The 72,089-nt window shown below is 35.3% G+C and overlaps 1 protein-coding gene across 6 annotated transcripts; it reads right to left on the reverse strand.

Moving 5' to 3' along the window:
* Window positions 1–20,170: 20,170 nt before the first annotated feature.
* LOC132056681 (trehalose-phosphate phosphatase A-like) lies at window positions 20,171–25,080 on the reverse strand. Of its 6 annotated transcripts, none has more exons than XM_059448977.1 (15): window positions 24,852–25,080; window positions 24,675–24,739; window positions 23,510–23,661; window positions 23,021–23,072; window positions 22,461–22,919; window positions 22,215–22,355; window positions 22,059–22,130; window positions 21,813–21,932; window positions 21,658–21,714; window positions 21,467–21,568; window positions 21,248–21,325; window positions 21,073–21,142; window positions 20,884–20,954; window positions 20,691–20,783; window positions 20,171–20,546 (listed from the first exon to the last, which is right to left on the reverse strand). In XM_059448977.1, exons 5-15 carry the CDS (start codon window positions 22,749–22,751, stop codon window positions 20,487–20,489), a joined length of 1,155 nt encoding a protein of 384 aa, XP_059304960.1. In that variant the 5' UTR covers window positions 22,752–22,919; window positions 23,021–23,072; window positions 23,510–23,661; window positions 24,675–24,739; window positions 24,852–25,080; the 3' UTR covers window positions 20,171–20,486. The 6 variants fall into 6 exon arrangements, with proteins under 6 accessions (XP_059304960.1, XP_059304956.1, XP_059304958.1 ...); XM_059448973.1 differs by having other exon boundaries at window positions 22,461–22,926; XM_059448975.1 differs by lacking the exon at window positions 23,510–23,661 and having other exon boundaries at window positions 22,461–22,926; window positions 23,021–23,062.
* Window positions 25,081–72,089: the final 47,009 nt, after the last annotated feature.

Here is a 72,089-nt window from a genome sequence, read left to right on the forward strand (position 1 = left end):
TTGGATGGTCTGATTGTTCAAATTCTTCGTGGACTGCTGATCAGTATAAATTGTAAATCTCCATCCCAATAAATATCGTCTCCCTTTACCCACAGCTTGAGTAATGGCGAACATTTCTCTGTGATAAGCTGATGCCTTCTGCATTCTTGAACTCAACTTTTGGCTAAAATAGGCTGTAGAATGACCCTTTTGTGATAAGATTGCCCCAATGCCTTGGCCCGATGCATCTGTTTCCACTTGGAATTCTTGGTTGAAATCTGGTAAAGCTAACACAAGCATAGAACCCAATTTAGACTTCAAAGTGTCAAAAGCATATTGTGCACCTTCATTCCATTTAAAAGGTTCCTTCCTCAATAGGTCTGAAAGCGGCCTCGCAATCACAACATAATGATGAATGAAACGCCGGTATGTTAACCCAAAAAAACAACAAATATCTTTCACGGAGTGAGGAGTAGGCCATTGTTGGATGGCAGCAATTTTGGCTAGATCCACAGACAACCCTTGAGCAGAAATGATGTGCCCTAAATAATCCACCGAAGGATGGGCAAGCAGGCATTTCGATCTTTTGGCAACCAACTGATGTTTTCTAAGCAAGGACAAGATAAGTTCCAAATGTGCATCCTAAGTTGGACTATAGATTAATATATCATCAAAGAAAACTACAACAAAGCACCGCAAATATGGCCTGAAAAATCATTCATTGTCGCCTGGAAGGTAGAAGGCCCGTTCGTAAGCCAAAATGCATTACAAGAAACTCATAATGACTTTATGAGTGTGAAATGCGATTTTGGCCACATCTTCAGGCTTAACCCTTATCGGTGGTATCTGGACAGCAGGTCCAGCTTGGAAAAATATTGTGCTCCGTATAATTCATCAAACAATTCATCTATGGTGGGAACTGGAAAGTGATCGCGGGCTGTTAGTGCATTCAGTGCTCGATAGTCAACACAAAATCGCCATGTGCCATCTTTCTTACGGACTAGCAACACTGGAGATAAGAAGGGACTGTTTCTTGCTCGATCTCCCCCTCTATGAGCATATCAGTGACTAGTTGTTCCATAATCTGCTTCTAAAAATAAAGATACTTGTTGGGCTTAACATTAATAGGTTGTGCGCCAGGAGTGAGATATATAACATGCACGAGGGAGGTAAGCCCACCGGCTTCTGAAAAACAACCTCAAAAGAATCCAAAAGAGGCACTAATTTTGCAACAAGTTCCTCCCTATATGCCATTTCCCCATTGATCATTACCATATGAAAGAAGGAAGCAATAGCGTCAGTGGCAACCATTCTTCTCAAGCTATGTAACTGTGACATCAATAGAAGGGTCCCCTTTCCATTTTACCCTATTACCATTCAAAGTGAACTTAAATTCCTTGGTGGCATAATCAGTGAATACAGTGCCTACTTTAGCAAGCCAAGATACCCCTAATACCATATCCGAACCCTCGAACGGCAAGTCATAAAAATCTTCCACTAGTGTACTCCCCTGAATCGAAAAAGTGATTTGCTTTGCGATTCCTTCACACTTGAGACGTTGTGCACTGCCCACCATAATAGTGAGATGGGGAATGGTTTCAACGGAAAGTTATAAGTACTTCGCCCACGCGGCTGGACAAAATTATGGGTATTACCTCCCATCAATTAAGACTTGAGCAGAAGATCCATTAACCTTTCCAGTGAATCAGAGAGCAGTTGGGGAATGACCTCAGGTTAAAGCATGATAAGAGATAGCAGAATGTTGTTGTACCTCCGTCAAAGTTTCTTACAATTCTTCTTCCAAAGTTTCATCGGAGATGAGGGATTCTAACAAGGATAAGTCAATCTCCGTCTCATTAGTGAGAAGCAATAACTGAGGGGGCGATTTACACTTGTGCCCCGGTGTATACTTTTCCTCACAATAATACCAGAGACCTTATTCGCTTCAGTTTTGAATCTCCGCATAAGATAAACATTTGAGGGGTAGGCGATTTTGCTTCGATGATATGTAAGGGATGATAGAAGTGGATGGAATATTGTGCGTGGTTGTGCTAGGGCTAGATAAAAGTGGTGGAACCTTATTAGCAAAAGCGGGTCGTGTTGGACCCTTTTCCGTAAATTCGACGCTCATGGATATAGGCTAAATTAAGTGTATCTTCAAAGCTATTGGGCTCATGGACAATTACAGAATTTTTAATGTGTCAGTCCAAAAATAAACAGTCAAACCATTAGCCCATCAGATATATCAGAAGTTTCATTAGCGATGGCTTCAAAGCGGCGCTCAAATTCAGATACGGTGGTTACCTGGCGGATCTTGGCCAATCGACCCTCAGCTGACTCGAGCCCCTTCTGCTTGGAATGAACTCACGCCGTCTCTGCAAAGATCTCAATGTATTAACTGTTTGTTCCGAAATAACCATTTGTACTGCTCCAAGGCTTCGCCGTCGAGGTAAAACGACGCTAGTGACAACCTCTGGGTTTCTGCAATATCATAGAATTCAAAGTAATGCACGCGTCTGAAAAATCCAGGCCTCCGAATTCTCTCCACGAAATCGACCCATTTCAACCGATGTTGGCTTATGCCGAAGAGTAAGTGCTGCCGGAGCACAGAACTCCATTGTTGAATCTCGATGAGGAGGAGCAGGCGTGGCCATTTTTCCAACCACTTGTTGCAGCATATAACGAAGCGCAGCAATATCCTTCGTGAAGGAGTCTTTCACTACCTTCATTGACTCATCAATGAGCTTTGAGTTGTGGGTCCTCCATCAAAGACCTCTGGATGAAAGCACCAATGTAACAAAAGCAAATTTTATAGAACAGTAAAAAACTCTTAGCTGGTATTAAGAACTGGTGTGCTATGGCAACAATCAAAATAACACCATTACAATAGAAATTGCATAAGGTAGAGTAACTAAGGGTAAATGAAAGAAGGAGGTGAGAGATTAGAAAAAAGGGATGTAAAAATTAGAATCCACTATCCTTCTAACCAGAAGCGGAGTCAGGATTCAAAACTTATGGGTTCAGGATTTTAATTCGTCTAAATTACTGGGTTCTAAATTAACAACTTATGCATATTTAATGAATTTTTCAAGGCCACTATAGAGTTTCGATCAAAGTTACGGATTCGGCCAAACCCCCGAGTACTATGCTAGCTCCACCCTTGCTTCTAACAAACTTTGCCTTTTTACTCACGTACCCTTCCTTTTTTCCAAACGTAATCCCCAAGTTTAGCGGGAGGAATCACTCTTCTAGCACCCTTGCGTGGCATACCCATGTGCTCTTCCCTTGTGGCATCCTCCCTGTCATCTTTGTCATCCGCCAGCATATTTGTATTCACAACAATATATTTTTTAACAGCAAAATTCACAATTTATTTAAACACAATTGTCACCTCTACTATCTTTTGTGTTTTTTCCCAAAGAAAAATCTACACGCGTTAAAGTGGCAATGTGACAACGAGCTCATCAAACGAGTAGCCTATGATTCAGACAATCGAAAGTGACGATCCAATAAAGTAATTTTCAACTCTTTCATAATTCTAATTTCTGACTAATGCAAATAATGCATTCGTAATAATAGGAATATTTTGGGTCCCCATACGATTTCCATATGTTTTTTTCAACATTCCTTCTTTTTAAGCTTTGGCCATAAGTTTAATCAAAATTTTTACGAAAAACAACACACAAGAGTGAAGTTTGATTTAGTCTAATCACACTATAATTATGTTTTTAATGCAATAAACTACTAATAGCTGGCGCAATTGGATTTGCTGGTTGACAACGGTCAACTGAATTATTTACGTTAATAAAAACTTGCTGGCAGTGTGAATAGCTAACCTCGCTATAAAAAAGCGAATGATTGAACACTCTAAATCCAAAAGGAAATCATGGCTTCTCATCTAGTATTTTCTATTTTCCATCCAAAAAACAAGACATTATTGATTGGTAAACGTTACTGTTAATGGACCAGACATTGTTAATAATTCATTTTTATGAGCCCATTTGGCTTAGCTTATAAGTTGCTGAAAATAGGCATAAATTTCGTTTTGAAATTTTTTTGAATGTTTCTGTTCAAGCGGCCATTTTTGTCTTAAAATAAAACAAAAAAAAATAATTGAATTTTTTGGGCAATTTAGCTTAAAAAAAAAAAAAAATAAGTTGTTTTCAACTTATACGCCAAAAAAAAAAAATTTGGCTACCTCAACTTTTTTTTTTTTTTTGGCTTATAAGTTATTTTTTTTAAGCCCATCCAAACAGGCTCTATGTCTCTAGGTCAGTCCTTTATATTTTTTAGTTAGCATTGCTAACTTAGTAAGAAATTAATATGTGTTATCTTGGACTAAATGGTTTCTCTCTGATTCTGTCTTAAGATACCAGATCCCTTTTACGTATCTGCTAACTGTTGCCTGAAACGCGCCATGCTTCTTCTTCGTTGTTGAATTTAATTTATATACACGGAAAGCATTAAAAATATTTATCTACCTTATTTATTACTCCTATAAACATTTGTTTGTTCGAAGTTATCTTTTAAATGACTTATTGTTTTACATTTCAAGATTAAACTCCCTAAAAGTTCACTCATGTATTGACAATTGCCTATAAATATCACTTTTGTTTCTTTTAAGACTAGAATATCAACAACTATCACTATTTTCCTCATAATATACTAAATGCATAAAATCCTCCTTCTCTCCTAATTGGCATGCCATGTCACATAAAATTCTATTTTTGTTAATAATAAATTAATTTAACTCATCAAATCCATTTAACTCAACCCAACCCAAACTTATTTTACTCAACCCAAACCAAATCTATTTAAATAAATTACTACCAACACAAAGTCTTCACCGGGGTGCTGACCAATTCAATCAAGAAAATCCAAAGCAGTCAAAAGCTTTCACTCAAAGCAACTATCAAGATACTTCAATGCTGCATATTTTGCATTCTCAATGGGTGAATTTATTCGTGTTTATGTGCAAACACATTCTGGTATGGATGTTGGCCTGGTGTCTCAGCTGCTGCTATGGTTTTGGGATTAATTAATCTGCTCAGTTGGTGGCACTCTTCCCCCACCTCCCACCCCACGCCGCGCCCCGCACCCACATAAAGGTCAAACCCGCACCAGATAATGTCAAACCCGCCCAGCCCCGTTGACATCCCTATATAAGACATGAGTTGATTGGTTAAATAAGTTTGGGTTGGGTTGAGTTAAATGGATTTGATGAGTTGAATTAATGTATTATTAAAAAAAAAAAAAAATATATATATATATATATATATATATATATATATATATATATATATATATATATATGGCATCTTACCTAGGGAGAGAAGGAGAGTTTTGTGTGTATTCAATATATTTTGAGGAAAATAGTGATAGTTGGATGATATTCTGGTTCTAAAATAAACAAAACTGATATTTGTAGGCAAATTTAGGAAATTTACTCTACATTTCAGTGTCTAAAAGTTAAGGTTCTTTTCTTTGTCTTTATTCTCTCTTGACATACTTTGAAATAAAAAACCCTGAACTATCAAACCTAAAGAAAAAGATAAAACCGTGCACTAGGATTTGGATTGGAAAACGTAAGAGAAAAGTGTTCTCCTCCTTGGAACTTATTTGGCACCAAAAACTTTCTGGTAAATTTCGCTTCTTGATAATGTAATTGTTTTACATTTCAGTGTCTAAAAGTTGAAGGTTCTTTTCTCTGTCTTTATTTATACTCTCTTGACATACTTTGAAATAAATAACCCTATACTATCAAACCTAAAGAAAAAGATAAAAGCGTACACTAGGATTTGGATTAGAAAACGTGGAGAAAAGTGTTCCCCTCCTTAGACCTTATTTGGTACCAAAAACTTTCTGGTAAATTTCGCTTTTGTTCATTAGGCCCAATTAGTTTTAAGAAGTTGTCACAAAAGAAAGTGAGTGTAAAGCAATGTGATCTTTAATTACCAGTGTTTTAAAAGGCGGGGGCGTGAGACGGGACGTTTTGCATATGCCTCGGCGAGCCATAAGCCCCGAGGCACGGGACGCAAGCCCCATGGGTATTTAATTTTTAGTATTTCATAAAATAATATTATTACAATAAATACTTTTAAAGAGGTAAAATTACATATAAAAAAAATAAAAGCGTAAATAAATGACATACATATATATATATATATATATATATATATATATATATATATATATATATATATATATATATATATGTATATATCCATTAAACGCCACTTACAACTTGTAATTATGTATGACATAATTTTACGAGTATAAACAATACAATGAAATAAAAAAGCTATTATAAAATGCAAATCAACTAACTTTCAAACAATAAACAATATTACTATCATACTATCCATTTTATCTCCCTATAAGCAAATAATCAATAAACTTTTATATGTATTATAATTAAAACGTAACTCCTTCATGAATAAAAATAAAATTACTTTCGAATAGCGAAATAATAAAATATGATAATTTTGATACATACGACAAAAAACCATTGACAAGTGAAAATGTACAATTCGGTTATGTATTTTAAGAGAAATATAAAATGATATTCACCCTCACGATGTTCTCAAATAATAATTATGCAATACTACAACTTGTTAATTGAGTTAAGCCCGATCTTCATATTTCTATAGATGAAAAACTATTAAGTATCATTCATTTGTTAAAGAATTATAAGGGTCAATGATTTTAACTAATGAATTTAACATATAATTTGTGTAAGAATTGTTAGGTCAGCCCCGAGCATTGGGCGTTAGGCGTGTTTAGAGGCGAATAAGTGGGGGGCGGCTTGGCGTAAGTTCACAGAACTAAGTTGCTTACATGTGAATCCCAGGGCGTTTTGCCAGTGGCCCGTCTCAGGGCTAGCCTCCTGAAACTGTCTTTTAAAACACTGTTAATTACCAAATTGTTAATGAAAGTGTGCTTGTTGCTCTCATCGGGAAGATGCATGTTCGTGCTGCTACCTTTTGCTTCAGTTGTTTTCCTCTAAGTGGGCCAAATGGCGAAGCATGGGCGTTAAGGGGTCGATCGTTTGGATGTTGGTTAGGAGGTAATTTATTCATGTATTAAATTCTGCATAACTTATAATGTGTTTGGTAGCAATTTTTCTGCTATCTATAAAATTGAACATACCAAATAGTACGGTGTTTGGTAAACAATTTAATAAATCTCACATAACTAATACATGTATAAGTAAATATAAGGAAATCTATATGTTATTTTATGTAAGATAGAAGATGGAATAACTAATACATGAATAACTAAAACCTGCATAACTAGACCTCACATAACTAATCCCTATATAATTAATTTCTGTATTACTAATACTTACATATAATTCTAATCAGCAACCACACAACGAGTTAGATGGGTGACCATTAGCTGGAGCTGCAGATCCAAATTATGAGTTAATATTTGAGGTTCTTACACAAATGTACATCCAAACAAACAGTTTACGCCTTGTTTAACTATATAATTATTTACACTTGGACTAGCCAACTTATGTTAATGTTGAATTACAGGAATCAGATCTCTTTCAATGTTATTATTTACCTTCTTCCCAGAGCCACCATAGAGGCCATTTCATTTTTCATTTTATAAATCTGCATAACAGTGTGTATACACTGTTTATACATTAGTATACAATACATGCACACTCTTATATACCATTATACATTATATATACAGTGTATAAATAGTGTACATGTACTGTATAATCATGTATAAACAATGTATAATCTATAAATAATTTATCCACATTAACATCAAAGGTGAACAGGTCGTTTTCATCAATTTTTCAGCTGCTCAAATCAGTTCGATCCAGTTTCAATTGTCACCAATCTATTTCAGAAAGTAAATTTCCAGATCTGCAATAGCCCAGAACTTCCAGACCCTAATACTTAATATGGACAAATACTAATTAAATCTAACCAAGAGTTCAAAGAAATAGAAAGAATGGCTACTAATAGAGCCAAATGATGCAAGAGTGGCAGGAAAAAGGAAGACAAACAAAATTGGAAGCGGGGAGTTGGCTTGATATGAAGGTGAAATTTCATCTAGAATGATGATAAGGTAACGTTCCATCATGAGTTTAATTTTAAGCCCCAACAACAAATTTCCTCACAATGAATTTGACAGAATCTTCAATTTAGTTGGCTTAACAAAAGCCTTGCCTCTGCGGCTCTACCAATATTTAAGGAACTACTTACATCAACTCCCCCTAGTGCCAAAAAAAAAGTACAAGTTGAAGATGCCTTTGCTTCAATAGAGGAGAAAGCGCGAAACAGAATGAAGGTTGAAGAATTATGGGCTACACGGGTAACAAGTAAGGAGTTGGGCCGAATTTCGTGAAGTGGGCAATTCACACGATTGTCCCCGTGGTCTTTCATAGAAATTATGCATATTCGGGCAAAATTTTGCCTTAAGACATAATTCTGTAGTATCCTACAGAACATTTCCGGCATAGTTTTGTAGTATAAATTAATTTCTACAAAACTATGCCTTGTCCGGCATAGTCCTACAAAACTATGCATTAAGACACAACTTTGCCCGAATAGGCATAGCTTCTACGAAAACCTTGCCTTGCGATTTTTTTTTTCACTCTGTTGGGTTCGAACCCAGAATCTCTGGTTTCATAGACCAGCTAACAAGGGTACTTTGGCTCACAAGTTTTTATTAAATGAGAAGCAGGGGCAAAAATTAAAGACCAGCAATTTGAGGGACAAAAATTAAAGATCATTCCATATGAAGGGCAATTCAAGCAATTTTTGATCGTAAAGTAGATCACTTGAGAGGTGTTAGGCCATAATTATCTCTTTCCGAAAAGGGCCAAATATACCCCTGTACTATTGAAAACGGGTCAAATATACCCTTCGTTATACTTTGGGTTCAACTATACTCCTGTGTTATATTATTGGTTCAAATATGAGAAAAGGGTCAAAATATTGAAAACACTGCATCAACTAGGAGAAAAGGACATAAATGGTCCCTTAACTATGAGGGTAGGTTTAAAATAGTCCCTTAACTATGCACTTAACAGTTTTGGTCCTTTAAGTTTGCCACAAGTTAACAAAATCCTTTAACTATGAGGGTTGGTTAAAATAGTCCCTTAAGTATGCACTTAGCAATTTTGGTCCTTTAAGTTCGCCAAAGTTAACACATTTAGTCTCCGACAAAATATTCATCGAACTTTGTTTGTTAGATTTGACGGTACCTATAAAAAAAAAAGGAGAAAATTAACGAGAACTCACATTTAGAGGTACACATTACTGAAAAAAAAAGAGGCCAAAGATCGACAAACGTCTGCCGGTTATAGTGCAAAACTGAGGAAAAACCAACAGACTTGATAATGTCAAAAAATAGTGTCTCGGTAACAAAAACCGACGAATTCTATCAGTTAAAACCGAGGGAGTCCATTGTTTAGGTAAAATATACTAGACTCGGTTTTTATTGAAAATCCATTATAAAATTAAATACTTCCCATTGGGGTGAGGTTTTTTTTTAAAAAATAGTTTCCGCGCATTTTTGCCCAAAAATAACCGACTGACGTCCCTGGGTTTTCGTTAAAAAAAAAAATTAAAAATCAATGACTTTCTAATAGTGTCCCTCGATTTTATTCATCGGTGTCTGTCCATCGATTTTTCGCTTATTTTTAGTAGTGACAATATTTGTAGTTTCTGCTATTTCTAATTTATTTCTAAAGTCTGGTTTATTTTACTTAGCCAATGGATTCTCTCGATTTTAATTGACAGAGTCCGTGGGTTTTGTGTTCCGAGACACTATTTTTTTATAGTATCAAGTCTGTTGATTTTTCCTCGAGTTTCCCCTATAACCAACTAACGTCCGTCGGTTTTGTCCCAATTTGGCCTTTTCTTTAATAATGTGTACCTCTAAATGTGAGTTTTCGCTTTTCATAGTTCTCGTCAAATCTAATAAACAGAGTTCGATGAATATTTTACCGGAGACTAAAAGTGTTAACTTTTGACGAACTTAAGGGCCCAAAACTGTTAAGTGCACACTTAAGGGACTATTTTTAACTAACCCTCATAGTTAAGGGACCAATCTTGTTAACTTATGGTAAACTTAAAGGACAAAAATTGTCAAGTGCATAGTGAAGGGACTATATTGAACCTACCCTCATAATTAAGGGACCATTTATGTCCTTTTCTCTTCTTAAATTAGCACCATATCTGTATTTGTTAATTCAATAAGCCATCACGCAATCAATCATCAAGAAAAGTAAAAAATGGAGTGGACAAAGGGCGAAGAGACAGTTGTTGCAGAGAATGGAACAACAGAACCCAAAAGACGGTTCCATTTGTGGGTTTGACTCTCTTTGTCACGACCCGGACTACGGGCCGCAACGGGTATCCGGGGCTATCCAACGAACACCTCTCACTTTACTGTTTATCTGCTATCCTTCATACTATCTGCTCAAAATCATATAAAACTGGCATTTTCTGAAATACATTTGCTTTTATAAACATAAGCCCTTCGGCTACTAAAATAATATATATACATATATGCATACACATAAGAGCCATGAGACCATACTACCCACACTGCGTATCTACGAGCCTCTACTAGAATACTAGACATCTGGACGGGACAGGACCCGTCATGCCCAAAACATGAATATACAGATATATATACCAAAAGAGAAATCGGCACAACAGGAATATGGAGTGCTCTCAAATCAACCGCTAAACTCTACGAGTCCGGGGTCACCTCCCCGTCTACTACCGTGGGCATGAACACGAGCGTCGAAGAAAAGGACGTCGTACGAATATTGTACTGAGTATATGAGGCATAAACAGTAATTAAGCATCAATAAATTGAGGAGGCATACAACAAGGAGCAAACTGTAATTGACTGAATCATGGAGGAAATCATACATGCTTGCTTACTTTCATATTCATCATCATATCATATATGCATAATCGTATAAGCTGCCCGACCATATAGGTACGGTGTAATAATCAATAGCATTAGCATCATCATTAGCCTGCGTCCAGGCATCCTGCGTCCAGGATATTATCTCATGCTGCCCACTAGTGGTGACTGCCCATGCCATCTGGCCATGGTGTATAGCTGCCCGCCTTGGCGGTGTCTGCCCGGCCATATAGGCGCGGTGTGATATCATCATATACTCATTACATCATGCATAGAGACTCTTAGCTATTCATACTTTATCGGGGTGACGTAAGGTCGTGGACCCCCGATGTCATTATGAGCATTCTTACGTATTACGCCTCACCTCCAAGGAACAAGCATAAGGTGAGTGTGCATAATGATCAATATCATTAGATTACATATATTACATCATTAGCTTCTTAGGAGCATCATGTCATAGACTATAGCATCTCTAGACTTTAGCTTACTTTCATCATTATCGTTCATCTCATATCTCTTATCTCGTATGGCTATTCATAAGTGGGGACTCTTAACTTTCTTGGAAAGGGAACATTTATAGTAAAAGAGGAATTTCATGCCATAGGAATCATGCCTTAGAAAGAAAAGGGCTAAGCCTCACATACCTTTGTCGTTTAGCTATTCTATCGCTTGCTCGTTCTCCTTTAATGCACTCGTTTACCTTCAATGGAATTCGTATCGACATTAGCTATATAATCGTGAAAACACACTTACTAAAGCTATAGAAATTTGGGCAGCATTTCCTTTGTTTATGCTACTTTCCGCCACATTCCATATTAACTCCCAACATTCACAAAGATCATCGCAATATCATTAACAACAATCGTAGTTCATTCACATGATTCGCATTCCATCATTTCACCTCAATTTCCCATAATTATGACTAAAAATCCATCGTTGTATTCTTTCGTATCCAATACCTATTTCATGTTCTATAAGTCATTTATAACGTATTTATAACATCAACATATTCATTTCCATGATTCAATCCAACTACTATCCAATAACGACATTATTCATCCATTGATGACCCATTTGCTATACGCTTCTACAATCCATGAATCTCAACTTATAAATACTTCAAATAGCATGTAAAGGTCATGAAACTTACCTTAGATGATGGAGGAATAAGCTTGGAATGGTGATTCACCCTTAGCACAAAAACCCTATTTTATCTCTCTTTGGATTTCTTAACTTGGATGACTTTTAATGGGTTTCCTTCACTTGATTCTCTTGATTTCTTGTTGTTGATCTTTGATTTCTATGGTTTTCTCATGGGTGAAGTGTTTGGAACACTCTAGAGGCTTCTTGGATGGTGGAGGTGAGAAATGAAATGAATGGAATGAAAAATGAAATGTCCCTTATATAAAATACACTTCACCCGATGGAAATATACGGACCAACATACGGTCCGTATAAAATCTCTTGACCGTATGTTGGACCGTATATACGGTCCCGTGCATCATGTCTTTGGGCTAGATATACGGCTGGACATACGGTCCGTAGATCTTATACGACGGTATGTCTGGCCGTATGTCTACCCAGTTTTCCGAGAGTTGTTTCGTCGACTCGTTTGATCTCCGATCCTTATGGAACCTTCTTAACACTTATTCAACACTTCAATATCATTCTAAGGGACGTTATAACTCTTCCTTGGGGCATCATTTATACGTCATTAACTCAATATTCGTACTTCTTATCCGATACTCTCAACTTATAACTCGCTTCTCTTAACAACTTTCTTTCTTCAAGTCTAATGTCTTTGGAAATCTTAATTAGGGTCATCACATGCTAGTCCTTACTTGTCCAAACCTCGTATACGTCGTACCCCTCGCTAGTCTATTCACTGTACGCTAAGGGGAAATTTTCGAGGTGTAACACTCTTCATTGTCCTCTTCAAGCTTCTCTCACCCCCCCCCCCCCCCCCCAACTTTTCCAGGTTACCCCATTTCTTCTTGATTGCTTTCACTGATTTTTCCAGCACCAGATTGAACATAATCCACAAGATCCACAACTGATTGCCTCTTTATCTCTTTCTTTTTTTACCATTTTCATCGTATTTGTGAAATCTAATCTCCAGACATCAGTGGTCATGGCGGCAATGATGGTGGAAGGAGTGGAGGCACTAATGGTGGAAGAAGAAGTGGAGGGGAGGGGCTAAATGGGTTGGGGACTGTGAGGTGGCATGATACGTGTGTCAACGTCACTAAAATGGCAATGTCACGTGCCATTGGACATCCACCTAAGATAAACTTAACAGAGGTGGGGCCTATTTGATCCACTTTGTTGACAGTAAGGATATTTTTGAACCGAAGTATAACAAAAGGTAAATTTAATCATTTTCTAATAGTATAGGGGTAAATTTGATCCTTTTCCCGTTCAAATATGCCCCTCATCCGTTAAAATTATTCAAGGTGGACATCGAATCTCAAGTGACACTAATATTTGATCAAGTGGATGCCAGCATACCACCTCAGCACCCTTAACCTATTTTATTTCTCCCTTCTATTTGTTTTCCCACCACTAAAATTTCCTTCCGTCGTCCACCATTGCCACCATTACCGCTAGGCGGGTACAATTCTTGGTATGCAATTTGATGCCTTATGAAACCCAAAGCTTTCACTATAAAAGGGCCTCCGCAGATAGGAAAAGATTACATCTTTCGATAAGTAGAGAGTCAAGAAGGAGGAAGCGGGGTTTTGGGGTGTGAGGGTGGGGGGGGGGTAGCTTTACCGCAAAAGTGTGAGAGAGCTCATAGCTGCCATGGGAGTGAGGAAAAAGGAAGCTGCAGTTTATTGGTCTTATGGAGGAAAACAAAGAAAAGCTCAGGGTCTCTAAGCAATTACTGTTTGTGAATTCCACGAGGGCCGGGTTTTTGGACAGAATTCGTAAATATAATCACATCTACAAAAACTCATCAAAGCTTGAAGCAAAACATAGTCTTATGAAGAAGTGATTTCATCAATGTTGGGCTTTGTGTAATGCAACTGGTCATATCCCCTTCTCCGCCTCGAGAAGTCGAAATTGGTTCAGTTCTACCTCCATCTCTAACTTTAGTGGCGGTAATGGTGGAGGAAAAGAAAATTTTAATGGTAGAAGAATAAATAGAGGAGAAGGGTAAAATGGTCAGAAGCGTTGAGGCGGCTTGCCACGAGGCATCCACCTGATTAAATGTCAGTTCCACGCAGGATTTGATATCCACCTTGAACAATTTAACGCAGAAGTAATTTATTTAAACTAATAGTATAACGGCAGGGGTATATTTGACCCTTTTCCTCTTAATAGAGGCTACCACATAATAAAAAGCCCAAGCAACAGAGGAGAGTTTTGAAACCTTTAGGGCAGGGGCAAACCTTCAAAGTAAGGGTGGTGTTGACACCCAATTTTGGTCCTCTTTATTTAAAAACTAACTTCTTTAGACTTCCTAGTCATTAAATAGCACAAAATACTGTTTTTATACATTTTTAACTTTAATATAATTTATTGATGATTGTCCTTATTTTTAAATAATAGGAATTTTTATCAATTTATTTTCATTTTAAATAATTATTTTGTTACAGTCGTTTGTATATAAACAACATGCTAATACAATTTTACTTCAATTAATTAGCGGTCTCCTTAATTCAAATCACATTTTTACTTTATTCACGAAATTACCTTAAATATATTTTTATACTTTATTATTTTAGTTACAGTCTATTATTACATGGAAGTCGGAGGAACTAATTTTAAACACAGATAAAATTTAGCACATGGTTTTGAGTAGCCATGTTCTTGTGAGCCTATGGTTTTGGCACATGGGTTTGGCTAAAAAGTGGTTTACCTTTGCCTATATAAAGGAGGACTTCCCCTCTCATTTTTCTCATCACTTGCACACTATCTCACATACATTTTTCTTCTCTCTACACTCTCTAGATTTTCTTTCTATAGGAAGACTAGCAAGGCTAGCACTTTCTTCCTCTTTCTATATTTCTTTTTAGTTGTCTTTATATTTCATTCATACATTGCTTCTTTACTTATTCATATATATTGTCTTTACATTTATTTACTTGCATTGTCTTTATATTTTTTTTTTATCTATATTATTTTTACATTTATTTATATACATTGTGTCTTTAAATTTCTTCATATATTGTTTCTATATTTTTGTATTCCCTATACATTTTTCTTTACATTTTACATACATTTTCCTTACACTCTCCACACTTTTCCTTTATATTATCTTACATCTATCTATTCTTTTATATATTTTTTATACACATACGTTATATACGTATACATGTACATATTTACATTACTTAACTACTAAGAAAAGAAGGAGAAACTTTTCATTAAAAGGAATGCACTTATTGTCTCTACATTTTTTATGCATTATCTTTATATTTTGCTATATTGTCTCTACAACTTTATTTATTTTCAATACATGTATACATTGTCAAGTATTTTCTTTACACTTTTGTCAATACCATCACACTACATGCCTATTTTTTTCTATATATTTTGCTATTTACATTTACTCTACATTGGCTATACATCATATTTATATTTACCTATATTTTCTTTTTTATTCTTATATTCTTTTTACATACATCATCCACCTATACATTTATTACATTACATACACTATACTAATCTTAGGGTCAAATCAAGTTTCATCATTCTTTTGTCAAATGACTTTTTCAAAAACTTTATGTGAAATCACCTATTCAATAACTTTTTGTCAAACTACTATTGCAAGGACTTTGGTCACATTAATTTTTTAAAGAATCTTTATCAAATCACTTTTTAAAGACTTTATATCACATACCTTACTTTTTGACTTTTTCAAATTATTTTAACTAATACTTTTTCTTTCATCTTGCAATTTATTACAAATACTACACTTTTGGTCGATGAAGAAATTTCCGTCGATTTCCAAGGCCTCCCATGTACAAAAGACAGGATTTTTTATGTTAAGTTTATTTATTAGTTCTTTAATTCATTCGATAGTTATTTAATCGCTTACTAACATTTTTACCAAGTGCTTATACAGGTTTGGGGAAATACATCTCAAAGATGATACTCGGGAGGCAACCGAATCCTTTGTTTGTATTTACTTTCCGCGTTCTTTAAACTTGTACATAACATAAACTTGTACTATAGTGGAAATATCATTTTTTGAATGTCCGGTGAAGATATTTATTTACTTGTCATCTTGCATGCTTAATTTAAAGCTTGTCGTTCGCTTTAGGCAAGAATTAGGCCGTCAATACTTTCATGAATAGATTAAATTGACTTGGTATAAATACTTTGTTACTTAATTCACACTTTTGGCGTTTAAGCAAAGATAATAGTTCATCCTTTATTTTTATACAATTTTAATACACATTTTCCACACACTTTTAATACACATTTTTTACAACATACATTTTACATTCTTTCGTACACACTAATATACATTTTATTCAAGTTAAAACCACATGATTGACGCTAGGTACTTATTAGGCTATCCATTTACAATCTTTTATTCTTTAAAGACATTATATCTTTTCACTCATTTTTATACATAATTTCTTATATTTATTTTTTACCAATATTTTTTACAATTATTTTGTTCCTTATTCTTTTGATAGGATATTCATTAAACAAGCACTCTTTTTAACTAAACGGTAGAAACAAGTCAAATAAACTTCACTTTTCTGAATAATTTCGTTATATAAAAACTTTTACACCAATGAATATTCGTAAATTATTTTTACATTCTTTATGCATTAATATACCTAGTTATACAATTCTTTATATATTTTAGGTTTGACGTACACTCTTTTACACTTGAAATATGTTCTTTATATGTTTAACATACATACATTCTCTTAATATACATAGACGCACATTCTTTATATCCTTGATATATTTATTTTTTTATAATCTCACTTTTTTTTTTTATATTCTTAATATAGTTACACATTCTTTACACTAACATATATATACACTCTTTGTACTAACAGATATACTTTTATACTTACGAGGTACATTCTCTTTATACTCTTTTATATATTCTTTTTTACTATACATTCCTTATGAATATTTGATACTTGATATAAATACATGTTTATACACTGGTATACTTAGTATATTATCACCTAGTGTAGCTTTTCATGAAGTCATAACATTTTGAAAACAGGTAATAATAATGATAAACATATAGATAATCCCCCTCTAGTGTTCAGTTAAACCAAGTCTAAATTTGTCTTCGGACGGCTGCTTTGGGGATGCTTAATACCTTCCCCTCGGGGTAAATAAAACCCTTATCTAGAATCTCATAGGTTTCGTGGACTAAAATGGAGTAGACACACAAATACATATAGGTTTCCTAATTTTCCTAAAAAATAAGGTGGCGATTCTAACCCTTTTAAACCAGTTAGAAGAACCGGAAAGTTGCAAACTATCTTGGACCCCGTTCAAAATAGGGCGTAACAAGTGGTTTGCACATTTAGGATACTTAAGTTTGTTTCCGCTTTTGATATTTGTGCAGAAAGCACTTTTCAATAAAATGAACAAAAATTAGGATTTAAATATCCTCAAGTTGTGCAAATCATGACAAATTGACAAGATAGTTCACAAAATCTACGGATTGTCATAATTTCAAGTTTTCGCACATAAGTTGATCTTTTATGATTTCAAATTTTTTTTTTTAAAAAAGTATGTTTGGAATAGCTGCATGCAAGTCATGACAAATCGATAGGACTTTATGCTATATTCAACATAACTATCTTGTTGCCTAACTTACAAACTCTATCGAATTAGCATGATTTTGTGTTTGTTTAATTGTTCACCATACCCCAACAGGATTGATCTTGATTTTGTATCATTTGCATTCGAATTATCTTGTTAAATTGCTCACAAATCCCATATTAACATGATTTGTTTGTGTTGTTTAATAAGGTGTTCCTCGAAATTGCAATTCCAACTTCGATCAAACCACCTCAAATCTACTCCAAATGATCTAAAATTTTTGGAGCAAAAGCCTCCAAACTCCACTAGCTCTGCCTACTTTTATAGATACTCCTTCATACTTGCTAGGGAAAAGGGTCAAATATACCTCTCTACTTTAGTTTATTGGCTAATTTTGCCCTCCGTTAGCCAAAGTAGTCAAATATACCCCTCCCGTTACAAGTTGGAGCCAAATATACCCCTACCGTTAGCAACGTTTTAAAAATACCCCTTATTTCTAACATGTTTCCAGATAAACAAGTTTAGTTATTGGAATTGGTGATATGGATGCCACATGACATTTAACTTATTTTATGTGGTGCCTACGTGACAGTTTTTTTAAAACCAATCTAGAAAATTGATTTTTCTAAAAAAAAAAGATCTGTTAAAAATAAGTTTTATTAATTTTTTTTTAATTTTATAAAAACCCACTTCTTAAAAAAAAATCTGGAAAATTGAATTTTTTAAAAATTAATCCAGATTTAAAAAAAAAAGGACATTTAAAAAATAAAAATAAAACTTTACAGTTTTCTAGATTTTAAAAAAACCATTTTCCATATTTTTTAACTAAAATATCCAATTTTCAAGAATATATTTTTAAAAAAGGGGTTTTACTAAAACAAAAAGTTTTCAAATTTTTAATAAAAGCCATTTTTTTCAAATTTGTTTTAAAAAAATCAATTTTCTATATTGTTTTTTTTTTAAATTGCCACGTAGGCACCACATATTTTTGAAACTTTGCTAACGGTAGGAGTATATTTGGCCCCAACTTGTAACAGAGAGGTATATTTGACTACTTTGGCTAACGGAGGGCAAAGTTAGCTAATAAATTAAAATAGAGGGGCATATTTGACCCTTTTCCCTACTTGCTACCACGTAAAAGAAAGCCCAAGCAGCACACTAAAAGAGAGGTGTGAACCTTTAGGACTGGGCTGGAGAGGGAAAGTTAGGCATTTAAGCTAACATAATGAGTTAGTTTAAGAACCTATCTTTCTGGGCTGAAGTGCACCAATAACCACTGTTAGGTCCGCTATTTAAGCCTTGACCAACGTTTGCTTCGTATTTATTACAGTTTAGCTACAGTGCTTCTGCTACTTCTTTTTATCAAACACTTCAATTTTCTCAATTTGCACCGTTGCACGTTAAACTGTGACGACGCCATGGCAAAATCCTCCACCATACCCATTCTTGTATGTCTTTCATTCCATAATTCTCCGTCACCTATTTCAAGTCTCAATAACAATTTTGATTTTTGAAAATACGTCTTGTTCTTCATCTTAATTTTTTGGATTGTTTGCCTCATCAAGTTAGAATTTTGGGACCATAAAACGGAACAAAAAAAAAAGGCAGAAAGAAGATACTTCAGACACAAAATCCTGAACTGAAAAGACGAAACTTTAGGACACTAGAATTGAATCTCATGATAGTTGTCCTAAAGTTTAACTGAAGAAACTGAACTTCAGGACAGCGTCACGAAGTTTGAACTGGAAAAAAAAATTAGGACAGTTAACCAAACTTGGACATCAGAAGTTTGACCAAAAAAAAAAAAAACAACTAAATTTCACAACACTGTAGATTTTGAATTGGGAAAACAAACTTCAGGACACTAGACCTTGTTCAGAAGGTTGACCTGGGTCTCTGTTGCTTTCTTAAATTGTAGCAAAAACTTCAAATGCTTTCCAAAAACTAGCTAAGTTGCTACCCTAGAAATGGTTACCTTGTGGAAATACCTAAAACCAGTTACCTGGTGTTATTTCCACAATCAATTTCCTAACCCCCGGTTTAAGCAATTTCTTTTGTTTTCCTTATAAGTTATGGTTATGTGAGCCCATAAATACTGTAGGGGACTGGAGATGAAAGAGTAGAGCCTTTGATGGGATTAATGATTTTTAGTACATCTAAGTGAAGCTATGACAGAAGGTAAATTTTCAGCCACAAGGCTACAACCAATCCCTCATGTTAGCAATTAACCTTTGAATGTAGAACGTCACTTTGAAAGTTGCGACAAATTTCAATGAAATCACATCTGTATTTTCACAGAGGAAAATATGGAGAAGTTGAGAAAATGATCAAAATGGTCGGCTTTGGTTCCATTTGGTCCTTAATATACAAATGGAAATGATCCTTAATGTAATCCAAAAAAGTGATCGGTTTGATCCTAAGCCATATAAGTAAACGTAATAGCTACTTTTGCTATCAAAACTAACAGAGACTCTTGCAATTTTGAGTTTGTAGGGGGGTAGGGCAAGAAGAAGACTCTTGAACATGACTTACTAAATAAAGAAATTCAGTTTGTATTAAGCATTTCAGTTGTTGGTACACTCTCCCTTGGGGAGAACTGATAGCCAAAGTTAAACAACATAGCACTTGAAAATAAAAAATAAAATATGAAGATGACTATACAATTGGCCTAAGGGCATCCTTGGTGCAGCAATTACGAAAAGGAATTTACAAAGAAAAGTTCTGAGCAGAAACAGTGAACTAGACTCCTGTCACTCACTAAGCACCTCTGCTCCCTTAACCATCCGCCAGTCATTAGATTTTCATATGAAAAGAATTCAACAAAATGGGGTATATGTATTGAATAGTTAATTGCTACAAGCACTTGACTTCTTCCATGATACCAAGCGCTTGAGGAATTGCATCACCTAAAACCACAGAAATGCAATTTGTTCAGAATTTTATAGCAAGAAAGATCGGACTAAAGCACATCACGTTGGAAGAACAGGCTTCCAAAGCAGCTTTATTCAATTATCAAACGAGGGTCATACGATTAAGAAGCACTTTCATACCTCAGATGGATCCCTCAGAGTGTAGAATGCACTGCTTTCTTTTGGTGCAGAAGATACTAAGATTCCATAACCTTTATTTCCCTCTCTCAAAACCTGTAAAACACGCGCATTTGACAATTTAGTAAACATAATTGATGATCCCAGAAGGAAGCGGGTCTGTTATATAAGTTCCTATTGGTCTGCTCAACTTTACCTTGAATGCATCTTCATCTGTCCGATCATCTCCTATGTATATGGGAAGAATATCATCACAGTTATTCAACCCTAAAGAAATTACGCACTTATATTAGTTTTATTATTAACTTGATATAATATAAATGGGACGGTTCAACCGTTTGCATTCAGTAACTACTTCCGTAAGGCAGTCAAAGACTTCACTCACCCAACGATTCAAGTAAGAACTCAACAGCTTTCCCCTTGTCCCAGTTAAGCACAGGTCTGACTTCCAAAACCTGAAGAAGGTTATGGAGAAGCTAGTTAGAGGAGTTAAGATATACCAGACAGTAACTTTCCAACTGCCCCTAAAATGCGGTGAAGAAGCAGGCTCAGATGTGTACCTTCCGGCCATGTGTCAATCGCAGGCGTGGGTAGTGTCTTAACAATTCATCAACAGATTCTCCAATAGTTGACCAACTCTGTAAGAATTTAAGCAAGCACAATACAAGGGATAAGAACCTTATGACAGAGAAAGAAAAGTCTGAAATCCTTCTTTTTTTATCGGTGAGAAAAGTAACACAATCTATGATTTGATTTTAACCAAAAATAACAATCCATACCTTCTCATCTACATTACGGTAGTGTACAGAAACACAGAATTTGTTGTTCTCAACCTTTGCTCCGGTGATGTCATTTGTGAGCTCAACAAGAGATCTAAAAACCTGCTTGGGCAAATTTTGAAAACACTGTTTTATACTGAGCATTGCCACAAATAGCAATAATAATCTTTTAGCACAAAACTCTTATATACCTCATCGATCATTGGTAAGAACTCACTTGCAGGTTGGAAAAGATTAACTTCCTTGCCCTGTGATCACAGAAGTTGATTGATGTCAGAAGCTCATAAGACAAATGATGGTTGGATGTTCTAATTTCTTCAATAAAGATCAGCTTTAGCATCATTACCTGCTTGTCAGTAGATCTAGTATAACTATAGTCATCAGAAATGGATCGAACAGGGCTCATTATATCCATCCCATGACTACCAGCGTAGTAAAGTTCAGGTAGTCCGACAAAGTCATATACCTGGAGATGAGAATATCCAGCCAATAAGAGGAGAATCTTGAAAGCTTTTAGCATAGTAACGACAAGATTTACACATCAAGAAGAAGTCTTGTTCAAACACAGCTAAAAGAAAGCATTGGTAAGTACCTTATCACGACTTCTCCCGCTAATAATTGCCGTGGGAAGATATTTAGCCACATTCCTCACAGCAGAACGCATCTGAAAAAGAGTGACCTGGTGTCAAAAAGGAATCCCGCAAGTGTAGCAGAAATGTTCTCCCATTCAAAAGTTAAAGATACTCACAGCACCAGACATGAAAGCTCGATCTGGATCATCTACAATTGGTGATAAAGTCCCATCATAGTCCAGAAAAAGTGCAATTCTTTTGCCTTTTGCATAATTAATGATTTGCTCAAATGAAGAAAGTGCTGAGGGATACTTGAGCTGCAAAAGCACAAAAATATTACAACACTTCTCTTGTACGCTTCCAGAAGTAAGATCCAGGCAGAACATTTGATTAAATTAGATTGCAAAGAACATAAACATTACCATCCAGATGCGGTAGGCAAGATCATTTTCATTTGGTGCTATTTCAGCACTGGAATCCTTACTTTTCTTTCTATGAGTAGGAGATGACGATTTCATGGCATCTAACCAAGTGTTTGATCTAACATCATCTAGAATTCCCGACTTCTTCCTTGGGATAGTAAGGAAGAGTGTGGGCGAGAAAGTTGGCCCAGCCGGAGAATATGGCATCAAAGCAGAGTGGATGCCCAATCTGGACTGAGACATTGGGACAGGATCGGTGACAACAGGGGATGTATTTGATTTCAGGTCCATTGTGCCCAGTATCTTTTTATGGCAGAATCCAAGTTTAAAATTATGCAAACAGTTGATCACGGTTTTGAGTAACTCTGCTCTAACCAACCCTTTTGTCAATGAAAAACCACCTCTTCAAAGTAACCTTATCACTGCAGCCAGGCGTATGGTCCATCAAGCAAAAGAACCCTGGAAACTGACAATCACCACACAATGAGTGAGCGAAGGAAAGATTCAATATCAAACTCATAATTCACAATTCACAATTCACAATTCAATGTGAATCTTACTTGCACATCTTCCCGCTTCTTAACCTCTTCTAGTCAGTCAAGCTTAAATAAACTGCAAAATGTAATTAAATCTTACGTTAAGCAGCTGTATGTCTCAACATCACAGATGTAATTAACGGATGAAAGGTTAAAGGGATGCAGCATCTAGAATGCAACAGAAGTTTACAAGTTTTATAACATGAAGACCACATAAATCCATTTCTGCCTGACCCAGCTTAAATATACTATTCAACCAATTCGCGTAATAAAATTAATCACAACCGGGAGAAGGTTCCACCCATAAATGAAAGCAGCAAAGGAGAACAGCACTGAAAGAATTCTATTTAAAGTTCAATCAATACCATACACAAAAAGCAAATCAAGGTTTCTGATGATTCCATATTAACATAAAAGCAGGAATACTGCATGAGTTGCGGTGAACATATAAAAGGCATAACTACTAACTAAAATACAATAACATTAATGGAACAGATAACATTATCAGATTACCTTTGAATGAATAAACAGCAAGTTATCTGAGAGGTCTCATAAATAAATTTAAACACCGGTCCAAATGCTAAATATTTGGCAATTGGCAGTAGGTAACTGTTAACCTCCCCATAGCCCACAAAAACCAGCAGATACAACCACATATTATGGTCCTACAAAGAAGCATGTGGGGCATTAAAAAATGGACCCCTCTTATTAACTTCTAGTAATATAACAAAACCATGACATTGAAATTAAACCAAGAATCACGCTAAATACATACATATATATATATATATATATCTCCATATTATATTTGCTTTCATACACCAACTTGTGACCAATAGAATCATTTGGACATAGCAGATTGCCTTTCGAACCTTTTCTTTTTCACCCCTTTTTATCTTGATACTATTTTCGAAGGCGAAATGTTTTTGCGAGTTGGATATAATATTTTCTCCTTGACTGTCATTAGAACCATGAAAATGATCTACAAATGTATTGAAAAATCCTGTCTTTATCATGTTATTATAGGAAGAATCTGCGATAATTTATCGAGGCTTGACAATGATATTTAACAAAATTGACACGAATATGATATCTATAAATGAAATACGTCACATCACACAGCTCCATTTTTTTACAAAAATAATCGACTAATGGTAAGTTGGGCGAAAAAACGGAAATAACCGAACTTATCAATCGGTTGAAGCAGCACCACAGATTCACAATATAATATCTAACATCAGTATTCAAATAAAAAAAAATTACGATAAATAAACAAATACTTTCGTTAGGCAACATATTTTCAATGACTCTCAATCGCAAAATACCTAATATTTCTTCAGCCATCACATTTGAACGCGAAAAGAAAAAACAGAAAAAAAAAAAAAACTAAAAAGATGAACTTTTGCAGAAAACAGAGAAAGCAGAGGCACAACATCTTAACACAAAAAACTACCAAAAATACAAGCTTGTGGTTAAAAAAAACGCTCGAAAAACAATCAAATAATTATTAAAATGATATTTCCTAATAACAGAAAGATGAAAAATGAAAAATGAAATACGCCTACAAATATCAACGTAATTAATGACATTTTCTAAACAGGACTAGGGATGAATGAAGATTGAAATGCGACTAAAGATACGTATTAAATAAAATTAAAAAAGTAGGAAAAAGGTGTACCTGATTTACAAAGCAGGAAATGAACGGAAACGTGTCAATGCCTAAAATGTACTCTTTTTGAAAACCTTCAAAAATAGCAACAAAATGGCGTGATAAGAAGCATTGTTCAAAGGAGCCAACAAGCTCGAAGAACAAGACTGAATTTTACAATATAAAAATGAGATGACGTCAGCTTACCTCCGGCAACACCGAAACCCCAGAAGAAGAAAAACACAGAGAACGAGGAACTGGAAATTTGTTTATTATTCGGGTTTGCTTGGATTGCAGAGAAACGTGAAAATATTAGAAATGTGAGAGAGGAAAAGAGAAAGAAGAGAAGTTTAAGGGCAGAAGGGGGTATTTATATAGAAAGAATGGGGTTTATTTTGGTTAATGAGACGTGGAGGAGAAGGCAAAAAAGAAGGCAGGCCTCTCGTCTATTGTATTGTATTGTATAGTAGAATTGAATTCCAACGGAACCAGAAAAACAGACTTTCTATGAAATTTTCAACCTCCGCGGTTTGACCACGCTTTTCCTTTGCTTTTCCCCATGGCGTGTGTGACACTTGAAACCCCCACCTAACATTTCTTTTTTCTCTCTACATTTTAATGCACTTCAATTTTTACAACGTGTCCCTAGTTTTTAACCTTAGGTGATATTTGAATTTGGTTATCATTTAATTTTAGCAAAATCAAATGTTGAAAACAAAAATTGGAATATGATTTCAGGAAATTTGTGCCTTTGATCGATGATGAGGCTAGAAGATTAGTATGTAATCGAGTGTTCTTCTTATCAGTAGTATTAGTTAAGTATTACTCTATCCATGTCAATTTTTTTTTTTTTTTTGGCAATACCTTAATTTTAACTTTTCACATGGCATGTTTAAGATCATAAGCTTAAATGACATTTTGGTGCATTTTACACATCTTTAATTTAATACTACAAGATTCAAAAGTATTTTCTACTTTCTTAAACTTCGTATCAAGTTAAAATTAAACAAACAAATTGAAATGGAGGGAGTACTATTTATTGTTTCATTTGCTATGTATTTTATTATTGTGTTGTCATATTTTACTTGAGACCACACTTTAAAATCTTTTTTTCTTTCGAGCCGAGGGTATATCAGGAACAACCTCCTACGCCACAATAGGGATAAGATCTACATACATATTTTCCTCTCCAATCCCCCTTATGGGATTACATTGGTAGAAAATAATCGACTAATGTTTTAAAAGATAAGTCGAAATTCATACTAAGACAATATAATCATAACGTCAAAAGTTTCTATAACAATTACGGAGGCTACAGTATAGTTTTAAATTTTAAAGGGCTAATGTATCCATCGATCGAGATTCATATTAGATAATGTAACATCAAACAATCTTATAATAACCGTGAAGGGCTATAGTATAGGGCTAATGCAGCTATCAATCTGTGAAGCATTACATGTAGGTTTATCCATTATGTTCTCATGAAAGTTATGTGCCTACTTTATGTGTTGAACTGATTTTTTTATTTTTATTTTTGTTGGGTTAACTATTTGATATAACTTGATAATTTGTATGTTGCATAATGTATGTTGTTCTACCGTTTAGAATTTTTTGACATAGAATATATATATACCCATATAATAGAACAAATTATATTACAAAAAAAAAAAAAAAAGTTGAATTTTAATGTAATCTAATTTGATTTATTTTTTGAGTTTTTCATATTTTTAAAATTTGTTTAACAAAAATTAGAAAGAAAAGGGAAAAAAATTGCGTAGTTCACGTCTCGTGCCTTAACCTAACCTTGTACAAAATCCCCTCCTGTTCAAAATAAGTGTCCACTTAGCATTTTTATTTTTGTTCAAAATAAATATCCACTAACATAATCAATCAACAAGGAACTCAAGAAGGAATTAACTTTATTTTTTCAGATTTGCCCCTATTTACTCAAGGGAATAAATAAGCAAGAATCTTACTAATTAAGGATTAATTTAGTCGAAATATCTATTTTTTTTCTTCTAGAAGTTAATGTTTTCTTAACGGGTATAAAAAGACTAAGTGAACACTTATTTTGAAGCGGAGGGAGTACCTTGTAAAAATGACCCACTTAACACATTGTCTGTTGAAACACAAATCTGAATTGTCTTATTAGTCACTACTAGCATTTATTTGACAATTTGAGAATCAGAATTGATGCATGGATGATGGAACATGAGACTTTCCCATCTTAGACTGGCTTGCTTGCCCACTCAAGTTACTATATCAATCAATAACTTAGGCTCCACAAGCAATTTCCTCCCATTAAGTACATATTTTAGCTCTGCATGGAGCATTTTATACTTTCTAGTTTCTAATACTAAAATTTTGCCAAGCTAACCAGGTCCCCTACCCTAAACTCGAAAAATAAGCATGACACGTGGAAGGGAGACTTTAATGACCAAGACGCTCAAGGACACCTGTGATTGTGTCAGGGATGACGTGGCCACGTTAGTTGTTGGTCCCAATGGAAATTTGGACACATGTGAGTTAGTGTGGTCATTTTCATGCCAGCTGGGCTCGCCTGCAGTTAAAACAACTCAAGCATTGGGTGCAAGCTGTTCAAATATCGGGCCCCATCTTTTGGCCCGACCCATCAGAATCACTCCTCATGACAAAATATAGGGCTGTTCACAGTTTTGGTTAAAATCAAAACCAAACCGAAAATTTAACCAAATCGAATAAAAAAACCGACATTTGGTTTGGTTTGGTTTTAAATTTAAAAAACCGATAGTATTTGGTTTGGTTATGGTTATAGTAAAAAATAACCGAATAAATAACCGAACCAAACCGATAATTATATACATAAAATTTATAATTATTTATATGTATAATATTAACTTTTCATAAATAATTAAAGATATTTTATACCTTTTAATTATTAATTTAATTTTGGTCTACTTATTTTTAAGGCCCGTATTTAAAAAAAGAGTCACCTCAATAAGTCGTCAATGCTAATAAGGGTAAAAGTAAAAATCCTACTATCTCTTTTTATTTTAAAATTGCAAGAGTTTTTACATAAAAATTTGAAGAATGTAGAGAGAAATATTTGAATTATTAATCATAAATTGAAAAACCGAACCAAACCAAACAATAATAAACTGGTGGTTATTATTTTACTTAGTTTGGTTAGTTTTAGACATTTAAAAACCGACTAAATTGGTTTGGTTATGGTTTTAACCAATAACCGACCCAAACCGAACCATGAACACCCCTAACAAAATACTTACATTGAGAATGTTTTTGACTAAAAATTAGTTTTAATATTACTCCCTCCGGATGAAAAAAAAAGAGTCCACATAATCTTTTTGTTTTTTTTGATAAAAAAAGAGTTCATTTAGCAAATTAAAAAAGAATTAATCTTATTTTTTTATATTTGCCCATATTAAGTATTATATGATCAAATCAATGTCTATTTAATTAGAAATAATTCAGTCAAATTACCTAATTTTATCTAGAAATTGATAATTTTTAAGGAGTGTACAAATGGCTAAGTAGACTCTTATTTTGATCCGAGGAGTACTATCTTTTTGGTCCGAAATTATTTTTATATATTTTGGCAAAAACTACGTATATATACATGTTAAGGAGAAATATTTACGAAACGTAACGATAGTTTTCCTTATTTACAAAACATAACGATATATTACAAAACATGACGGATTTTCATATATTTTTCGTTTTTTTTATTTTTTTCCAGAAAATATATATATTTTTTATAAAAAAAAATATTTTTTTTTTTAAAAATATTTTTATTTTTTTAAAAAATAATTTTTATATATATTTTTAAATATTAATTATTTTTTTTTTTTTTGCTCAATGGCTTAAAAAATTATCTCATATTTCTATGTATGAAAGTTGTATGAAATGTGTATGTGTGAGCAAAAATTTTTAATATAATTTTCATATACAAAATTTTGAGCGAAAACTTTAAGCCTTGAATATTGTATGAAAATTGTTACAATGTTGTTGTAGTTTAATTTTAAAACTAATATGAAATTTATATACAAACAATGTGAATGAAATTCTAAGTCTTGAGGAAGATATACACATTTCATACCATTCTCATGCATAAAATTTTATGCATAATGTTTAAGCCTTGATCAAGATATACACATTTCATACGTTTTTTATAAAACCGAGCGAACTTTTTAAGCCTTGAGCAAGATATACACATTTCATACACAAAAATTTGAGCGATTATTTTAAGTCTTGAATGTTGTATCAAAGTTATATACAATGTTGTTGTAGTTGTATTAATTTTCGAGAGAAATCTAACATGAACTTTATACATGAAAATGTGAGCAAAATTTTAAAATGAGCAAGATACAAATTTTATTGTTTTCATACACACAATTTTGAGCGGATTTTTTAAGCCTTGAACGAGATATACACATTTCATACATTTTTCATACAACGAATTTTGAGCAAACTTTTTTTAGCGAGATATACACATTTCATACAACTTTCATACATAAGTTTTTGAGCAAAAAAAAAAAATATTAATTTTTTAAAAAAATAAAAATAAATTTAAAAAAAAATATTTTTTTTAAAAAAATATTTTTTAAAAAAATGATTTTTAAAAATAAAAAATAAAAAATAATTTAATTTAATTTTTTTTTTAAAAATATAAAGCATGTTTTGTATAGGATTTGTAATGTTATGTTTTGTAAATATAAAACTATCGTCACGTTTTAAATATTTCTCACCATGTATATATATATGGGACCATGAAAATTGGGAAGGAAAAGGCAGACAATGAAACTCTCACCGACATCATTACACAAGGGAGAGCGATAAGCTAGCGCTCTTTCTGTTTCAAATTATTTTTTATTTTACGCATTTTTAAGAAATATTAATTAGCAGGGCTGTTTAATTAATTTTATCCTAATTTATTTTTAAGTTCTAATCTCTCTCTATTATATATTTACTCTATTTATGTGTTATCTCAATTAATGACAAAATTTTACTAAGAGTAAAATGGAAAAAAGATAATTAATTGTGTCCTGCACTCTTAAAACGATAAATAATTTGTGATAATTATTTTTAATAACAACGACAAATAATTTGAGAGGGAGGGAGTAATTTTTTTTTTTTTTTTTTTGGAAAAAATTAAGAATGATCCACAAAATAATTTTACAATGTAAAGCGTTTTGCATTTCCTTTACATCAGACCTCGAATAGAATTCATCTCCATTTCTTCTAACACTCCCATTAGTTTTAACGCATGTGGGTTGCCTTATTTAGATGGACCAAACTAGTCTACCTTTTTCAGAGTCCGGAATCAAAATGATCCAATAAAAATGGACTTGAACCAAACTATTTCAGAAAAAATATGATAAAAAAGTACCTTTAACGTAGTATTTTATTACGTTAAAGGACTTAACCGTAACGGCATGGTTAAGTCCTTTAGCGCAGTAAATACTGCGTTAAAGAACCTCCCCCCCCCCCCCCTCTTTTTTTTTTTTTTTTTTTGGTTAAACTCTCTTTCTTTTACATTTTCACACTTTTTTACGTACTTTATCCATAGATTAATCATGCTTCGAGACTCCGGAACTTCAATATTTTATATAGAACCCTACTTTTTTTGTGCGATTAATAAGGTAGGCTCAATACATCAAGGATACGCAAAACTTCGGATTGTCGTTTTAGTGGTTGAAAAGTGCTCGAAGTAAGTTTTTGTTTGAAGACTTGTTGTCATTAGCTTTAAGTTATTTATGTTTTAGGGTTTCGTGTTATTTTTAATTTAGTACGTAACTTTATTTCAAATATTTCACGATTTTTTTTATTATCAATTTAGGATGTCACACTATACACGATAATAAAGACTAAGATAATATTTATAAATATAAATAGATACGCAAAAAATATATAATATTTACTTAAACTGTACTCCCTCCGTATAACAAAAAGAGTCTATTTAGCCTTTTTTTCTTGGATAAAAAAAAGAGTCCACTTAGCAAATCAAGAAAGAATTAACCTTGTTTTTTCATTTTTGCCCCTATTAAGTGTTATATGATCAAAACCCAATGCCTATTTAATTAGGGGTAGTTTAGTCAAATTACTTATTTTTGTCTAGGAGTTAGTATTTTCTTAAGGGGTGTGAAAATGGCTAAGTGGACTCTTTTTTAGATCCGGAGGGAGTACAACTTAATTGTATATACACTATAGTGGATGGGTCCCACATGTGGTATGCCTGAGACTATCCTTAGGCATAAGGCTCATACCATCCCCACCGCCCTCGCCATCGTCTCCATCCCCCTTTTTCCTCTTAATAAGAGGGCGCTCCAAGCCATGATCATCCCTCGCCCTTGTGCCCTTTTGCATAACGTGCTTCTTCTTGGGATCTAGTCCCGCTAGTAAGCTCGGAATCTCAGGCTGATCTGGTTCTGGAAACGAGACCTCATCCTCGTCGGGAGATGCCATCGCAGTCGCCGAAGGATGAACCTGAAAAATGTATAAAACCTAGTATCAATTCTTATTTATATTGAATACATTAACGTTTGTTAAATAATCAAACCTGTTTCTCGATGGGTGCCTCGGGGCTACGAGGGGCTCCAGATGGTCTCGGTGCGAGAATATGAAGTAGTCTCATGGATGAGATGCTGAGAGGCTAAAGCTGGAGCGATGTGTTGTTCGAGGTCCAAAAGGTTAAAAAAATTAAAGTAATATTCTAAAATATGAAAAATTAAAGCTGGAGCGATGTGCTGTCCGAATCCTAAAATATGAAAAATTACGAAATAATAAGTAACATATATATTTAAAATAAGTACTTTAGAGTGTTAAATAAGTATTTTAAATATTAATCGGGATTAAAAACTCATCGAACCCAAGAATCCTGGGACCGTCTAAATTTCTCACTGGCCGCTCATCATCTAATGATGCGCGAAGCGCCGCCCAATTGATGTCATCACGTTCCTTGATGTACGCATTCTGGCTCGGCTGAGATGAAGACTCAGCTATCTCCGCAAGTAGGCACGCCGGCGTAAACGCAGGTAACGGTCCAGCTGAGTTGCCACTGGCCTGGAATGGCTGCGGGTGGACTGCAATGGGAGTGGCCTCATCTACCAGATGGTGTTCCCTACCACCACGTCCTCTACCAGCACTGCGTCCTCTACCATCACTGTGTCCTCTACCATCACCACGTCCTCTAGCATCACCACGTCCTCTACCACGACGCCCTCCTCCTCGCGCCGCCTGATACTCACCCTCTGGAACAGGATCATCTAAGCACCAAATCTCTCCTGCCTGCCGGATACCGTCCTCGGATATCCGTACCAACTCCGAAGCAAGCCCTGCAACCCTGGGGTTAGACATATTGTCACGCCCCAAAACTCACCCTAGACGTGACCGGCATCCGACGTCATGAACAACATCGGAAGAACCTAAAAGATGCAATAACAACACTTGAACCTGCCAGGTTCAATATTCACCTCCAACAATTTATAAAATAAATACAATCAAATCATGATATATGAATTAAATCAGCGGAAGTCTTTAATATTATAAAACTTAATCAAAACGTGATGAAGCCCAAGAGTTAAACAAAACTCAACAACTACCCACAAGAATGTGTACTATGGAGCTTCTAAGATAAAAGAGTAATTGTCTGACACATCGGGACGCAGCCCAAAAAAACTAGAATAGTAAATAAATATGATAAGGGGTGTCCCTCGAATGAACATGTGGACTCACCAAGTCAGCATCAACAACAAATCCTTCCTAAGCGTTTTAAGTATCAAGAACCTGCTCTCCTCCGTTACCTAACATACCATCAAAAACAACAATGGTATGCCTGAGTACTTCGTACTCAGTGAGTGCCTCGGGGACAACAAGTAATATGAAAATAAAGTACAATAATACTTAAAGAAATCAGTTCTGAGGATAGTATGAAACAACGTGAAATCAGTTATTCAGCTTGTGTATCTCAATAAGAATTATCAAAACTGATTATAAAGCCTTTTGTCAAGTTACAACTTTCAAATATGCTTTTTAAATTGATCATGATTATCAACAATAGTTCCATAAAAGGATAAGGATATCACACTTGCCAATACAGGCCCAAAGATCAATAACATCGAAGGGATGACCTTAGAGGTTCCCTAAACACAGCGCACCACACCGGAATATGTAATTCTCGATGGCTATCCTTCCTCCCGAATAGCTAGGCATAAATCGCACCCCGGGTGGCGAACCCGGCAGTGGCCACTCTTCCTCCCGAATGGCTAGGCATTACCACACTAGGATCCATAGTGACTACCCTTCCTCCCGAGTAGTTAGACCAACACACAACCACTTTCATAGCATAGAAGCCAATTCTTTATTCATTTCAAGATAGTCACATCATCAATGGTCATTAAGGTTCATTATGCCATATCATAAAGATAAATCATTTCAAAGAATGTCTTGAAAACGTTTACACTTCTTTAACCAAGATTTCAATGTCATAATTCAACATGAAAACATCATTACCAACCCTTAGCCATCATTATTGATCATCTCTTATAGAGGAAAAACATTATAAACTTATATACATATATATTAGCATGATACAAACTACGTTTAATGTGGGCTTGTCCCCTCACGCACATTAACCACAATCAAAGCAGGAAATAGAATTTCAAATCATGAAAAGTTCACTTGTTTATTCAATAAAGAGCCCTTGAATGAAATTTATACTTCCAAGATTAGTTTCAAAAGGAGACATACATCCAAAACCCTCTTTCAAAAGAGAGACATACCTTAATTATGCTTTACGTATCTTAACAATTCACCATTTTAGCGAAGAACACCCAAAACCCTAGCTTGAGTCACTTTGAGAAGGATTACTTTGCAAACCCTAGGTTTTTGTTATAAGAATTATGTTAAGAATCATGGGTTTGATGCTACGATGGATTAATAATGATAAAGATGTTCTTACCTTTGAGTTGAAGACTTGGAGGAATGATTTTTGTTCTTAGGGTTTTTCAGAAGGAGGAGGAGTGAATAAAATAACTGAACTATTTATAATTGCCGGGTAAAAAAATTGACGTTACAGTAGGGTGTTACGGACTGTAATGCCTCACCGTAACGTGACCAAAATTTCCAGAATGTTTCGTCAAAAAAGTTGACGTTACAGTATGATGTTATGGTCCGTAACACGTGTTACGGTCCGTAACGTGGACCAAATTTCCAGCGAAGACAGGCTTTATTAAAATGGGCATAACTTTTTGTACGTAACTTTGCTTGGGCTAGGTGACCTACCGTTAGAAAGATATTTCAAAGATATACAACTTTCATCAAGGAGGTGTTTTCAAATTCTCAATGCGTTTTCACGAAAATGGCCTAGAAGACAGACCTACCGAAACTTAGGCGACTTTAAGAGCCCTTAAGAACTTCACTAGTTGGTTTGACTTCAAAACAACTACCTTCCACCCGAATTCATCCCGAATGGATTCATATAGATAAAATATCATCTTAACATTAGATTTTTACACATTCACACCTAGTTCAAGTTTACGAGGTGTTACATTATCCCCCCCTTAAGATCATTCGTCCTCGAATGAGAATCGTATTCTAGGAAAGTCACTAACCACCATGAATTTTAACCACGTAATCACCTTGCGAACGAATAGCTCGAAACTTAACTTATACCTGAAATGGGGAACAAGTGAGGATATCTCTTCTTCATGTCCTCTTCCGCTTCCCAAGTAGCTTTCTCAGTATTATGGTTTCGCCACAACACTTTAACCGACGCAACATCCTTTGTTCTCAACCTTCTAACTTGGCGATCCAAAATCTGAACTGGTTCTTCTTCATAAGACAAGGATTCATCAATCTCAACCTCTTCATAGTTCAACACATGAGAAGGATCAGGTTTATACAACCTCAACATCGAAATGTGAAACACCGGATGAACCATGGACATCTCAGCCGGTAATCTCAACTCATAAGCTACCTTCCCAACTCTTCTAGCAATCTCATAAGGACCAATATAGCGAGGACTAAGCTTGCCCTTTCTGCCAAAACGCATTACCCACTTCATAGGTGACACTTTCAAGAAAACCTTGTCACCAACAACAAATTTCAATTCTCTACGCCTCATGTCCGTATAAGACTTTTGTCTACTCTGAGCGGTCTTCAGTCGTTGCACAATAAGATTTACCTTTTCAATCGCCTCATGAACTGAATCAGGACCCAATAATTCTACTTCGGTGGGTTCAAACCACCCAATTGGAGATCTGCAATGCCTCCCATAAAGAGCCTCATAAGGAGCCATCTGAATACTCGCCTGATAACTATTGTTGTAAGCGAATTCCACCAGAGGTAGGTGTTCATCCCAACTTCCTCCAAAATCAATTGCACAAGCACGCAACATATCCTCCAAAGTCTGAATAGTCCTCTCTGCTTGCCCATCAGTTTGAGGATGAAAAGCGGTACTCAAATTCACTCTAGTACCCAAACCTTCCTGAAAGGATTTCCAAAAGTGAGCAGTAAATTGCGTACCTCTGTCAGATATAATCGATGTCGGAACACCATGCAATCTAACTATCTCCTTTAGATATAACTTGGCATACTCCGCCGCGGTATATGACGTCTTCACTGGGAGAAAATGGGCAGACTTTGTGAGTCTATCCACGATCACCCAAATCGAATCAAATTTGGCTTTTGTGCGGGGTAAACCCAAAACAAAATCTGTATTGATCACCTCCTACTTTCACTGCGGAATCTCGATATTCTGAGCCAGACCACAAGGTCTTTGATGTTCAGCCTTCACCTGTTGACAATTCAAACACTTAGCCACAAAGTTAGAAATATCAACCTTCATGCTTCTCCACCAATAGTGCTGTTTCAAGTCCTTATACATTTTGGTGGATCCCGGATGAACCGAATACTTGGAACTATGAGCTTCCATCATTAATTCTTGTCGAAGACCATCAACATCAGGAACACACAATCGTCCTTGCAATCGCAGAACACTATCACCAGTCCCAACAGTAAATGAAGTGTACTCACCCCTTTCCACTCCATCTCTCAGCTTTGCCAAAAGTTCATCATCATATTGCTTGGATTTAATCCTTTCCACAATGTCAGACCGTGATGGCGTGATTCCCACTAACTCTCCATCTTCAGTTTCATCAAGTCTGACCCCAAGACTAGCAAGTCTTCGAATTTCCTTCCCCATGGGCATGTCATGAACGCGCAAATAAGCCAACGTGCCCATAGATTTTCTACTCAAAGCATCAGCAACCACATTAGCCTTACCAGGATGATACAAAATATTCAAGTCATAATCTTTTAACAACTCCAACCACCTCCTCTGTCTGAGATTCAACTCTCGCTGCTTAAAGATGTATTGCAAGCTTTTATGGTCAGTAAAAACATCGCAATGCTCACCATACAAATAATGACGCCAAATTTTCAAGGCAAATACCACGGCAGCCAACTCCAAGTCATGAGTCGGATAATTCTTCTCATGCTTTTTCAACTGTCGTGAAGCATAAGCAATCACCTTACCGTTCTGCATCAATACACAACCCAAACCAATTCTGGAAGCATCACAATACACCACATATCCACCAGACCCAGAAGGTAAAGTCAAAATAGGAGCCGAAGTCAACCTTGTCTTAAGCTCTTGGAAACTCTTTTCACAAGCTTCGGACCACTGAAACTTAGCAGTCTTCTGTGTCAATTTAGTCAATGGAGAGGCTATAGATGAAAAACCTTCCACAAACTTTTTGTAATAATTTGCCAACCCCAAGAAACTACGAATATCAGTCACACTAGTTGGTCTAGGCCAATCCTTAACCGCTGAAATTTTCTGAGGATCTACTTTAATACCGTCACCAGTCACCACATGACCCAAGAAAGCCACAGACTCAAGCCAGAATTCACACTTTGAGAATTTCGCATAAAGCTTGTTCTCCTCAAGTGTTGTCAAAGTTATTCTCAAATGATTAGCATGATCCTCACGACTTTTAGAATACACCAAAATATCATCAATAAACACAATAATGAAGCGGTCTAGATAAGGCTTAAACACACGATTCATCAAATCCATGAATGCAGCAGGCGCATTAGTCAACCCAAAGGACATCACTAGAAACTCAAAGTGCCCATAACGAGTACGGAAAGCGGTTTTCGGGATATCCTTCTCCTTTATCTTCAATTGGTGATACTCAGACCTCGACCTCAGGTCAATCTTTGAAAAGAACTTAGCACCCTGAAGTTGGTCAAACAAATCATCTATCCTAGGTAAAGGATACTTATTCTTAATGGTCACTTTATTAAGCTGACGGTAATCAACACACATTCTAAGGGAACTATCTTTCTTTCTAACAAACAATACTGGAGCACCCCAAGGTGAGGAACTTGGTCGGATGAAACCCTTATCCAACAAGTCCTTTAACTGATCCTTTAATTCCCTTAGCTCCGCTGGAGCCATACGATAAGGTGGAATAGAAATAGGTTGGGTGTCAGGAATAACATCAATCCCAAAATCAATAACTCTATCAGGAGGAATACCAGGAAGATCGTCAGGAAACACTTCGGGATAATCACTAACTATGGGAACAGATGCGAATTCGAGTACTACGAACTTTGTATCATTAACAACAACCAAATGGTAAATACACCCCTTAGTAATCATCTTATGAGCCTTAAGATAGGAAATAAATCTACCCTTGGCTTAGCAATTTCACCCTCCCACACAATAACAGGCTCCTCAGGAAAGGCGAAACGAACTAACTTATGGCGACAATCCACATTAGCATAACATGCGGACAACCAGTCCATCCCCATAATTACATCAAAATCCACCATCTCAAGTTCATACAAATCAACCACGGTCTCACGACCTTTAATCACAACAACACAATTTCTATACACTCTAGAAGCAATAACAAGAACACCAGAAGGCGTATCAACAGCAAAGGGTTCCAACAAAGGTTCGAGTTTCATACCCATATCAAGAGCAAAATAAGGGGTCACATAGGATAAATTTGAACCCGGATCAATCAATGAATAAGCATCATGAGAACAGATGGTAAGGATACCTGTAACCACAGCGTCAGAAGCCTCAGCTGCCTCCCTACGAGTCAGCCCATAAAGCCGAGCTGTCCCTTCACTAGAAGTGTTAGCAACTTCCTTTCCTTTGCCATTATTACGAGCATTCTGATTATTATTGTTAGCATTACCAGCAGACAGATTTTTAGCAGATGCAGTACAAGAGAATCATTCATTTGGTTAAACATAGCAGCCATCTCGCGTATCTGCCACTTTTTTGCACTTCCCTCTTAATGTGGCCCCTAATTGATGACAGATACGATCTTCCCAAACAACGAGACCGACTACTACCCCGGGAGAACCGTTTTGGTTATTATTCTTTTGACCTTGCCTACAGAAGGCACACTGGCATTCGAATATACGTCAGACTGAGCAGGTGCAGAATATCCTCTCTTTTGCCCTCCATTATAATTATTACCACTGAAACCACCCGCCGATCGGGCCTTCTTGTTCTGGTCTCGCTCCACCCTCTCCTCATTTTTCCAACTCTCTTGTTGTTCAGCAAACCCAACCAGAGATGAGAAAGTGCAAGTAGGAGACATAGCAGCAGCAGCACATGCAGACTTGATACGTGGTACCAAGCCTTTCACAAAACGAGTCAACCTATGATTTTCAGTCGGAATCATATATAAAGCATACTTTGACAAACGGGTGAACTCCAAACTATACTCACGAACCGACTTGTTACCCTGTTCAAACTTTTCAAATTTCATAGCCATAGCAAATCTCTCCTCATCAGACAAAAAACCTTTCCATGAACACCTCTTCAAATTCAGCCCACGTAGGAGCTAAAGCAACATCACCCATCTCAGACTCCCACATCTCAAACCATGCGTGAGCAACATCCTTCAACTGATAAGAAGCAAACCTCACACCTTCGGAACCATGGGCATTCATTGCCCTCAACGCCTTGAAAGTCTCATCTAAAAAGTGTTGGGGGTCATCCACCTCTCGTGACCCGAAGAACTCTGGTGACTTTAAGTCTAGGAATTGCTTAAGTCTACCTCCACCATGAGGTTCCACACCTCCACGCTGTTGCTGAGCCGCAACTAATGTAGTCAATATTTGAATAGCAGTTTGCATCATACCAATCTCAGGCACACCCACAACTGGAATAGCAAAAGTCGTCACGACCCAACCGGAGGGTGACATTATTTCATTTACTAGCATTTTAACCCACCCGGGCGCCTTTTATCGTACATTCATGTTCACATCTAGGTAAGCCACATGGCTTACTCATGATTTTTACTCATCAATAATACTAATATCATTGGGAAATGACACATTTATATCATCATCAACAACTATGCCTATAACCGTATACCCAAGCCGACGAGGCTAACAAAATAATAAACAAAATGTGGGCCGACAAGGCCAAATGACACCAAGCTATACACAACTGTCTACGAGCCTCTAAAGAGAGTATGTAACATCATATAGGCGGGACAGGACCCCGCCATGCCCATATGTATGTACACAAAAGAATAAAAACGTAGTGAGAAATGGGAGCTCCTTTGGGCAAACGAACCTTCCTCGAACAAGTAATTTGGATCAAGTCTAATCATATAGTCCACAAACAAAAGGACACGAGACGAATAATGTACCGAGTATTAAGCAGTAATCAATAACATAATGAAAGCATAAGAAATAACATAAGATAGACGCAGTCATGAAACGAAAGAGCTAGTGTATACCTCTAGCGACGTTTTTCATATTTACTTACGAATCTTTCTAACGGGAAGTTTTCAATTTCATACATTCATACATTTTATCATACCCGATAGGAAGGTTCGGTAGTCTTACATACCCGACCATGATAAGGTTCGGTGTTATACATACCGGCCCTACCAATAAAGCTATCCGTACCCAATTGACATTAATAAAGTGATAGGTATCATACCCTCATTATGTCCCATTTACATAATAGCCATACATACTTATATATGTATATATACTAGTCCATAAGTATCACCAACATCATCACCATCATCCTTTTCGTTACTTCTTTCTTTGAAGGATCGACTATCATATAAAGGAGGCAATAGCACCGTGAAAATATCAAGAATCCGATAAGGAGTCATTTAAGCATAGACATTTTGGAACCCTGAGATGGTATATAGCAAAGGAATCATGCCTTAATGAAAGAAGGTTAGCCTTCCAGTTAAATCATCTTTCTTAACTACTTAACGTTCACCGTAGTACTTAATTCGAGAAATTCCTACATTTGTGGAGTCATTCCATAGTTAAGCCTTAACGATACTCTTAAACCCGAACTAGAATAATTCATGATCTAACGAAAATTGGGCAGCATTTTCCCTATTTCATCGACTTCCACTATATTACTACACAACTCCCAAACATCCACAATAACATCCACAATATCATAATCAAGTAATCGCATTACATTAAGCCTTCAATATTCACTCTCATATTCAACTCATACTAGCAACTTCATACTAACTTTTGCACATTTTCATACAACGCTTACTCATCACCATCATTACCTTTTATAACAAGAATATATCCATATCATACTAAGAATCACGACTCAAGTTAGCTTACTACCCAAAAACACCATAAAAATTACAATCAAGCTTCACTTTCTACTTCATTTCCTCATCCAAGTTATTCAACAACTAAACATGCATAACAACATGTAATAAACATGAAAACTAACCTTTTATATCATAGGAATGAGCTTTGGAACAAGACATCAACTTGTACAAAACCCTAGCTACAATACCCAAGTAAATCTTGAAATCTACCAACCCTAGGAAGCCTTCTAACCCATGAACACTTTGATTTTTGCTATTTGATCTTTGTAATCTCTTGCGTTTGAGTGCAATATGTTGGGAGAAGGGTTTTGGAGCTTTGGAGAGTTTGGAGGACATGTGGGAAATGAAAAAAAAAAAAAAAAAGCAAGTGGGCTTCCAGCCTTGTATATAAAAATAATAATTTGACCCGACGATTGATTATACGGCCTACTTATTATACGGCCGTATATTATACGGTCCGATTTATAATTAGATCGTATAATCTCACCTGTGGATCACCCTTCTCTCCTACACCATTATACGGGCCGTATAATTTATACGGTCCGTACAAACGGTCACAACCGGGAATTTTTCGAATTTCATTCGTCGAATCGTTTGACTTCCAATCCTCCGAATTTAGCACTTATATAACACTTCATTAACCGTACAATAGGCCCTATAGCAGCCCCTCAAGATATTTCTAAATAAATACTAGCTCAATTGTAGCGAAAACCTTTCCGAACACGACTTACATTTCACTTCCTTTAACAAACTAAATTTCACATATTCGTATGACTTAAAATCTTATAGTATGCACTTTAAGCTATCTAATACTTTCCTTAATCTCGTAAGGGTTTCATAATCACCTTGAGCTCCCGTTAGCCTACTCACAAAGCAACAATCTGAAATTTTCGAGATGTAACACAGGCGGTGCTTGAGGTGGTGCTTGATTTCCAACATTATTTCTGTTACCAGCATTCGCGCCCTCAAGATTTCGGTTAGCTATCACGGGACATCCTCGGTTGCCATTTCTGGATAGTGTTAGAGCCATTTCTGCCAGGCACGAGTTAACCAATGCATTAGAATGATCCTTAAAGAATTTCAAGATCTATAGCACAATCTAGAATAAAGAAAAATTAGAAGCACCTATAAATGTCCTGGGAGTCTTTTACCATTTATTCATTGCAGCGAGGGTTAACTTGCACAAGGAAAACTCCACTAGACACAGCTCCACAGACGACAATCCTAGGATGTATTTAAACCTGGGCTCTGACACCAAGCTTTCACGCCCCAAAACCCACCCTAGACGTGACCGGTATCCGACGTCATGAACAACATCGGAAGAACTAAAAAGATGCAATCACAACACTTGAACACGCCAGGTTCAATATTCACCTCCAACAATTTATAAAATAAATACAATCAAATCATGATATATGGGAAGTCTTTAATATTATAAAACTTAATCAAAATGTGACGAACGCCCAAGAGTTAAACAAAACTCAACAACTACCCACAAGAATGTGTACTATGGAGCTTCTAAGATAAAAGAGTAATTGTCTGACACATCGGGACGCAGCCCAAAAAAAACTAGAATAGTAAATAAATATGATAAGTGGTGTCCCACGAATGAACATGTGGGCTCACCAATTTAGTAGCAACAACAAGTCCTTCCTAAGCATTTTGAGTATCAGGAACCTGCTCTCCTCCGTTACCTAACATACCATAAAAAACAACAATGGTATGCCTGAGTATTTCGTGCTCAGTGAGTGCCTCAGGGAAAACAATTAATATGAAAATAAAGTACAATAATACTTAAAGAAATCAGTTCTTAGGATAGTATGAAACAACGTGAAATCAGTTATTCAGCTTGTGTATCTCAATAAGAATTATCAAAACTTATTATAAAGCCTTTTGTCAAGTTACAACTTTCAAATATGCTTTTTAAATTGATCATGATTATCAATAACGATTCCATAAAAGGATAAGCATATCACACTTGCCAATACAGGCCCAAGGGATGACCTTAGAGGTTCCCTAAACACAGCGCACCACACCGGAATATGTAATTCTTGATAGCTATCCTTCCTCCCGAATAGCTTAGCATAAACCGCACCTCGGGTGGCGAACTCGGCAGTGACCACTCTTCCTCCCAAATGGCTAGGCATTACCACTAGGATCCATAGTGACTACCCTTCCTCCCGAGTAGCTCGGCCAACACAATAACGACTTTCGTAGCATAGAAGCTAATTCTTTATTCGTTTCAAGGTAGCCACATCATCAATAGTCATTAAGGTTTATTATGCCATATTGTAAAGATAAATCATTTCAAAGAATGTCTTGAAAACGTTTACACTTCTTTAACCAAGATTTCAATGTCCTAGTTCAACATGAAAACATCATTACCAACCCTTAGCCATCATTATTGATCATCTCTTATAGAGGAAAAACATGTATAAACTTATATACGTGTGTAGAGCATGATACAAACTAGGTTTAATGTGGGCTTGTCCCCTTACGCACATTAACCACGATCAAAGTAGGAAATAGAATTTCAAATCATGAAAATTCACCTTTTTATTCAATAAAGAGTCTTGAATGAAATTTATACTTCCAAGATTAGTTTCAAAAGGAGACATACATCCAAAACCCGCTTTCAAAAGAGAGACATACCTTAATTTATGTTTTACGTATCTTAACAATTCACCTTCTTAGCGAAGAACACCCAAAACCCTAGCTTGAGCCACTTTGAATTGCAAGCCCTAGGTTTTTGTTATAAGAATTATGTTAAGAATCATGGATTTGATGCTACGATCGATTAATAATGATAAAGATATTCTTACATTTGAGTTGAAGACTTGGAGGAATGGTTTTTGTTCTTAGGGTTTTTCAGAAAGTGGAGGAGTGAATAAAATAACTAAACTATTTATAATTTTCGGGTGAAAAAATTGACGTTAAGGTAGGGTGTTACGGTCCCGTAACGCGTGTTACGGACTGTAACGCCTCACCGTAACGTGACCAAAATTTTCAGAATGTTTGGTGAAAAAAGTTAACGTTATGGTATAATGTTACGGTCCGTAACGCCTCACCGTAACGTGGACCAAATTTCCAGCGAAGACAGGCTTCAGTAAAACGGGCATAACTTTTTGTACGTAACTTTTCTTGGGCTGGGCAACCTACTGTTGGAAAGCTAATTCAAAGATCTACTTTTATCAGGAGGTGTTTCCAAATTCTCAACGCATTTGCACGAAAATGGCCCAGAAGACAGACCTACCGAAACTTATGCGAGATTAAGAGCCCTTAAGAACTTCACTAGTTGGTTTGACTTCAAAACAACTACCTTCTACCCGAATTCATCCCGAATGGATTCATATAGATAAAATATCATCTTAACACTAGATTTTTATACATTCACACCTAGTTCAAGTTTAGGGTGTTACACATATGCTCTAACCCCAATATGCAAACTCATTTTACAGTCACCAGCTGCATTTGTGTTCAACAATAAAAAATTATTATTTTTAAAACGTAATAATTAATACAATTAAATAAATCTAAATGCGATAAACTTACCAACACCTCGTACTGCCCCACGAGTGCTGTGTATTCTACATCCCTTGCAGGACGTAAAGTTGGGTTGTAAATCAATCAGCGTGTGATCCCATGATACCAGTGCATGTAATCCATGATGGGAGTCACATGAACGACCTCCGCTAAAGTCCCCAACCTGTCCTACCAACGCTAGAGCTAGACACCCATGAAAGTCAGAAAGGTATCATCGATGGCCGCTCGATCATCCCGCTGGTAGTGTCGGAGCTCATGATAAACGTCGGGGGGTATATTCTGTGTATGCCCAAACTGTCGTAAGACGCGCTCGGGCATGTGGTCCTCAATGATGTCTAGGCATATCAATGGACACCACGACCTCCACATGCCTTGACCAGCCCTGCGAAAGGCCGGCAACCCATCCAAAATAGCAACGTACGATGTCTATATTAATAGCGACATAAAATAAAGATACAAATTAGTGATCACAAAGTAGAAAAGAAATTTAATTAAACTAATAGTGTACAGATAAATAGTTTTACCACATCGTCCGTCATCTGATGAAGCTGGTCCCGGAATGGAAGAATTCTGTGGTGCATATCCACATTTAAGTCAAACCCTGCCATCCACCTCCTCACGTAGGGCATGTCATAGCCGAGGTGATGCCTAGATATGGGCTGAAAAGGCAGAATCCTCTCCCACTCCCATAACTGAAAGTGATATTAGCAAATACGATTTTTTTAGTCGTCGCTTCAAGAGGCTTGTTTACATTAAAGGAACACTGCCACATCTCGTAAATCTGAGTCGGGTGTGAATGAATGAAAACCAGTATTAAGTTGATATTTTATCCATATGAATCCATTCGGGATGAATTCGGGTGATAAACAGTCGTTTTGAAGTCAAACCAAAAAGTGAAGTTCTTAAGGCCTTCTATATTCGTCTAAGTCTGAGACAGTCTGTACTTATCTCCAGTTTTCGAGTATTTGCGTTAGGAATCTGAGAAAACTTTAAACATGAAAATTGTATCCCTTTTAAATACCTTTTCAACGTTATATTATGGATCTCAAACGGAGCTCTGTTCTCGAAGTTATGCCCGTTTTACTGAACGCTGTCGACATAGTCGAAAATCAAAATTTTTGTCTAAGTGTGAAATAGTCACGGGAACTCGGTGAGTGAGGTAGGAGCTCTCCATAGGCCTCGATCAACGAGGTTTGAGGTTAAAAATGTCCAGACCTATAAATACGACCCTTGGACGATTTTATGTCATTTCTCACATTCCAGACTTCGTTCTAAATCGTATTTTTGGAGAGAAAATAACCCTAAGGCCTCCCCAAACCTCTAAGGTAAGTTCTTAATCAAAACCCATGATTATTACCTCAATTTAATAAAGATTAACGCTAGAAACCTCACTTATTCCATAGATTGTGAGAATTCGATTCAAGAACGATTGAAGAGGAGAATTGTTGGAAATTCGTCATTAGGTAAGTCCTGAAATTCAAGTATGGTTATGTGGGTTTTTTGGGGTCTATATATCATTTACTTATTGTCAGAATCCATGGGCGAATTGCATGAAAGCAAGCACACGAAATTTTCCTAGAAACCCTAGTTTTCAAAAATGGTAGTGATTCTACGGAAAGGTGTAAAGTTCTAATCTTTCTCATCTAAAACCATTGCATATTAATTGTTGAACCTTGGCAATTCCATTTTTCCAGCTTTTAGCGGGATTTGAGGTATGTCTCTTTTTAAAAAAATCCTTTTAGACTATGAAGGTGATGATTTCTATGTCTCTTTTTGAACATGCTCTTTTGAAACGATTAGTGTGACTTTGGTTGTGGTTTGTGTGCGTGAGGGACAAGCCCACACTAAACCTTATTTGTATCATGTTATATTATATATATATGTATTCATGATTGTTTTCCTCTCTAAGGAATTATTAAAGATTGAGATATAAAGCTTTGGTATTTGAACTCGAATTACCCTTAAGGGATATTTAAGCTTGATTACCTCATGTGAATGCTCTATAAATGGATTGTGTTGAACGTGAAACTTGTTTAAAGAAGTGAGTCAGTTTTCTACAACTTAATGAATTGATGCACCCCTATAATAGGAAGATGACCATAATCCATGAGGAATAATTTGGCTATCATAATATGACTTGTGATTCAGCTTCTATGCCATGATTTATGATTCGGCCAATATGCTATGATTCTATTGTTTGTGTTTGGCCTAGCTACTCAGGAGGAAGGGTAGTCATTATGGATCCTAGTTGGGTTTTCCTAGCCATTTGGGAGGAAGAGTGGCCATCGAGAGTCGATAGCCCCAGTGTGGTTCATGTCTAACCATTTGGGAGGAAGAGTGGTCATCGAGGGTTCATAACCCTGTTGTGGTTTGCCTAGCCATTCGGGAGGAAAAGTAGCCATCGAGGGTCAATAGTCCTAGTGTGGTTCATGACTAGCCATTTGGGAGGAAGAGTGGTCATCGAGGGTTCATAACCTTGATGTGGTTTTGCCTAGCTATTCGGGAGGAAGGATAGCATTCAAGGATGACAACCCCGATGTGGTGTTGCTAAGCGTGTTTAGGGAACCTTAAATGGTTATCCCTTCGTTATATTGATTTGGGTCTGTATTGGCATGTGTTACTTTGATTTGTTATGAGTGGCTTGATGATAATGAACTTGTTTGCCTGTGAGTGGCTTGTTGATGATATTGACCTCGAATTGAAAAAGCTCAAATGGTAATAAATGGTATACTTAATTGGAAAAGATATATACTTGTCTTGATGGTGTTCTATTGATGATTTTGAATTGTACGATTGATCTTGTCTTTGATTTCAGATTATTCTATTGGAACAGTTTTCACTAATTATTATTGTATTATTTTGTTCTATTACTCATTGTCCTCGAGACACTCACTGAGTACTCTGTACTCAGGCATACCATTGTTGTTTTTGATGGTATGTTAGGTAACGAAGAAGAGCAGGTACGTATCTCGCGAATTAGGAGTACTTGCTGCTTTCGTACTTTTTAGTGAGCCCACACCTTCATTCGTGAGACACCCTCTAATTTACTTATTGCTTTTAGTTTTCGGGTTGCGCCTCGAAGTTAGAATATTATTTATGTCTCTTAGAAGCTCCATAGATAGTTGTCAGAATTGTGGGTAGATTGTCAAAGTCTCGTATGACTTATTGGGTGTTTTTCCACGTTTACGACTATTTATTTATGTTAGACTTCCACCGGTTTTATTTCATAATTATGATCATGATTTATTTAGTTATTTATAACTTATTTAATTAAATAATAAAATATTATTAAAAAGGGACTTGTTGTTATTAATGCATAAGGTGCTTCCAGTGTTGTTCATAGCATCAGATGTATGTTACGTCCAGGGTGGGTTTTGGGGCATGACAAGCTTGGTATCAGAGCCTAGGTTCAAGTGTCCTAGGATTGTCTGTGGAGCTGTGTTTAGTGGAGTCCTCTCCGTACTTGTGTAGGCGCCCACATGTATGAACTTAAGACTACCAAGACATGCTAAGTGTTTCTCATCTTGATTCTAGATTGTGCTAAAGAGCTTGAACTTCCTGTAGGATCATTCTAACGTGTTCGTTACTCGTGCTTTGCTGAGATTGATTTAACTCGTGCTACAATTTCTAACCTAGTGAACAATGGTGCTTTGAGGTGCACATTGGTTAAGATGTATAATTTTATGGATAGTATAAAGTCGCTTGGAACTATGTAGTAGGTGTTTGGTGGTTTAGCTCGTAGGGAGGCAGTTGAAGCCTCTAATGTTGTAGTCATAGGTAATCTCCCTTTTTATCTCTTGATGCGTATTCATTGATCGATCCAGGTTCGGATATTTCTTGTGTGACTCTTTACCTTTCCCTAGATTCTTTTTGTGTGGGACCCGAATAACTGCTAGAAACCTTCTCTACGAATACCCCTGCTAGCGCTTATTATTGCTTCTAGAGTTAATAGAGACTGTGTAGTGTAGTTAAGGGTCGTGAGACTACTGCTGGTTTGTTTGAATGAGAGGTGGTGAATCTTGATGTGATTATGAGAATAGACTGACTTTCCAAGTGTTATGAAACTCTAGGTTGTCAATCAGAACTAGTAGGCTTGAATTTCCTGATCCCGTTATAGAGTGGAACAGTAATATTGCTAAAAATCGAGGTAGACTTATGTCGTATCTTAAGACTTACAGGATGAACTCGAAGGGGTGTAGTTGCCATTAATGACACTCAGGCTGTATCATCTTCATTTATTCCCTACTACATGTATGTGTTGAACCTTTCGGTAGTATTTTCCTGTGAAAGTGTAGAGTTGGGGTATGAATCCCTCACTATTTTGTTTAGGCTTGAATGATGCATTCGTTATGTGGTTAGTCATATGTTATCTTTGAGGATGATTCACCTTGCTAGAAGAACTCTTGAAATTCAGAAATTTGAGGTTTAGTAAAGAATCCTAGGCCATGACTTTCATTCGAGAACGAATGATCCTTGGGGGGGAGGGGGGGAATGTAACATCCCGTAAATCCGAGTCGGGTGTGAATGCATGAAAACCAATATTAAGTTGATATTTTATCCATATGAATCCATTCGGGATGAATTTGGACGATACAATGCTTTGAATTCAAACCAAAAAGTGAAGTTCTTAAGGCCTTCTATATTCATCTAAGTCTGAGACGGTCTGTACTTATGACTAGTTTTCGGGTATTTGCGTTAGGAATATGAGAAAACTTAAAACACGAAAGTTGTAGCCCTTTTAAATACCTCTCCAACATTATATTATGGACCTCAAACGGAGCTCTGTACTGGGAGTTATTCCCGTTTTACTAAACGTTGTTGACACAGTCGAAAATCAAAAATTTTGGTTAAGTGTGAAATAGTCAGGGGAGCTCGCCGAGCGAGGTACGAGCTCGCCATAGGCCTCGCTCAGCGAGGTGTGAGGTTAAAAATGTCCAGACCTATAAATACGACCCTTGGACGATTTTATGTCATTTTTCACATTCCAGACTTCTTTCTAAACTGTATTTTTAGAGAGAAAACAACCCTAAGGCCTTCCAAAACCTCTAAGGTAAGTTCTTACTCAAACCCCGTGATTATTACCTCAATTAAACAAATATTAACGCTAGAAACCTCACCTATTCCGTAGATTGTGAGAATTCGATTCAAGAACGGTTGAAGAGGAGAATTGTTGGAAATTCGTCATTAGGTAAGTCCTGAAATTCAAGTATGGTTGTGTGGGTTGTTTAGGGTCTATACATCGTTTACATATTGTCAGAATCTATGGGTGAATTGCATGAAAGCAAAACACGAAATTGTCCTAGAAACCCTAGTTTTCAAAAAGGGTAGGGATTCTACAGGTGTAAAGTTCTAATCTTTCTAATCTAAAACCATTGCAGATTGATTCATAAACCTTGGCAATTCTGTTTTTCCAACTTTTAGCGGGATTTGAGATATGCCTCTTTTGAAAACCTTATTTTGGATGTATGTCTCTTTTAAAAATCATTTATGTCTCTTTTAAAAATCATTTTTGACTATGAATGTGATTTGTATGTCTCTTTTGAAAAATAAATCCTTTTTGACTATGAAGGTGATTTGTATGTCTCTTTTGAAAAATAAATCCTTTTTGACTATGAAGGTGATTTGTATGTCTCTTTTTGAACATACTCTTTTAAAACGATTTGTGTGACTATAGTTGTGGTTTGTGTGACTCTTTTAAACCTTGTTTGTATCATATTATATTATATATACGTATTGATGATTGTTTTCCTCTCTAAGGGATTATTAAAGATTGAGCTATAAAGCTTTGGTATTTGAACTCGAATTACCCTTAAGGGATGTTTAAGCTTGATATTTAAAAAGCTTGATTACCTCATGTGAATGCTCTATAAATGGATTGTGTTGAACGTGAAACTTGTTTAAAGAAGTGAGTCTGTTTTCTACAACTTAATGAATTGATGCACCCCTATAATAGGAAGATGAACATAATCCATGAGGAATAATTTGGCTATCATGATATGAATTGTGATTCGGCTTCTATGTCATGATTGATGATTCGGCTAATATGCTATGATTCTATTATTTGTGTTTGGCCTAGCTATTCAGGAGGAAGGGTAGTCACTATGGATCCTAGTGGGGTTTGCGTAGCCATTCGGGAGGAAGAGTGGCCATCGAGGGTCGATAATCCCAGTGTGGCTTATGCCTAGCCGTTCAGGGGGAAGAGTTATCATCGAGGGTTCATAACACTAATGTGGTTTTGCCTAGCCATTCGGGAGGAAGAGTAGCCATCGAGGGTCGATAGCCCGGTGTGGTTTATGCCTAGCCATTCGGGATGAAGAGTGGTCATTGAGGGTTCATAACCCTGATGTGGATTTGCCTAGCTCTTCGGGAGGAAGGAAAGCCTTCGAGGGTGACAACCTCGATGTGGTGCTGCTAAGCTGGTTTAGGGAACCTCAAATGGTCATCCCTTCGTTATATTGATTTGGGTCTGTATTGGCATGTGTTACTTTGATTTGTTGTAAGTGGCTTGATGATAATGAACTTGTTCGCCTATGAGTGGCTTGTTGATGATATTGATCTCGAATTGAAAAGGCACAAATGGTAATAAATGGTATACTGAATCAGAAAAGATATACACTTATCTTGATGGTGTGCTATTTATGATTTTGAGTTGTACGATTGATCTTGTCTTTGATTTCAAATTATTCTATTGGAATAGTTTTCACTAATCATTATTGTATTATTTTGTTAAATGACTCATTGTCCACGAGAGACTCACTGAGTACTCAGTACTGTGCATACCATTGTTGTTTTTGATGGTATGTTAGGTAACGAAGAAGAGCAGGTACAAACAGATCTCGCGGATTAGGAGTACTTGCTGCTTTCCAGACTTTTGGTGAGCCCACACCTTAATTCGTGGGACACCCTCTATTTATTGCTTTTAGTTTTCGGGCTGCGTCCCGAAGTTAGAATATTATTTATGTGTCACACCCTTAATCCGATAGGGTGTGATGGGCACCCGACCCTTATTTAGGGCCGAGCGAACCCTTCGACTCTCGAAATACTCATAACTATGCTGGCCCTCAAATCATGACACAAATACATAATGAAAGTTTCTCGAAGAACAATATGCTTTTTACCTTCTCGAATCAAATAAAATCATATACATATAAAACTTATAATACAATGCGTAATAATACATCGGCCATATAGCCGCTTACATAACCGATATATATCTTATACCCACGACATCGTCTCCGCAAAGTCTCTAACACAACATGGAACCATAACATAATACCGACTTGGCAAGCACTCGAGAAATGGAGCTCGCCAATCCCGCCTGGGAACATCTTTCTCAATATCTTCACCCCTCACCGGGGGGTGTACCGCGCGGTACGAAACGCCCGGCCGAAGAAAGGGGGTCAGTACGGAATATGTACTGAGTATGTAAAGCATGGAACATAGTAAGCGGGATTATACTGAAGTAAAGAGTACAGAAAATTATAAGACTTGCTTTTAAAAACATATACATGCATGTCAATATCATAAAACTGTCATGTATGCATATAACGTGTCCCGGCCCTCGCGAGGGACTCGTGAATAAAATCATCATATAACATATAGTGTGTCCCGCCCCTCTAGCGAGGGACTCGGTAAGTAAAATCATATCATCATCATGTACGTATGCATATACATATATATATACGTACCCCGCCCCCAGCGAGGGACTAGGTGAATAGCGTGTCCGGCCTCGCTGCCAGTGGACTCAGTATGCCATCCCGGCCTCCGTCCCCATCACATCATATATATATATATAGCGTGTCCCGGCCCTCTAGTGAGGACCTGTGAATAATGCAAAAGAGTTGCACGAACGCGTGTCCCGGCCCTGGTCTCGGTTGAAAGATACCTTGAGCTTGGCACGCAGCAAGTAGAAGAGAAACCATATGCACATAAAACATTTTCAGCGACTCAATGAAGTAAGCTGAACGGATCGTCATTTGAAAATCGGGACAATAGTTATATCAAAACCTTTCGGACGGTACTCGGAAACATATCAAATATCATAAGTATATCAAAGTATTGTAGGGACCATAGTCGTATATCAAATCATTCCGAGCCCGCCTATGAAAATCAAAGTCGTTATACGTTACAAAACTTTCTACGAACGTTTCAAAGCAATCCGGTTCTTTTTACGAAAGTTACGGACATTTTTAGACAAAGAATTCTTTAGGAACAAAACCGGTTATACGACATTCTAATCCAATCATGTCGGAGACATAAAGACCGTAGCATGACCATGTTATGGATACTAACATCAATAAACAATTATAAATCATGAACATGCTCGGAATTTAAGAGCGGAGTTACCTCGAAAGTCGTGTCATAGCCTAATTACAACTAAGACATGCCAAAAGAAAGAAGGGGTGAGCTTTACATACCTTAGCCGCTTCCTACGCTAATCCGAACTTACGTCTTGACTTCTCACGATCTACAATAATGTCATTAGGTATCAACCATTAGCTATAACACTTAAGAACCAATTCCAAATTAACACTTTGTCTACAAAAATTTCGGCAAAGATTTCCCTATAACTTCAACATCCCCGAGAATTCAACTCGGCCAAGTCAACAACAACCAAACCAACAACCACACTAACAATATCCATAAGTGATCCAAAATGCATTCTAACATTAATAATTCCTTTCTACACAATTCGGCAACATTTCATTTGTATTCAAATAAACTACATACGATCAATTCAATACCAATGCTCATATATTCGATTACTAATCCGCAACCATTCACGCATGATTTAAGAACATTCCAAGCAATCTATACAATATTCAAAATAATCCATCCAACACACCATTGGACCCGAAATCACCAATTTCCATAGGAACAACAACAATATATTTCTTCCTCCCAAATTCATCAATGGCACCCATAATCCACACATTTACAACATTATTTCCATAAATCCAAGAAACTATGTCAAGATCACATTAACTTCCAAAACAATCCACAACGATTACAACTTCCATTTGAACCATCAAACCTTCATTTTCATCATAGAATCTACCATAACAACAACCAAGAACACTAAATAAAATTTCATTCATTCCTTGTCACCAAAACAGTCCATTCACACGGGTTCATCATCAACATCATAATTCAATGAATTCCATTCGTTTCTTCATACAACAACACGTCCAAACCATCTACAAACCATGCAAAAAAGGATAGAATCTTACCTTCTTCCACTTGCCTTCTTCATTCTCGGCTAGGTTGCTCCTTGCAAAACAAATGGTTTTCTCCTTCCAACAACTACTCCATATGATAGAGGACCTCCCATTTGGTTGAAAATCTAGGAGAAAATTATTGCTTTCCTTCAATTTTTCATGGGTTAAACCCGCCATACATGGCCGAATATGTTGCTCTTCTTTTCTTCAAGTTTCTTGAAATTTCTAAAGTAGAAGAATGAATTGTCTTGTTTGGTCATGACTTATATATATATATATATAGGCACATGGCAGGTTTGTTCTCTCTCTTTTCTCTCTTGTTATTTCTTTTTTTTTTTTTCTCCAAGTTTCTAGAATTTTTCTTAAGCTACAAAAGATGAATTCTTCCTTGCCTTAGTCATCTTTTAATTACCTATATTATGCATCCATGTGGCCATGGTCCACTCCACCTTGGACGGCCACCTTGGCCTTTTGGCCATTCCATGAAATTATTTTTTTCCAACTTTTAGCCCCGGGTGATCATCGGGTCCCGAGTGAACATTTGGATCCATGAAAGTGTTGTTGTAGTTGGTTGTGCGTCCACCAGATAGTGTATGAGGGACCTGATTGTGTACTAGTTCCCTTGTGCAATGCAGTAAGTAAAGAAGGCACTATTTTTACCGTGGAAAACTCCTTGCTCAAGGGATTAAAGTAGGAACTAACTCCCATAATCCCTCAACCCTTGCAATAGTTGCAACCTACGAATTGACTTCCGTAGTCCCTCAACCTTTGCAATACACCGAGTGCAAACACCTCCACTTGATTAACTCTAGCTAAGGAAACTAAGGTTGACTACCTCTAGCCAAACCCAACTAATACACCTAAGCTAACTTTAGCCAAGGTATATTGAAAGGTAAACTGCCTAACAACTACTAAGAATTTGAAATACGTACAGGAACTTCCTTTTTTGGAATAGTAGGTTTACAATTTTAGCATAACAGAACAAAGACTTACAACAACATAAAGAACTTAGACTAAATCTGTATCTGGTTCTTCAGTTTTGCAGGTGACTTTGTTCTTGTGAAGTTGAAATCTTGTGACGGCAGCTTTTGCCCAATTTAGATTAGGTTTTTCGAGTGATGCACAATATGTTGCAACATGTTGTATATATAGTGGGAAGCATATGGGATGGATAGAGACCACTCATTTAATATTTGGCCTAAAGCATGCAACTTCAAGCGTTGTACTTGTAAGTAAAGATGAGTAGCTACGAAATTGCCTTTATTCGCCACTCGTGCAAGATACACAGAGAGCAAGATCACAAAACTGATTCTCTATCCGTTAATTAGTTTGACAATCATCAAAACATGAATGCACTTAAGCTTATTAGTCGTGTCTGTAGAAACTAAATTATTCATTATTCTTGAAATTAAAGTGAAATTATATTAACTAATTAAACATTCATTTATAGGGAATATGTGAATTATGATGATTATGTTGTATTATATTTTGTGAATAATTATATCTAATTATAATTATTCTCCTCACTACAATTAAAGAAATAACGAACTAATTTATTTAACGATTAACATGGGATAAACAAATAATTAATGTGGGATAAACAATTTCACAAATAAATAAATTAACAATGCCATAATTAAAAAATAATAGGAGATTACTATATTTTCTCTAATTAAACAATTAATAAATAATTAACAAATTAATAATTCATAAAAGTTTAACAAAATAACAATTCATAATCAACAATTAACAACTAATAAATTAACAATGACATAATTAACAAATAATAGTAGATTACTATATTTTTCTAATTAAACAATTCATAAATAATTAAAAAATTAACAATGCATAATCAATTAGCAAATAATAAATTAACAAAAAAAAAAAAATTAAAATAGTAGCAAAACGGCTACTGCCCAATAGCCCAAAAAAAATGTTTTTTCGAAATTCATGACTATGAAACGTTAAACATGCTTAGGATTATAATGTAATTAGTAAAACAATAAAAAAGTTCATAGTAGAATACTTTGATCGAAGCTTCTTGTAGGGTTGATTTAATCGAGTTGTACGGCGCTTTTTTCCAAAATTCGACCTTAACCCTTTGATCAATATACCGAGAATCTAAACTTTCCAAACCAAATTTGAATAGAAAATGACGTTTTTGGAAGTGGGCCCGCTTGGTTTTTCTCCTTCAATGGCGGTTTTGATATTTATTTTTTTAAGGGAAAGTGGGGGACCATTGGTGGAACCCGATGGTTTATGTTGGGGTCCTATAGCGCAATATTTTATTGCGCTAAAGGAGAGAGCTGCGTTAAAGGACTTAATCGTGCCGTTACGGTTAAGTCTTTTAACGCAGTAAAATACTGCATTAAAGATACTTTGGTACCATATTTTTTGGGATATTTTGGTTCAAGTCCCTTTTTTTTTTGGATTATTTTGGTTCCGGACTCACCTTTATCGTCCCAATTAAAAAACATAGTTTAATGAGGGATAATCAATAAATATTTATTACAATATTATAACTTCTCTCTTACTTGATTCTTGGTTTCTCAAATATACTCGTGGCTGTGGCATATGTGGCGTCAAACTAAAGTTTTAAAATTAGATCAAAGTGATTAAATAGTTCAACCTAATTATTAGTTCAAAAGGAAAGTAATAAACACAAGTTAATTGAAACAAAGTATCGCTCAGTTGCCCAAAAAAAATGTAATTGAAACGGCAACATATGAGTACAGATACCATCGGCAACATTACTATTAATGTCTTATCGAAACTTTTTTATTCCCTATTAACATTGCAAAAGGAAAAGACATTTGGCACTCTAGGAAAGGAACAACATTTGGCATTCAAATAGCAAAGTAATTGCGGCGCAAATATACATTAAGAAAAATTGGATATAATAGCGGCAAGTAACAGACCCAACTTAAGCTATTGGTGATGGATTTGGAGATTAAGAGGAAGAAGAAGAAGAAGAGGGTCGCTGATGAACGGCCAAGGATCAGGTGGGGGAGTTTGACTCTGTCTAGTGCCCAAGAATTAGGGGAGAAGTTGATGGCTTTGGGGGCGTGGGAGAGCAGGGGAGATACGAGCAGTATGTGGGATAGGACGGTCAGTTGCATTAGAGAAGCAGCTAGAGAAGTTCTGGGAGTCTTAAGAGGTCGCCGTGGTAGGCACCGAAGGGATTGGTGGTGGAATGGGGAAGTCAAAGGTAAAGTGGAAGCAAAGAAGCAGGCGTATGCGAAGTTGGTAGACAGTAAGGATGACGAAGAGAAGCAGACGAATAGGGAAAAGTATAAGATGGCGAGAAAGGAGGCAAAGTTGGCAGTGTCGGCAGCGAAAACGGTAGCTTTTAAATGCCTTTATGTAGAACTAGAGGACGAGAAGTGATAAGAAGTTTTCAAAGCTTGCCAAGGCGAGAGAGGAAGGCACGCGACCGGATCGGAGTGGCGCATCAAGGACGAGGATGGAAAAGTGTTGGTGGAGAAAGCTCTCATTAGATGGAGATGGCAGTCATACTTCCATAAACTCTTGAACGAAAAAGGGGACAGAGACATTGTGTTGGGAGATTTGGAGTACTCTGAGAGGCATCGTGATTGTGGATATTGCAGAGATAAGGGTCGATGAGGTTATGATGTCACGTTCGTATGATGCGGGGGAAGAGCGACCAGATTCGACGAGATTCCGGGGAATTTTGGAAGAGTGCAGTGTATGGCTTGGGAGGCCGATTGGGTTGTTTATGTCATTTTCAAGACGGCGAAGATGCCCAAAGAATAGAGGTAGAGTACAATGATTCCTTTATACAAGAACAAAGGCGACATTCAAAGTTGCAACAACTATAGAGGTATCAAGCTGCTAAGCCACACTATGAAAGTGTGGGAAAGGGTGGTAGAGATGAGGGTGAGGAGAGGCGTGTCTATTTCAAAGAACTAGTTCGGATTCATGCCGGGGCGTTCTACTACTAAAGCCATTCTTATTGTTAGGAGATTGGTGGAGCAGTATAGGGAGCGGAAGAGGGATTTGCACATGGTATTCACCGACTTAGAGAAAGCTTAGATAAAGTGCGAAGAGAGGTTACGTAGAGAATGCTTGGAGGTTGGGTGTGCATCGCGTACGTTAGGCCGGAGCGATCAAGGCGTATACAACGGGAGCCAAGGCCGGGGGTAAGGACTATAGGAGGAGACTCGGAGGAAAGCGTTCCGGTTCGTGGGTTTACGGTGGATCGGCTCTTAGCCCATTTTTGTTGCCTTGGTGATGGATGGATTGATGCGACAAATTCAAGGTAAGGTGCCATGTCGTGCGTATGTTGTTCGCACGATGACATAGTCTTGATTAACGAGACTCGTATTGAGTAGTTAACTCTAAGCTAAGTAGGATTGGAGGCCGTTCGCGAGTTCTGGATTCAATTTGAGATGTAGACCAAGGCAGTACCAGAGTATGTTCAAATGTGTACCTCGGGGTCGACGTGGAAGTGAAGCTTGGCACCCGGTGTCATCTAAAAGAAAGGAAGTTTCAAGTATCTTCGGGTCTATTTTACAAGAGAACGGGGATATCGACGATGATGTCACACATCGTATGGTGCGGAGATGGTTGAAAATGGAGGCTCGTTCCTGGGAGTCACAGAGGAAAGTGCCATTAAAACTTAAGGTCAAGTTCTACAAAGTGGTGGTTAGACCGACTCTGTTGTATGGGGCAGAGTGTTGACCAGTCAAGAACTCTCACGTGTAGAAGATGAAAGTCGCGGAAATGAGAATGTTGCGGTGGACGCGTGCGGGTACACTAGGAGAGAGAGATGGAACGAAGACATCCGGACAAGGCGGGGGCTGGCATCGATGGAGGAAAATGCGGAAGCCGAGGTGAGATGGTTTGGGCATGTGAAGAGGAGAGACATAGATGCCTCAGTGCGGAGATGTAAGAGGTTGGCTATGGACGGTTTTAGGAGAGGTAGAGGTAGGCCAAAGAAATATTGGGGAGAGGTGATTAGACAGGACATGGCGCGCTTTCGTATCACCGAGGACATGACCTTAGAGAGGAGGTTGTGGAGGACTCGGGACAGAGGCTAGTGAGTAGTCTCGCTTTTCTTTTCGCACTAGTAGGCATAGTTTTGCTCTCACTATTTATGCCTTTTGATTCTCGCTTTTATGTGTTGGGTCTTGTCTTTCCATGCCGTTTTATCATGACTTCTTTCTTTCTTGTTATTTCTCATTTTCGCATTGCTTTGATTTGCTTGTCCGTATCCGACTCTTTTCTCTTGTTTCCCTTGTTTTCTTTTGAGTTGAGATCTTTTGGAAATGCCCTCCCTACCTTCAAGGTGGGAGGTAGTCTCACGTATTTTTAATCCTCCCGCACCCCATAATGTGAGATTCAACTGGGTATGTTGTTGTTGTTGTAATAGCGGCAAGTAACAACAATTTGAAGTTTCTTTGTCATTTCACAAGTTAGTGACCCTAGTTGTATTAAAATTGTTTTCATTTCACAAATTAGTGAATCTAGAATTTATGAATTCAAAATTGTAAAATTTGGGTTCACTAACTTGTGAAATAAAAAAAAGTCTCACACAGACTAATACTTCGTATCAAATTATTTAAGGCAAAAAATAAGGTTTTTCCAACTTCTTGTTATTTCCTCTGGTTCATAATAAATGTCCACTTAGCATTTTTATTTTAGTTCTAAATAATTGTTCACTTATTTAAATAAGAGGGAATTAATTATTTCTTCCAAATTTACCCCTATTAAGATAAATGAATTTTTATGTAATCAACAAACTATATTAATTTGGTACTAATATTTAATTAAGTATAATTGGGTGAAAATCATTTTTCACCCCCCAACTTTGCTTTAAAAATCAAACTCTCCCCTTAACTATGAACAATAGACATTTTCCCCCTTTATCCTATGCAATGTCTATTTTACCCTTGACATTTTCAATCCACCATCTATATAACACCTTTTTATATTATATTATTTTTTTAACCTGGGTATTTATAGATTTTTATTTAAATTCATATTATAAGTAGAAAAATCCTTTTATGAATTTATCACAAAACCAATGTTACTTTTTAGGCTTAATGCATATGCCCCCCCCCCCCCCCTCCCCTCCCCTTAAACTTGTCCCTTTTTTCCATTTTGGCATCTCAACTAAGTGTTGTTCCTATTGAACCCCTGAACTTGATCTCAAGTTTGTCTATCAAACACAATCTGACTTACAAATCATATATGGTGAGTTTCATTTTTTTGAGCCTTGCGCGTGAATGTCAAACCGCATCTTACGTGGAAAATTCAACTAATTAAAACACTCCACCCATTTTAATTATACACATTAGATAGGAAGAAGTGTGCTACTGTGTTATATAAGTGAAGAACCACCACTTAAACCAATCAAATAACAAAACTGAAAAATAAGAAATCAAAATTGGAAACTAAAACTAAAAATAAAAACTAAAAACTAAATCTGAAAAATAAAAAGCCAAAACTGGAAACTAAAACTGAAAAATCAATGAAAAATAAGAAACCAAAATTGAAAACTAAAAAACCAAAATCAAAACTTGATCGCTGATATGTATAATTAAAATGGGTGGAGTGTTTTAATTGGTTGAATTTTCCATGTAGGATGCGAATTGACATTCACACGTAAGGCTAAAAAACTGAAACTCACCATATATGTTATGTAAGTCGGATTGTATTTGGCAAACACACTTAAGGCCAAGTTCAGGAGTTCAATAGGAACAACACTTAGTTGAGGTGCCAAAATGGAAAAAAGGGTCAAGTTTAGGGGCCTGCATATACATTAAGCCTACTTTTATGATTGATATTTTAATATATATAAACACACACACACTCTCACATATTGCCTGTTATGTTTATATATATATAATTTTATCTTTTTTATGAATCCCTTTTGTTTTTTCTATGACTATAGCCACTTCAAAGTCTTCTTGTATTATTTCAATGTTCATACATTCAGATTCAGTTTCTTCTAATGTGCTTTCTTCATCTAAATCTCGCTGGGTAGTATATGTATATATATGTATGTATGTATGTATATGTATATATGTAAATTTAAGTTTCACTTTTCTGTGATTCTCTATTGTCAATATATAAACGAGTTCTGGTTGTCATTAATGAAATATTTTAAATTATAATTTTAAATTCATTTAAAATTTATATATATATATATATATATATATATATATATATATATATATATATATATATATGTGTGTGTGTGTGTGTGTGTGTAGAAATAACTGGTAATGTGTGTGTGTGTACTTAATGCATGTAATATTAAAATATCAATCGTGAAAAGTAATATTTGATTTTGTGATAAATTCATAAATGGATTATTCTACTTATAATAAGAATTTAAATAAAAATGTATAAATACCTAAGTAAAAAAAAATTATACAATATAAAAAGGTATTTCATAGTTGGAGGATTAAAAATGCCAAGGGTAAAATAAACATTGCTTAGGATAAAGGGGATGTCTATTTTTTATAGTTAATGTGGGGTTTGATTTCTAAAGCAAAATTTAGGGGTGAGCATGGTATGGTATATACCTATTACCATACGGAAACCGAAATTTTGTATACCGTGATTTCGGTATTATGGTATTTGGTATGCATTTGAATTTTTTTTGGTATTCGGTGGTTATAAAGAAAATACTGACATACCGAATACCGTACCGAAGTATATAATTACATACGCAATTCATATATATTAGTATATATTATAATACAAACAAATATTTAAATTAGTATTAGTACAAAACTAATTGTTTAAACGTTTGAACTTTGACTACTCTTTCTTAATTGAAATGTTTTTATTGTGTAATTGATTTACGAAGGGGATTGCTTGTAATTTCTTTTGAATTTTTTATATGTGAGGTGTTAGTACGATATAATTAAGACGTTTCTTGAATAGGCTAAGTAATTCTCTATGATATGATTATATGTTCGTCAAAGTCGAACAAAGTTTGGTTATCGATTTACTGTACCGTAAAATACCGAAACCGAACTTAAAAATGCCGAACCATATTGAATTAATTTGGTATGGTAATGGTATAGTATTTTTAGAAATCGAAAATCGAAATTACCATACTAAGATTTCAAATATCGTACCGTATCATACCATGTCCACCCCTAACAAAATTGGGGGGGGGGGGGGAATGATTTTTGCCGTATTTTGAATTGGAGTGAGTTAATGTATAGTACAGTACTAATTACTTGGATTGGTAAACACTTTTGGTTGTACATGAATCGTGATTACATGAATCTTGGCCGTAGATTGATTGCAGGTGGTAGCTGTGATTTGTGGGTCCCATCCTAGCTGGCAATGAGTCGTATATATAGTTAGAAACCTATGGTCAAACGAGGGAAACTTAACAAACAAAGGGTTATAAATAAGAGAACAGAGAACGAAAAAAGAGCAAAACAAACAAAAAGGTTAAAGATTATGGAAAGTGAGATATTCGTACACAAAACAAGTACAGGTGGGGTCTCTCTAAAGATCCTTTGATGTTTGGTTCTTTTGGAAACAGACGACCATCTTTTTTTGGTCATTCTGCGCCGAAAGAGACTTTTGACTCCAATTCAGTTACTTCCTCTCCAAAACTCTATTTTAAAAAAAAAAAAAAAAAAATATTGGTGCAAAAAACTCTATGTAATTAAAAGGTTATTTGGTTTTGAACTAAATATTTTAGTAAATTAATGTTCTAACGGATTAAACTTATTCTAAATTATTCAACGTTCTAAAGAAATAAAATTTTCTTGTTATCTTTTTCAAATTAATTCTTATAGCTTAAGTAAAGGGTTAATTAAGTGGGTAGAATTTAAATTTATGCATCTCACTTAAAAAATAACAATATTTAAATTATTTAGTAATATTGCATGGTACCTAAAACAAAACAATAAATTACTTATCATAGCATTTAAATTATATCGAAGATGTAAAAAATTGTGATATTATTATTGTATATAACTTAATTAATTCATATAAATTAAAGGGAGTGACAGCGATTGTGACATGATGTAACTTGCGTTACGACCAATAAAAAGGGGACGCGGTGAGGAAGGTAATTTTAATTAATAATTACTTATGATACCACGATTGGATCATGATGCAAATTGTAGTTACAAAAAAAGGTAGATAATTGGGTAAAAAATTATTTTCCCTTCCCACTCTGTTAAAAGTTGAACTCTTCTTTTAACGTTGATTAAAAAGATCCTATTTTATCATTTGTCTCCCTCTATTATACTCTTAAGTACCATGATAATGTTATTTTCTTTTATTCTTACATCGATGTTGTTGGGCTTGCTTATGATGTAGCAAATCAAATACACCTTGAATTATTTACGGATCCAAGCACGTTAATGGTAATCAAACACATTAGTTAATAGCTTTGAACGTGTAAAATAATTCCAATAGCAGAAGAAGAACAATCAAAAATCAAAAGAAGAGGAAATTTCACTTAATATCAGAACAGTTTCTATAAAAATGAAAATAATTTATTTAAGAAAACGGTAGCAGTTGTAGCAAATTCAAAGGAAGATATCTTTCTCACAAAAAACTTTTTGCACTTTATTTGTCACTCTCAGCTTTCTCCACGTCCAACTATTCATATATATAGAGGACACTTTTCTATTCATACGGATTGCCTACTTATGATTTAGTTATGAAATTAAGTTAGTTATTGAAACTCATAAGTAAAAATGACCCGAAAATAACATAAAAGTGGGTATCATCCTGGTTTAAATTGCATAGTATTGGCCCCCCGATTGAGAGAAATCAAGTTTAAAATGACATATTCACATGTATCACATGCAATGTTATTCATTTGTCAATCGGTAGGAAGAGAAACTTTATTAAATGTAACATTCTAGAAGAAAGCTTTGAAAATTTTGCAATGGATCTTAAAGCTTATGAAGTTCATGAATCCAAAAAGGAAACAAATTGTAGGTATATGTTGGAGGAAAAGTCTCGAAATCTAGGCAATGCATGCGTGTTGCCTACTTGGATGCGTACAAAGCTGAGTCTAGTCTGAGCCATCACCAGCGTAAAAAGGTCTTTCTTGTGTTTGAACAAATGCATGTTTTGTAGAAATCAAAGCAACTTGACTGTCTATGATTTCTTACCTAAACTTTATTGGACAAATTTATCCTCTACATGTTGTTAGAGTTCCACATCAATGGGACATGAGGTCGTTTATAACCTTATACGATATTAGACAATTTAAAAAAAAATTATTACTTCATAAGTCAGCTTTTGGATTGAATTAGGTTAATGAGGTAAGATCGACAAATGATCACTTTTCAATCTCTGTAATTATGAAATAATCAGTATCTTGAAATTTCACCTAAAAAATCAAAAAACCATAACAATGTCGACTACTTTTCAAAGACAGTAACAAAAAGTGTCTAGTGAGCACTATTTCATCTTTCTAACATGTTATTAGCGTAAGATCCATCTCAATTCTTAGTCTTCCAAAATTAGTTAGGACTTAGGCCTGTTATTGTATTGTTCTAGCTTAAGATATATTGTCATTGTTCTTAACACATGTGATAGTGCAAGATTATAAGTATTCAATAAAATAATCAAATTGTGCGTAAATTAACTTAGACAATGCTGTAACAAAACAAAAAAAATCGAAGTAATAGATCTAGAAGTCAAAATCAAGGATCGTGATTGGGGAGGGTGGACCAAACATCCTTAATTTAGAGGACAAACACTTAGGTATCAAGAAAGAGCAGTGTGCACAAAGTAGAGTATGATTTATTAAGAAAAGGAAAGAAACGTGAGAGGGAACCAACCACATCAAATACAGGTTACCATTAGTCACTCTCTGAAGTGGTAGCTAGGGCTTGATTATTTTTGGAATTTATTTTTATGAGTTGTCCAATTCTGTCACTGCGTTGGGACCATGACAATATGTAGATCTATACATCGTTTACCAAGTTGGGAGATGGTGGATACATAAAAATGATTGAATCAAGGTATTGAGAAATGATGCATCATTTGCTTTTACTGGACCAGTTATTTGTTTATAAGTTAATCGATATCAACTTGAGGAAGAAAACATATACCATTTGCTTATCTTTAATTTCAAGTGAAGACAATCAATCCTAAAGAAAAAATAATCTTAATTGGTGTTGTCCGTATCTTAAAAGACAAGAGCGTAAGACGAGACGTTTTACTTAGTATGAGGTGGGATGTAAGTCCTAAAACACAAGGGCGTAAATCTTGTGGATCTTTAGATATTATTATTTTATAAATTATTAGATAAATTAATGTACAAATGTGAAAAATACATCAAAATCTTTGAAATTCAATTTAATTAATTAAGATACAGAAATTTATCAAAATATAAAACGGATAAGTTTAAAAAATACAATACTATAAATTTTTTAAAGAGAGACAAGTCATATTACAATGTATTAACCTTCCAGATGATAAAAAGAGAAAAGCATCATAATTCATTAAAACAATGTTATGAAACTACATGTATACCTCCTAACATATAGAGAATCAAGAAACCTTCTAATTTAAAACATTTCTTCTTTAAACATTGCATTCCCTGAGGCCTAATCTGGGATGCAATTAACTTTTTATAAGTTAAAAATAGGCCTTCGATAATTTTGAATGTTATTGCTCATTAATCGCAAAAAGGATAAAATTGTTTTCATAGAAAATAACAAATAAAATAAATTCTTGAGAAGCAGGAAACTATACGATCCAAAGACCAACAAGTGAAACATCAAAATGTGTCATGACACTCTCTATCATGTAATATGTCATTCTACCGCTTCCAATTTGAATGACAATGTTCTCAAGCTTCATATATTGAGATACATATAAGTACTTTGCAAAAGTCAAAAGGTAGTCAAATAATTTGAGGGATCAGCAATGTTAAAAAGGGAATTTAGCAAATAATTTGTGCAGAGCTATTAGGCGAGTTTTAAACATTTTTTTTTTCGAGTTTTAAACATTGAGTATTAGATATATACATGGGACACACCATCAGGCGTAAGTCTCATACGAAGCAAGAGCCTCACCAAAATTGAAGCGTTTTGCAAATGCCTCACTTCGAAGCAAGTCTTAAAAACATCTTTTAACACTGGCTCGAGTGCAACAGTAAGATATATTATAGAAGAAATAAATGAATATATAATAGATGATATTTAATTTCTCCGGATGTCGAAATAAATTTAAGTTTTCTAATTCCAATTTGAGCCAAACCAAGAGTAGAGTGTACTACGAAATGCAAAATGTTCAAACAAAAAGCAGTAACCTATATAGCCGAGACCCATTGGAAAAAGGATATCGAAGAAGTGTAAAATTACTACACTAGAATATTTAATATAAAAAAAAATGCTTTAATCCACTTTTAAATATTGTCATATGAGACATAATTAGACATAATCATTTTTCTATGAAAGGAAAAGTTAATATAGCCATTAGTATTCTACAATAACACACTAATTACAATGAAAATATAACAAACTTGTGATATCACCGTGTGAAAATTTTAGAAATATTATAATGATATTGACTAGAATATTGTTTGTATTATGTTTGCATTCATTAATTCTTTCTTTTTTTTAAAAAAAAAAAAAAAGCAAAAGTAATACTATTACGTGCAATACACACCGTCATATGCAAACTAGTGGACAGAAATTAGATAGAACATTAAAAAAAAGGAAGGAGACACGAAATTTCTGACAGAGCAAAACTATGTGGAAAATTTAAGCTACCAAACCTTGCATTATTAAATTAAGCTGCTATAACCTTCGATCATTTATAATTAAAAACATCAGCCAGTATTGCGTTGGCATACACGTATCATTTGGTATATACAATTTCACTTGAAAAAGAAAGGCAACGTATATGCAATTTAGATATTCTATTGGAGACGTGTGCTAACCCATGGGCGGATCTAGGGCCCGCCGGGGGTGTTCACCCGAACACCCTCGGCAAAAAATTATACCATATATATAAGGTATTTTTTCATTTTTTATGTACATATATGGATTTTGAACACTCTAAAAAACAAGAGAAGAGGTTGATTCAGTGGTTTAAACCTTTAGGGTGTTCAAAATTCACCTTGAGGTTCCAAGTTCAAATCCAACTAAAACAAAAAAAATACTGTACAATATATAATATATTTTTAAGAGTTTTAATTTATATCCTTATGTGAAAAGAAAATTACACTATGTATCAAATTATTATTATCTAAAGATTGACAACGAGTAAGTACTAATGATGAATTAACCGGTTACCATTGATGAGGGAGAGAAGACAAGAAGTGAAGGAAAATTGATATAGATCTATGGGTGAGAAAACTATAAAGCCAATTTCGCTGATTACCAACTTTTAATGCTATATTATATGTTCTCTATATAGTATCTCGTTGTAGCAGTCAAATGATATTGTTAGAGAGATGTTTGACTATAGCAGGTAAGCAAAATTTTATATATAAGTATTTAAAAATAAAAAAATCTCGACAACATTAAAGTGATTTTAAGAGCCGTTTGGATATGATCATGAGATGGAATCATGTTTGGACATACAATTTGGATTTCTTAAGTTGCAGTTTTTTTTCTAAATATAAAAACCCCTCAAATTGTGAAAACTACAATCTTACCAAATGAGTAAATTATAGTTCATAATAAAATTAATACGCTACTAGAAGGCCTTTCTAAAAAATACAACATCAATTGATTAAACTTTAGTTTAATAAAAAGGAAAATTTAACATGAATAGTAATGTAACTACTCTTTAATATAATCCTCCCATATGGTAAACATGATTGGTAAGTATATTTTACCAACTTGCACATTAATATTTAATACAAATGGTTGGTAAACATGATTGGTAAATATATCTACCAACTTATGAGTCTTTTTTTACAAAATATAAACGTATGGGTCAAATTTTACATTTATATTTTTTGAAATCATGATTTCAAATCCCAAATCATACCTTTTTGGATGATTTGGGATTTCATCTCATGAGATGAAATCAGACATGAAATCGCATGTCCAAACGCTGAGATGAAATCGCATGTCCAAACGCCTACTTAGGGCCTGTTTGGAAAGCCACCCAGGTAATTGGAATTGGGTGTAATTGGATGTAATTACGCGATTTGGTGCATTTGTTTGTGAGGTAATTACACAGTTAGGTGGGAATTGGGTGTAATTGAGAGGGTGTAATTACACTCTCCAATTCTCAAGGGAGGGCTGAGAATTAGGTGTAATTACACCCTGTAATTACAGGGTTACTTTTTAGTTTATTTCTTTTTAATTTTATTTTAATTTTAATTTCTTTTCTTTTTTAATTTATTTTTTATTTCGATTATTTAATTTCTTTTTTATTTTATTTTAATTTCTTTTCTTTTCTAATTTATTTTTTATTTCTATTATTTAATTTCTTTTTTATTTTTACTTCTTAATTATTTTTATTTTTAAAAATATATTTTTCTTTTTATAGTATTTATATTTCATTTCCTTTCTTCTCATTCTCAACCTTTACTTCTTGTGGTTCCATGTAATTGCTCGTATTTTTTCCAGTTTTTTATTTTATTCATTTAGCATAATCGTATTAATATTCTAATATTTGAAATTACATCTCTTAATATTAGAAAGAATGAGTCATTAACAAACTTGGCATATAATGAGTGAAGTTATTAAAATAGAATTTTGTTGTGAATGAGGTTATAGAGTTGTATTTTCCTTTTCTTTTGAATTATAAGAGTATTTACTTATGTTACGTTGAAACTGTATTTACTTATGTTACGTTGAAACTTACTTATGTAACGTTGGAATTTGACATAAGAGTATTATGTTAAAAAAATTTCTTTTGGATTTTGAATTTAGGTTATATTTTCGATTTTAAAAATATTTGCTTTAGAACTATTTACTTGTTATTTCACATTGCTTGCTGTTTATTTTTCACTTACAGTTGATAGAATTATTGTCAACATTTGAATAATGTTATGGCATTATATTTATAAATATTCTTTTTTTGTTAAACATCCAATCTCATGATGTTCTCACAAAAAAGGTATGCTTTTAAGTTTTATAATCAATTAAAATATTATTAATTTGAAATTATATATCAATTATTTTTTACAATATTAGTTACAAATATATGATTATTAATTAACTTATTTTCAAGAAACAATGTATTATTAAATAAATAATTTAATATCATTTATATGCACATATTTTTTAAATATTAATTTTAATTTTTTTATAATTAAATTTTTTATTTAAATTAAACTAACGTGTAATTACGCATGTGCAACCAAACAACACGCTTGTAATTACACCGTAATTACGTTGTGACAAACAAATTAGTGGTAATTACAATCTCTTGTGTAATTACTAGGCTGTGTAATTACTAGGGTAGTAATTACACCAATTCCAATTACCAGGTGGCTTTCCAAACAGGCTCTTAGTAAAACTTCACTTTCCAAACGTGTCTGCTGCTAGGGATTGTTAATTTGATAGGCTGGCGGCAGTTGAGGACCTGACCTTGAGTTCAAGCTAACACATCTTGACATGCAGAATTAGTTGGTGCTAAGCAACGTGTTATTGGTTTAATTAAACTATTTCTTTTTCTCATATTTACACTTCTGTATTTTAGAATCATTCGCCAATTTTCTTAAGTTAAATACACTGCATTCTCCAAAGTCGTGTTTTCCTATATCTCGTTTCGTCAAACTGGGACACTCAAACTAGTATAATATTCCATGTTTTTTTGCGACAAGTTAGAAAAATGTTATTTAATTAGCTTTGGAATATAAAAGAAGAAAAACAAGAGGTTGGGTTTGATACAAGTCAAATTGGAAAGATTTGAGGAAATCTCTTGGAACTAAAATACTAGGAGGGGAAGAAAGGTGTTGGCCCATATTCAGCTAGCTTTATTATTTTTGTGAACTCATTTGTGTACTAGTAGTAATAGTAGACTTATACATCACGTTATGGTCGGCGCCTAACTCCTGAATTATCTTTTTTGCTTAATTAATGTGTGTAGGCAGACTCATAGAACAAGAATATTACGCAACCAAAAAAGGCACATGCTAGGGAATATAAGCCACCGTTTGGCCACAAGAATTATTCACTTTACTACGAAATTTTTTTCACTTTTTTCCGGAATCAGCGTTTGGCCATGAGAATTCCGAATACAACTTGAAGTTGTATTCCGGAATATCAAAAACTCAAAAAACTTAAAAAACTTTTTTCAAAAATTTTCATCTATTTCACCTTTTTATAATTATATTTCACCAAAAACTACAATTTCAAAAATTATGGCCAACACCAACTCCAACTCCAAAATTCCAAAAAAAAAAATGATTTTTTTTTTTTTGGGTATCTATGGACAAACGGGGCCTAAGGATGTGGCGTTTTGAAAATTTCTACAATTATTTGGTTATGACTTACTTATGTGGCTAACACAAATTACCTTTTTGATAATAATAAAAACTCTTCTCAAGTTATTTGATTATACACAAATGCTACTACTTCAAAATATTTTCTCGAAGAACACTTTTGATATTTTTATTTTTATTTTTAAAAAGCAGTTTTTTTGAAGTTAAGCCGAACATATCCTAAGTTGGGTAAAACTCGAAGCCCAATCCATTTGCCACCAGGCTTGTGCCGTCTCTTCTTTTTAATCTTCCCAATGAAAGAAACATGTAGAACCGAATAGAGGGCGAAGTGCACAACTATCCGATTTTAGTAACTGTTAATGTTGCTTTGGAATCATTTAAGACATACGGAACTGAAGTTATAAAACTGTCGTATGAAATTTGGCAAACTTCGAACACTTTCTGCCTGAAATGTGGTCTTGTCAAAGCTAGTAGCTTCTGCCATTTCAAAAGTTGTGCTCCTGGCAAGGTCAAATTTTGGATGTTTTTTATTGAAGTTGTGGCCTTGACAAAGCCAAAATTCAAAGGTTGCACTTCAGACATGTAATGACTTGGCAAAGCCAACTGCAAACATTTTTTTTTTTTAATTGAAGTTGTGGCAATGACAAGGCCAAACTTCTGACATTTTTTTATTGAAGCTGATCCTTCGCAAGACTAAACTTGAGACATATAGTACTGCACTTGCACTTCAGACCTTTGGCATAAGATCAGGCATATGTTTGGCTACACTTTAGACATTTTAGCATAAATTATGGTGAATAATTTTTTTTCTCAGAAACAACAACTTGTTTCGCGAATTTCAATAGTCTAAGACATGATCTAACAACCAAATCTATCTCAAATGAGAACAAATTTCAAACATAAGTTTCATATATCAAAAAGAACAAACGACATAATTAATTTCCCAAAACAAAAACAAATATAACAAACTAATTTACCATAGTTGCTTTTCCAACATCGTATTTGAAATTTAAGATCCACTTCTTTAAAACATTACACATCAATTGCTATAAGGTTAAAAATATCATTGTACGACAAACTAAGAAGAGGAGGACGAGGGGGTGGAAGAAGGAGGAGATCACAAATCAGTTTTCTCTGAAGTTATCTATATTTTAGGTACCGATTAAACTTGTTTTTTAAATGAGGACAAGTTAAACGAGGAAGATAAAATAAGGTGCCGGATTAAACTTTTACCCTAATAAACTAACAGTCATATACATCATTTTTTTGCGCGGATTGTCCTTCTTTTGGGGTGGTCTTTAATTTTTGCGCCTCAAATTGGTGGTCTTTAATATTTGCCCTTCGCTTAGCACCCAGAGGTTCTGGGTTCGAACCTAGGCTCAGTCAAAAAAAAATAAAATCACAAGGCATAAGTTGGACTTACGGTAGAGGTTTGCAAAATTCCAGCAAAAAATATATATATATTTGCCTCAAGGTAGAGTTTGAAACCCAACTTATGCCTTAATAAGTTGAGGTCCAACTTATGCCCTGCGAATCCAACTTATGCCTTGCGATTTCTTTTTAATTTTTGACTGAGCAGGAGTTCAAACCCGGAACTAAGAAACTTTTAGCGAAGGGCAAAAATTAAAAACCACTGATTTGTCGGACATAAATCAAAGACCACTGATTTGGAGGACAAAAATTAAAGACCACCTCTAGCGAAGGGCCATCCTGCAAATTGCCCCATATACATTAGTGCATGTAGCACACAAATTGACTAGCATTGGGCTGGATATAGCCGGGCTTCATATTGTTACCTCTTGACAATTTTTTTTTTTTTTTTTGTCTATTTATGTCAATTTTCTAATGGTAAAAGCAAGAGACGTTTTTTGAACTTGCCGGCCAAACCACTAAGAGGATGTTTGAATTGGCTTATTTTAAGTGCTTATTGGCTTTTAAACTCTTTTTTAATAAATTGTATGGAACAGACTCATATTACTCGTTAATTCCATATTTCTCTCCTAATTTGCATTAAGGCAATATTGCAGTTACTTTGTTGTTTATATTGTAAAGACGATCTATATATTATGACATATTCAATATATTCAGCTTTGTAATTCACACTTATATTATGTTTATTACTACTACTCAGGTTTCTATCATAATGTTTATTATTTTACATCATTAAACATAGTTATCAGTTTCAAATTTGAAACAAAATTGAACATGAAATAAGTTTGAGGAATAAAATGAATAAAAGTTTGACGAATGATACTTAAAAACTTAAATTTGTTATAAATACACCGTATTGTGGATGTCCACTCAAATATATAGTCAACTGGATAAGCTTACAATTAAAAAGCGGACTGGGCAAGAAATGGCTCAGCGAGATAACTTGCTAGTAGGCTAAAAGCGGCGGCTGCCAGCCGGGCTTCTGAAAAGCGCTGCTTCCTCGAAGCTTGCAATCGCGAGCCGCTTGCAAGTAGCTCAAGCAGGCAGCTTGCCAGCAACTTCTGAAAAGCCTCGCAGCAGCTTACTGGAAAGCCTCGCAAGTGCTTCTTTTCCTCTATAAATAGGATGTCAATTCAGTTCATTTATATATCAGTTCAAAGTTGAATAATATATCAGTCTCTCTCTATATACTTGTCTCTGGTGTATTTACTTTATAGTCTTTATTTTATAACACGTT

This window comes from Lycium ferocissimum, chromosome 5 (assembly GCF_029784015.1).
Source record: "Lycium ferocissimum isolate CSIRO_LF1 chromosome 5, AGI_CSIRO_Lferr_CH_V1, whole genome shotgun sequence".
Taxonomy (NCBI): Eukaryota; Viridiplantae; Streptophyta; class Magnoliopsida; order Solanales; family Solanaceae; genus Lycium; species Lycium ferocissimum.

What these genes read in the sequence shown, in the direction of transcription:
- LOC132056681 (XM_059448976.1), bottom strand. Translation starts at nt 22,751, where the DNA reads ATGGACCTGAAATCAAATACATCCCCTGTTGTCACCGATCCTGTCCCA. An exon ending in GCGGGAGAAGTCGTGATAAG is followed by an intron (nt 21,933 to 22,058) that starts GTACTTACCAAT and finishes TCTCATCTCCAG; the next exon opens with GTATATGACTTTGTCGGACT. An exon ending in CTCTGAGGGATCCATCTGAG is followed by an intron (nt 20,547 to 20,690) that starts GTATGAAAGTGC and finishes CTGTGGTTTTAG; the next exon opens with GTGATGCAATTCCTCAAGCG.